The 72,089-nt window shown below is 42.3% G+C and overlaps 1 non-coding gene across 1 annotated transcript; it reads left to right on the top strand.

The window, feature by feature from the left end:
* Window positions 1–39,655: 39,655 nt before the first annotated feature.
* On the top strand, window positions 39,656–39,762 carry LOC118760501 (U6 spliceosomal RNA). Its single transcript, XR_004996809.2, has one exon. It is a non-coding gene; the product is annotated as a U6 spliceosomal RNA (small nuclear RNA).
* The last annotated feature ends 32,327 nt before the right edge of the window (window positions 39,763–72,089 follow it).

Genomic DNA, 72,089 nt, shown 5'->3' with positions numbered 1-72,089 from the left:
TCAACCATGCTGACATACTTATATAGTTAATACAAATTTGACATTAACTAGGCCCAAAATGCACCCCTCCCCAGCCACTGGTTGCTTTTCTCCCAGCAGTGTATCACTTGAATAGATACATGGCAATCCAGACAGGTGCTTATAGCTGGAGTATGTTTACTTTCTTTCATGATGTTGATTGACTTTCTCTTTGCATGTCGCTGAGTGGTGATGAATTATTTTAATTTTTGCTTGTCCTGGAAGATCTTTCTTTCACCTTCATTTGTGAATGAGAACTTTGCATGTGAAGTATTCTGGATTGCCATGCTTCTTTTTCCTTTTATGACTTATATCTAACCATTGTCTCCTGAGTTGTAGGGCTTTTGTTGAGAAGTCTGCCATAAGTTTGGTGGGAGTTTCTTTAAAAAATGAACAGGAGCCTCTCTCAAATTTCATGATTCTGTTTTAACTTAGGAAGTTTGAATATAATGTGTTGCTGAGGACTTCTTTTCTGGTTGTGTCAACTATTTTGTGAAAGATACAAGTGTCAGGGACTGTGCTAACCACCTTAAGTGTTTTATTTATTTTGCATCTCATAACAACTCAATGAGGAACATATCGCTATCCCCATTTTAAAGAGGTAAATGGTTGATGGTGATTTAATGACTTGTTCAAGGTCACACACAGGAAATTGTAGTCAGGATTTGTACTCTGATGATTCTTATGTGTAAAGAGTGATTTAGCAAGTGTACTTTGTTACATAATAGTACTCACTTGGAGGTAACAATTGAGCTGAGTTATGAAGAATAGACTCATCAAGAAAGGCAAGCAGAAATTTCAAGAAACTGGAAGATATGTAAGGGCATGGGGTTGATGGTAAGAGTGCTTGGTATGTTTGGAACTGATGAGTCTTTTGGTGTGGTTAGAGTGGTGGATGTATTTTATAGGAACACAAGGTCTGGAGAATGCCAGGGTTTGTAGCTGTTTCAGAAAGTTTTAATTTTACCTTTGAGCAATAAAGAGCTTTTCTTTTTTTTTTTTTTTTTTTTTTTTTTTGTTTGTTTTTTTTTTTTTTATAATCCATTTTATTGTATTGTTGTTGACAATCTTTACATAGTTAACTATAGTTGAAGGAAAATCAAGAAAGAGAAGAAAAAAAGAAAAAAAAAAGGTTCAGGGGGATAGGGAGGTGGGCAATGCTATTATGTCCATATTGTTTCCATCATGTATCTGAGGTAAAAGGGGATATTGAGGGAGAAGCCCCACCCGGTTTCCCGCCCACCCCAAGTCCCGAATGTGGGGCATGCTCTGAGATATGTGCTCAAGTGGAGTTAATAGTTCTCCAGTTATGAGTCACTGCCAGTTTCGCTCGATGAGGTGGTCCACTGATTGATATGGTCCATCATGAAGTCTCCATTTGTCCCATATTTCGCTGCCAACATGTAGCTGAGATGAATGATTGTCCTATTCTGTCTTCTGTCTTTTCTTGGTTAGAATTCTGAGTCCAGCAGTTCAAGTGGGGAGATCTCCAAAGATACTTTGAGGTATTCCCAGACCAGATTCTTGTATGTTCTAGCAAGCACAGGGCCCGGCACAGTCCATCACCCTGATCAGCTGGTGGTTGCAATTGCTGTGTTGGTTCTGTTTTCAGTCCCGAGTTGCACTGGAACCAATGGGTGTTGCAGTCCAGTCTGGTTCGGCCCTTACATCAACCAGTGGTAGCTGCAGCCTAGTCGGGGCGACCCACAATAACCCCCACCAAGCCTGCCCCCTACCCTGGTTTGCCAATTTGTGTAGCAGAAGACCAGTCTGTCCCCCATCCCATTTGGCTCTGGTACTTGTCAATGGGTATTAAAGCTTAGTTCTATCTAATCGACTCAACCATCCAGCCCTCACAGATGTTGTTGAGTGCCTCTGTCTAGCCATCCCAGCCCCCGTCCTAGTTTTCATGCCCTCCCACGGGAATAGTGACCCAAGAAGGGGGAACCCACTTTTTCCCTCCCAGGTCTCTCTGTCCCGGTTTATGCACTCTTTAGGTGGTCCTGTGATTTGACTCGACAGAATTAGTCCCCAGTGCCAGCTTCTGCCAGCTGATGCTGTGGCCCTGATCTTGTCCACATGCAGCGCACAGGTGTTGTAGCCTTGCTTAGTCGTGTCTGTCTCTATCCCAGCCAACACTCTCCAGTGGGAGTGGTTGTCCAGCGAGGGGACCAGCCCCTTAACCCCCCCGACAGCTCTGCCCCTCCCTTCCTGGATCTCACGTGTGCTGGATGGGTGCTGCATTCATATCCAGTACAGGCAACCACGCCCTGGCGTTCCAGAATGTGTACTGGTTTTGTCGCAACCAAACCCGGCCCATTCCACACTCTGTTCTGGTGATCGGATTTGCCAGAGGATGACATGAACTGATTCAGCCTGGCCTGCTCCTGACCCATGCCGAATGCATGCCAGTGGGAAACTTTCCATGGCCTATTCTGGGCTGTTTCCAATCATGCTTCTCGCGCTTACCTGCAGGGACTGTGTCCTGCCAGAGGAGTTGCCCAGGCTCCTCCATCAGAACCCTCCCCAATGCCAGATTTTGCGCTTGCCAGGGGGTTCTTGAGCCAACCCTACTCAGTTCACCTCCTGTCCTAGCAGGAACAGTGGCTTTTCCTGGCTGGCTTTCACCCCATTCTGACTCTTGTTGTTGGATGTTTCAGCCCAGCCATGGCTCGTCCATACCCACATACAGCTCACACATGGCTCAGAAGGGGATTGAGACCCAGCCTAGTCAGTCCCACATCTACCCTGTTTCTCCATAACACCAGATGGTGCTGGGATCTGAACTGGCCTGGTGCATCCAATCCCAGCCCACACTAGTGCCTCGGGTGACTGCAACTGTTTCCTAGATAGAACGCAGCCCCCATTCCAGCACATACACCCCTTGGTGGGAACCTCATCCCAGCTGTGGCATCCCAGATTGGGACTGTTCCTAGCTGTAAATCACGCACCTGCACGTGGTTGCTCCGAGGACCATTAGGTGCCAGCCTGCTACACAAGCCGGAGCTTATCTTTTACTTGATAGGTGTTCAAAGCTCAGCATTATTAAGGGATTGGAAGTTCTTCAAAGGAAGAGTTACTGGCATTGGGAATCTTTAGGATTGACTCAGATCCCAGAAACAGTGGGGTCACTCTAGAGCTATCTCAGCAGCGATTCAGATGTCCAATACCCCAGAGCTCCCCGGCCGGGGGGCCAGCAGACACAGCCTGGCGCCAAATGGCGCACTGGCCACCCTGGCCCAGCCCGCCATGAGCCATGGGCACATGGCGGACTGGGTTCGGGATCCAAGCTAGACGTCCTCTCCCGCAGCCCTCGGCTCGCCTCTGGCAGCCGGAGGTTAAATCCTGCAGGCCCGAGGTTGCGCCCCTCCCCAATCCCGTTCACCCACCACCCAATGAGGGTGTTGGGTGGGTCCCGGACATGCCCAGTCACGGAGGCCTCCCCCCTCGGCGTACTCACCCCAGAAGGAAGCAGGCCGCACCCAGGCATGTCCGGGCCCAGCCCGCCATGAGCCATGGGCACATGGCGGACTGGGTTCGGGATCCAAGCTAGACGTCCTCTCCCCCAGCCCTCGGCTCGCCTCTGGCAGCCGGAGGTTAAATCCTGCAGGCCCGAGGTTGCGCCCCTCCCCAATCCCGTTCACCCACCACCCAATGAGGGTGTTGGGTGGGTCCCGGACATGCCCAGTCACGGAGGCCTCCCCCCTCGGCGTACTCACCCCAGAAGGAAGCAGGCCGCACCCAGGCATGTCCGGGCCCAGCCCGCCATGAGCCATGGGCACATGGCGGACTGGGTTCGGGATCCAAGCTAGACGTCCTCTCCCGCAGCCCTCGGCTCGCCTCTAAGAGCTTTTCTTAAATAAACAAAAATAACCCCAAAATTTTGGTTTATTATTTGGAAGGCAAATCTTCCTTCCACTGGCTCACTCTGTAAATGGCCACAGCAACTGGAACTGGACTGAGCTAGATTGATTTGAAGCCAGGAGCTTCTCCCTGGTCTTCCACATGGGTACAGGGGTTTAAGCACTTGGGTTGTCCTCAGTTGCTTTCCTAGGAACATTACCAGGGAATGGGGCAGGAAGAGGACTCAAACCAGTGCCCACAAGCAATGTTGGTGATGCAGGCAGTGGTTTTACACACTATACCTCAAGCATTGGTCCCAGTAGAGAGCTTTTAGAGGACTTTGAGCATGCATATGGTGAGCAAGACTTACTTATATGTTGCAAATTTCTCTGGCTGTTCTATGGAGAATAGTTTGAAGACAGGCAAGAGTGAATGCAGTGAGATCTGTTAGGAGGCTGTGTCAGTGATTCAGGGATCCTTCACACTGTTTTCCTTCATACTGTACCAATTTACATTTCCATCAATAGTCAACAAGGGTTCCTTTTTCTTTACATCCTTATTAACACTTTCTATATCTTGTCTTCTTGGTAATATCCACTCTAACAGGTAAAAGGTAATATCTCATTGTAGCTTTTAATTTTTTTTCTCCAATGATTAGTGATGTTGAACATCTTTTCCTATACATTTTGGCCATCTTTATGTCTTCTGCAGAAAAATGTTGATTCAGGTACATTTCCTATTCTTAGTTTTTCTTTCTTTCTTTCTTTCTTTCTTTCTTTCTTTCTTTCTTTCTTTCTTTCTTTCTTCCTTTCCTTTCCTTTCCTTTCCTTTCCTTTCCTTTCCTTTCCTTTCCTTTCTTTCTTTCTTTTCCTCTCTCTCTCTTCCTTTTTTCTTTCTACGGAGTTGTGTGAACTTCTTATATATTTTGGAGTGACATAACAGGCTAAACCTCTTCCTGTGGTACTGGCATCCCATATGTATGCCAGCTTGTGTCCTGACTGATCCACTTCTGATCCAGCTCCCTGATAATGGCCTGGGAAAACAGTGAGGCTGGCTCAAGTCCTGGATTCTGGCTTCTGGCTTCTGATGGGCTAGCTCCAGCTGTTGTGGCCATTTGGGGAGTGAACCAGCGAATGCAAGACCTCTTTCTCTGTCTCTAATCTTCTCTCTCTGTAACTCTGTCTTTAAAATAAAAAAATCAGGATAAATATTTTTAAAATTATCTATATATATATATAGCTTAAAGGTTTTTTCTTTTGTTTTATTAGCTAGCTTATTATTTTGTTGTTTCTTTCAGTGTGTGGAAAGTTTTTAGTTTTGTGAAGCATCACTTGTTTCTTTTGTTTGATATGATAACCAAAAAAGATTCCCCAGATTGACATCCATCAGTTTTTCCTCTGTGCCACTCTATTTTTTATTACATTTCATTTTATCACACAGCTTAATAAGCTCTGGGTTTCCCCCAACCCCTCCTCTTACCCTCCCCTCATATTGGATTCCTTCACATTGTTGCAGTAGTATAGTTCAAATCCAGTCATGATTCCTTCATTGCGAGCATGTACCATGCATAGAGTCCAGTTTCTTATTGTCCAGATAAATTCAACAGTTTCTTGGGGCAGACCATCTCTGGTATGAAAGTAGAGCCAGCAGAATATCATCCTTTCCAATGAAAAGCCACAACATAACATCAACAACCGTTTACAACATTATGGAGTTAATTGACATGGTATTGAGTGACCAATATATTAAAAAAATGCAAGTTCTAACTATGTCCCACGACTACCTCATTGACTTGAATTTTAGTTTGTACACAACTGGCTGCTATACACCTTAAAATGGTTATAGGGTACTATTCAGCTGTCTTGTGTCTATTTTCATTTTTATATTTAGCAGTTTATAGTATTGAAGCATAATTTTTGCTGAACTTGGTGGATTTTAGGATAGTCAAACCAGCTTAAAACTTAAAGACGCATGTTAACAACTGAGGTGCAGAATAGTTTTATTTAGAAGGGCTGTGCAGAAAAATCTGCAATACCTTAGTGAGGAGTAATTAATCTTTGTGTCCTACCTCGTAAGGTACATGTGAGTCCGAACTGACTGTTTCCTCTCTGTTCTAAGCTTTCCTTATTGGTCTCTGTCTATCTGATCTAATTTTTTCGTGCTCTGGAGCGACCCTGATGGTCATTGCAAGAGAGAGTGGGGAGCCAAAGTTGGAACTAAGGGCCAGAGAAACCTCCCCTCCTGAGTCCTGAAGGAAATTTGTTGTGCTTCTGTTTCTGAGGACCACTCAGGGCTCCAGGCTATTGTTCCAATGACATTAGATCCAGTGAGGAAGGATCTGGGCTTCTTCCATCCCGTGTGGGAGATGTTAAGTATGACCTATCAAGAATATGACAGGTAACTTATAGGCAACAGACTCGAATCGGTATTAGACATTAGCAAAGCTATAATGACATACAATGGGAATCAAGAGTGATCCTGACAACTTCTTAACAGGAGGTCATATGCACAGAGCAGGGGGGACCCCAAAGTGCAGCAGGAGGACAAGAGGAGGCTTGTATCCCAACCCTGGAGACTCCTGGAACCTCTCCAAGGAATATCAGTATGGGCACCAAGGACTATATCCCAACTGCCAAGGAGACCACGGGGAATTGGAACGGCTTCGGAGGCCAAGAACTCTGAGGTCATCCACTCCCTATCGGTCAAGTTTATTTAAAGGTGAGGAAAGCACAGGAGCACGGGTAGTAGTGATAATGTGGTAGGGGAGTGTAGAGTGGGGCAGGTTCTTCATTTCTCTGTTCACCTTAATCTTAAGGTAGCAGATCTGGATATGGAACTAGAGCTTTCAAAAACACTCTGGGCCCTTAATTTACATGAGGTCTTTGGATCCAGAAACAAAGTTGGTTTCAAATGCTGTGCAGATAAATGAGTAGTGAGAGAGCCTATGTGGATTTCTTTTTCTCTGAAAGTCAGCTGCATTTCCCAGTCTTTGAAGCTGGGTGGGAGGAGCTTGGTGAAAGTTGCAAGACAAGAGGCCTCCTTATTCTTTTGTAGCTGCTTTTCCTGCACAGTAAGGATGACTCAAAAAAAAATTTAAAAAATAAAGGTAAAAACCTGGGCAGATGTTGGGGATGGAGGAGGGGAGAGAGGTCTTCTGAAAAAACCCCTTTCCCTGTTATCAAGTGCTTTCCCTCACCACTTTATGGGATTGAGCTGTCTTCCTCCACAGCTACTTTCATCTTCTCATCCTCCCTCCCATTTCTTCCTAATCCCTTTTCACATGTCAAGCCAGGACCTGGGGTCTCTAATTAGCTCAGGCGACAGGTAAGAACTCACTGGCTTTGTTTGGCTGGTTCTCTTTTCCACTGAGCCTTCAGCAGGACCAGACCAGTTGAACTGTATAGAGAAGGCTCCGAAGGAGGTCTCTAAGGCACTTTTTCAAAGCTTCCTCTGGTCTGTTGGAAGTCAGGACTGCAGTCCCAAAGGAGTCTGCCACATAGTGCACCTACTCCAGTGCCCAGATTCACTAATTGGTGGAGATTGATACTAGCAGCTGGGAAGATGGATACTTTTTGTTATGATCGGGACAGAATAGAAATGTCTGAAGTTTGTGTTTCTTCATTTGGGAGAGAAGTGGAATTGATCTTTGTAGTTGTTAGAAGCAAAGTGGTCAGAGAAGCAACACGATACCTTGAGAAATCCTGAGTTTGCTTTCTCTGGAAGTCCCAGGTGCCTCTTGGTGCTTTGATTCTCCTCATTTTAATGCCCACATTTAGAGAACTGAGTACCTGTGGGGATTTGTTTTTGCTTGTGATGCCTTGTGAAGTTAAAACTTCCTTTTCTTTCCCTTGACATGGCTTCCCTTTTTAGAGCTTAATTTTTTCATTAGAGTCCCTGTTTTCTTCATGAATGAGATAGTGACTGACAACAGATACAAGCTAGAGAAAAGACTCAGTTATCCCAGGTAAAAGGTGATAGATAAGTGACCAAATTGATAGGTGATTCTAAGGTCTGACATGCCCCAGGAGTCCATATTTTTTTTCCTTTTTATTTTTTTATTCGTTAATTACATTATATTATGTGACACAGTTTCATAGGTACTTGGATTCTCCCCACCCCTCCCAAACCCTCCCACCATGGTGGATTCCTCCACCTTGTTGCATAACCACAGTTCAAGTTCAGTTGAGATTCCCCCGTTGCAAGAATATACCAAACATAGAGTCCAGCATCTTATTGTCCAGTCAAGTTCAACCGCTTCTTAGGTATACCCTCTCTGGTCTGAAGCATATTTTATGTTGAAATCTTGGCTGGATATCTGCATTTTAGAATGTTTGTTCAGCAGTAGTGATAGATCTGACAGTGATATAACGTGATTACTAATCCTAGGAAAATGAATTAAGTGATGTGCATCGTGGTCTTTGGCAATTTATTATTTGGAGTCTCCAAAAAGAGAGTCACAATAACATTCATTGCTGCATAGAGCAGGTTTTGCTGAATGGGCAGAGAATAACTAAAAGAGGAAGACTACTAAAGTGAACCTCTCATTGGTAGCACATTAGGAGGGTACAAGTATGGTTTCCTCATCATCTGACCTTTTTCAAAGGTAAAGAAGGGCAGTGCAAGAAGCAAAGAGAAAAACAAATGGTAAACCATTAATAAAATTGACTCATTTATTAAAAATTGCCAAATTATTGCCATAGCATAAATGTACTCATTTTATATAAATCTTAAACAATGAAATAAAATAAAATAAATAGAGGAATAACAACATAGCCAATGCTTTTAAATTAAAAAATTTGCCTCTGAAGCCAAAGATAGCACCTCTGGTGTATTTCTCCACATATATGAGGAAGGAATAGCATCAGTCACTTAGAAACTCAGACAGTATAAAAAGAGGAACCGCTTTCCAGTTCATCTTGCGAGGCTAACATAATCTTAGTAACAAAACCCAACCAAGATATCATAAAAAAAAAAGATCTTCTTGATCAATTTCTTTTGAATTTTCAAAATTGAAAAATATTGGCACATTGACTAGATTAGTAGATACCTGTATCTGCACAACACATTACCCTAATGCTTGATGGCCGTAAAAAATACACATTGCCTTACACAGTTTCAAGAATTTCAGGAGTAATTTAGTTGAATGATTCTATCTCAGAGTTTCTGATGAGACTGTAGTCAAAATTTTAGCTCAGGTGATGGCTTATTGATTAACCACACCCTGCTTTATTGAGAGAACATTGACAAGCAAAATTGCACATACATTTAGAGCATATGGTGTGATACTTTGATATATGTATATACATGAAATTATTATCAAGATCAGGTTAGTTAGTATATCTATTGCCACCTATAGTTATCTTTTTGGCATGTGTGTGTTAAGAACCTTAGATATCTGACTTCAAACTTCAAGTATATAATACACAAATATTAACTGTGCTCATTAGATGCTCAGAGCTGACACTGAATATTCTTTGCCCAACTTCTTATTTTTTATAATCTCTCAAACTATGGCAACTAGCATTTTACTCTGTTTTTATGAGTTAAACTTTTATAGCTTGCACATAGCATGAATGAGATTATACAATATAGGCTTTCTCTATCTGACTTATTTCACTTAATATAATCCCCTCCAAGTTCATTCCTGTTGTTACAAATGACAGGATTTCCTTCTTTGTCATGTCTTGCCTATTGTAGATAATACTACAATGGAGTGCATGTATCTATTTGAGATACTTAAATTGACTCCTTTGAATATATGCATGGAAGTGGGATTGTGGGTTATATAGTAGTTTTGTTTTTTCTTTTTTAAAGTATTTTTAATTATTTTATGACATAGTTTAATAAGCACTGGGGCCTCCCTTCCCCCACCCTAAATTCCCTCCCTTCCCCACAGTTCTCCCCTCCAGTGTTGGTGAATGGGTGTCTTTCATGAATTTTAATAAATCCACCGTGCTGCCTCTGAGGTGTCTTCCAACAACGTAGGAGATTATCAGCCATTTTGCTCTGAGTACATCCTTGTAGTGCATGCATGGGGGCATACTTCTCTCTGCTTCCACCTATGAACATATTAATTTTCGCTACATTTCCATTATGCATCCCTTTAGATACAGTCCACCACAGGGAAAATAAATGGTGAACCTTCATCCCCATGAAGTTGACGAACATGTAACAAAGGTGTCAATGTGATGCTAGGGTGGTGAAAACGAGTGTCTAACATCTTCCTGTAGGAGTAAGTGCCAGTGTATCCCATGTGGCACTAATGAAAGCACAATAAGGACTAGATCATCGTTACTTATGAGCAATAGCAATAACAGTAATAAAAGGACATTGACAATCTTGGGTGATTACAATCAGTGTCTTATGCATGATTGATTAGTAAAAATGGCCCACATATAGAAAACTACCAACAACACCTGCTGGTGAGGTTGCGGGGTAAAAGGAACCCTACTCAACTGCTGGTGGAATTGCAGGCTGGTACAACCACTATGAAAGTCCGTATGGAGAATACTTAAGCAACTGAAAATCCACCTACCATACGACCCAGCAATTCCACTTCTAGGAATATATCCAAAAGACATGATGATACAGGAGAAAGTGACCTGCACCCCTATGTTCATTGCAGCACAATTAATAATCACAAAAACATGGAAGCAACCTAAATGCCCATGAACAGAGGACTGGATAAAGTAACTGTGGTTCATCTACTCTATGGAACACTACTCAGCTATTTAAAAAAAATGAAATGCAATTGTTCGTGGCCAAATGCACTAAGCTGGATACCATTATGCTAAGGGAAATCAGCCATTCCCAAAAGGTCAAATATCATATGTTTGCCCTAATATAAGGTAATATGATGTTAAATCTAAGGACTTTACGTGTCATTTTTACCTTATTGTATTTCCTAGTTATTCGTGCCTTTTGTAATAAGATCTTGTGAAGTAGTTCTGTTTTTAATGCTTTGGAGGGATGGAGGGAAAAAGCAAGAGAAAAAGAGAGAGAGAGGGAGAAACAAATTTCATGATTCTCTTTGCTAGTTCATTCCCCATGTGCCTACATTATCTAGCAGTTGGGAACTTAAACTTGATCTCCTAGGTCAGTGGGACCCAGCTACTTAAACTATCACCTGCTGCCTCCTAGGGTACACATTAGCAGAAACCTAGAATGGAAACAAAGCCAAAACTTCAAATGATAGGATGTGGGCATCCCAAATAGTATTGTAACCAACACACCAAATGCTACTCCCGCAACTCTGTAATGTGAGTTGAGATCAGGAAGTGTGATGTTCTTGCTAAAGATTTTTTAGATATTTAGGGTAGTGTGTGTTTGTGTGTGTGTGTGTTGCTATATGAATTTTAGAGTTGCTTCTTCTATTTCTGTGGAAAATAGAAGAATTTGGGAATTTTATTGCATATATAGTGACTTTGAATTGTATGGCATGTTAACAACCTTAATTATGATTTTCTTTTTCTTTTTAAAATATTTACTTATTTATTAAAAGGCAGAACACAAAAAGAGGGAGAAACAGAAAGAAATCTTCATCCATTTGTTCACTTCCCAAATGGCTGTAGTGGCAAGAGCTGGGTCATCCAAGGCCAGGAGCCAGGAGCTTCTATGTCTCCAATGGTGACGCAGGGGCCCAACAACTTAGGCAATCTTCTCCTGTATTTCCAGGTAAATTCACAGGGAGCTGGATCAAAAGTGCAGCAAACGGGACTGGAACTGGCATCCATATGAGAGACCAGTGTTGCAGGTGGTGGCTTTACTGCTATGTCACACAACTAGCCCTATTTCTTCCAATTCTTTTTTTTTTTAAGATTTATTTTATTACAAAGTCAGATATATATAGAGGAGGAGAGACAGAGAGGAAGATCTTCCACCCGATGATTCACTCCCCAAGTGAGCCGCAACAGCTGGTGCGGCGCCGATCCAAAGCTGGGAACAAGGAACCTCCTCCAGGTCTCCCACGCGGGTGCAGGGTCCCAATGCATTGGGCCATCCTCTCCTGCTTTCCCAGGCCACAAGCAGGGAGCTGGATGGGAAGTGGAGCTGCCGGGATTAGAACCGGTGCCCATATGGGATCCTGGGGCCTTCAAGGCGAGGACTTTAGCCGCTAGCCCACACCGCTGGGCCCTTCTTCCAATTCTTGATAACAGATGTTTTCTTAATTCATTTATGCCTTCAATTTCTTTCACTAATGTCTCCAAATTTTTGGTGTACAAGTCATTTGTTTCCTTGCTTAAATGTGTTCCTCAGTATTTTATTGGATTTGCGAACTATTGAAAATGAGACTGTTATTTTATCTCTTTTTCTGGTAGTTAATTTTCATCAGTAGAAATGCCATTGATTTTTATATGTTCATTTGAAAAATTTATCCTTTAACTTTACTAATCCCATTTGTTCTTTTTTTTTAGTTGATGGAATTTTTAGGTAGGATCATGACATCTACAGAGATTATTTCACATCTTCCTTTGCTATTTGGGTGATTATATTTCTTTTTCTTTCCAAATTAAGAATTGGAAGTACTAAGTTGAATGAAAATGGTCAATCTTTTTCTTCTCATCTTAGAGATAAAATTCTTAGCTTTGTATCATTATATATAATGCTAGCTGTGAGCTTGGCACATATGGTCTTCATTATATGAAGTACATACCTTATATAGTGATTCTGTTCAGAGCTTTTTTAAAAATCATGAAATGGAGAGAATCAAGATGGTGGAACAGGGTAAGGACACGTTTAAACAGACAGAGAAACATTTAATCAGGATGAAGCAGAGAGGACATATTTCAGGAAATAGAAGAGGACAGAACAACAGTAGAGGGGTACCTGGAGACTGTCAGACACAGGAAAGCAGTGGACACAACGGTGTGGTGTTGCAGTGACTGATACTCCAGCAGCATTCAGCTAACAGCAATCTGAACTCCACCAGTAGCCAGAACTCCACCAGCAACCAGGTGCAAAGGGACTTTCACTGGGAGCTTGGGAGGTGAGCCCAGACAAAGAACTGTCCAACCTGCTGGTCCGTTTCATTTGACCAGGAGCAGAGACAGAGCAGAAGATCCCAGATGGACAGTGCGAGAACAGGGTGGATTTCATACTCAGTCACTCCCCTAGAGCCGAATTGGGAGCCATTTTGCATAAGGTGGCAAAGACAAGGGAAAGGACTGAGCATACACTGAGCTGGAAGTGAACTCATTTCTGACTCAGTGAATTGCAGCACCATGGCATTCTACAGGTTCCACCCAAGACAGGTCTGGGTAGCCCTCAGACCTGACGGCCAGCAGATCAAGAACTGAAGTAGTGGTACGTCAGGCGCCATTTTGTACATTGTGGCAATAGCTTTAGGACTTCAGGGGACAACAGTGAATTGCGCATGTGCTGAGCCCATGAGAACTCACTGAGGTCCATGGATCGCACTGGTCCCATAGGAAAATAATACCGACTGTGGCATCGTACCATCGAAAATAGGTCCGTGTGACACCCAGACCCAACGTCCAACAGGTTCTGACAAGATCAGCACCACGAACAACCTAATTATATAGGATGCCTGGTGTCTCTCTAATCCTAGGACCTGCTCCAACCGGAAGTGGGAGAAAAGTTGTAGAGACAACAGTGCAGCCTCACCACGGTATCACAGGTGGTGGAGAGTGGTGAGCCAGGAGCTGGGGCTGTGGAGACCACGGTGGAAATCTAACATAAGAACCCAGACCTGGAACTCGCTGGAGGTTGTGGCACAAGTGGCTGCAAGCCAAGAGTTGTGTACCAACTGCAATAAGTAAAATGGCATTGTAGACCTGTGGGTGACACAGCTTAGAAACCTGCCCCAAGGAGAAGACTCTGCTAACCAGAAATGCAATGACCAAGAGCAAAAGAAGAGACAAAGGCACAATGAATGTTACCCAAAACTCCCCTGCAAAGGAGCAAAACCCTTGCCAACCTCATAATTCACTGAGGAAGACATCGAGAAAATGGGGGACACAGAATCCATAAGACTCATTTTAAAGATTCTGTTCAAAAATGAGAAGCACATACAAGAGTTCAAAGAAGTGAAGGAAGCAATAAAGCAAATCAAGGCTGGTATATCAGAAATGAAGAACACAGTAGAGCAAATTAAAAGTACAGTGGAGAGTCTCCAAGGTAGAATGAAGCAAGCAGAAGAAAGAATCTCAGAATTGGAAGATATTTCCTGTCACCAGGCAGAAGCAAACAAAAAGCTGGAAGCAGAGCTGGATCAAGCCAAAAAAAAGTATTCAAGACTTGAAAGACACTATTAAGAGGCCAAATAGAAGAGTTATGGGAGTCCCAGAAGGTGCAGAAAGAGAAGCTGAGTTTGCAAATGTATTTAATGAAATAATAAAGGAAAATTTCCCTAATCTGGAGAAAGAATTGGGAAACAAGATCCAGGAGGGGCACAGAACTCCCAACAGGCTTGATCAAAAGCAATCTTCATCAAGACACATGATCTTCAAGTTCTCTTCAATTGAACATAAGGAAAAGATCCTTAAAGGTGCACATGAAAAAAATCAATTGACATATAAAGGAATGCCAATTCAACTCACAGGAGATCTCTCACAGGAAACTCTACAGGCAAGAAGAGAATGGAGTGACATATTCCAGATTCTAAAAGCAAAAAATTGTCAGCCTAGGATAACATATCCAGCAAAGCTTTCTTTCATCTTTGAAAATGAAATAAAATTCTTCCACAGTCAAGAAAAGTTAAAAGAATTTGCCTCTTCCAAGCCTGCCCTACAAATGATACTTCAAGATGTTCTCTTGACGGAGAAGAGGAATAGCACCTACCAAAACCAAAGGCAAATGGGAAGAGCAGCCCAGTAAAAAGACAACAGAAGACTAAACCAATGAACAACCCACTCCTAAAATGACAGGACCAAAGTACCACCCATACATGTTAAATTCGGAATGTAAATGACTTAAGCTCAATCAAATGTCACAGATTAGTAGACTGGATTAAAAAACAAAACCCATCTGTTTATTGTCTGGAGGAGACACACTTCAGCAAAGATCAGCAGAAACTACATCACATGGGTTTTATTGTTTTCTATTAGTTTCATCTCTTCAAAACACTTCCTTCTGATTAAATCATTCAGTGACTCCTAGATCGTGCAGTGGCATCATTTTCTTCAAGAAGGTTCTTGATTTTCATTTCTTCAGCTACACGTTAGTCATTTAGTAGCATGTTATTTAACTTCTTGGTGTTGTTAATTTCTTTTTTCTCCCTGATGTTGATTTTGTTTTGTGGTTTTTCATTTAAGGGGATGTATAGTAGCTGTGTAATGGAGACTGTCATATCTAGTATCATGTCATTTAACTTCTCGGCATTGTAAATTTTGATTTTCTATTTCTATTGTTGATTTTGTATTATGACTTTTCATTTGAGGGGATGTACAGTAGCTGTGAAATGGAGACTAACACCCAGATGTGAGGATTCTATAGTACGCATTTATGCTTGCAGACAAAGATGGACTTACAATGAAACTGTTTACTGTAGTTTGACAATAGGATTCTGGACTCTCTGCCATTGTCCATGCCTGCAATGATGGACATATGATTGAGTATAAAGAACTATATGTTAGTAATGATATAGAGGAACTAGGTGGGGGGAGGGAATTGGGGAGGGGATAAGGGAAATTCCAGGAGCGTATGGAATTGTATCATAAGATGATAATAATAATAATAAAATGTAAAAAAAAGGAAAAAATCATGAAATGACTAATTTTGTCCAATTATTTTTCTAACAGCCATTTAGATCGATAATATTATCTCCCATTGTTATTTTAATGTGATGTATTTACTGACTTGAATGCGTTGAACTATCCTTGCTTTCCAGGGATATGTTGTACTGGCCATGGTGTATGATGCTTTTAGTGTTCCATTGATCCTTTAATAGTGTTTTTGAGGATTTTCACATCTGTGTTTATCAGAGATATTAGCCTGCAGTTTTCTTGTAATTTTTCCATGTGGTTTTGGTATCAGAGAGATGTTGGTCTTGTAAAATCATTTTGGAAGTATCTACTCCTCTTAAGTTTTTTGAAGGAATCTGCATGTCTTGATGCTAGTTCTTTATGTATTTGACAAAATCTAGCTGTGAAACTTTAGATCCTTGATTTTTCTTTATGGATAGATTTTTGGTTGTTGATCCAGCTCCCTTGTTACTGTTCTGTTTATATTTTGTATTTTTGCATGAGTCAATCTTTCAACTTTAAAAAATTTTAAATTGTTTAAGTAGTAGGGAGGAATGCACATCAATGGGGGCCTAGGATTAGGGTGAGGAGGGTTGAGGTATGGAGGAAAGTGTGTGAGATAACTGTTTCTGTTCTTTTTCTTTTCCTTCCTCCTGTGTTCATGGGAGAGCAAGTGAAGGAAGGGGATTCCACTCCTTGCTGTCAAATTATATCAGTGCCCAAGGGTGGAGTCGATCACTTGATTCACTTTAGAAATGTTCCCAGGGAGCTGCTTGATAGTTCTGATATTGTGGGCATCATTGCACCAGGATTGAAGAAATCATTCTAGGGTCTATTGTCTGATCAGGTCTACTATGGAGTATCTACAGACCTAGACATTTGCTGCAAAGCTGGCCAGGAGAGTTGTTTAACCTGTTCGACTTTCCATCTTTTGATGAGTCATTCCACATTGTCTGTAGATCTGTCATGCCTTTCATGTGCATCTGGATATTTTCTCTATTACATGGATGTCAGCATCTGAAGCAGCCAAGTATGATAGTATATATACTTCAAGATCTGACTACATACCCTGTGAATTTTCCCTGAGGCTGGGGTTTGACTCTAGTGGTCCAGTTGTGATATCCTTCAAGCAAACTTGCCTGGGGTGTCCTCAGACTTGAATCTTATGTGTGCCAGCTATTGAAGGGTCAGGTTCTGTCTGTCACTTGCACTAGTGAGCAATGCACATACTAATGATGCAGCTACCTAATCAGTTCTGCCTCTAGCCCCATCTCTTATGCAAACCTGCAGGTACCGTGGCCTAGTCTAGCTCAGGCTGCTACATGCCTAACCACCATGCTCACCAGCTGATGCTTTGGTTTAGTTGGGGTGGCACCCCAAAACCCTTACCAGGCCCATCCCCAGCCCTGATTTTTGCCCATTCTGGCATGTGCTACAACCTAGCCTATCATGTCCTGCATCCTATCTGGCTGGCATGCACACCCATGGTGCTGCAGCTTAGCTTATCCTTACAGCTGGTCCACATGCGTGCTGATGGGTGCTATAGTCCTGCCCAGACTGGCTTGCACCCAATCTCTATTCCACTCAACTGTGGAAGCAACAACTTAGCAGGAGAGTCCCCAGTGTTTTCCTACTGAAATGACTCCCAGCCCCAGATCTTGTGCATGCTGGTGGATGCTGCAACCCAGCCCGGCATGGCCTGTTCCCAGTTTTAGAATTTGCCAGCAGATGCTACAGCCTAGCCCAGCCATCTAGACCCCAGTGTGGTCCTCATGTGACCTGGAGGGTGTTGTGGCTCAGCCCAGCCTTTCTTGCATCTCATTCTGGCTCTCACACATGCCAGTGGGTGTTGAAGACTGGGCCAATTTGGTCTGCCCACAACCCCAGCCCAGATATATTTCATTGGGTGCTGCACTTGGCATGGCCTGCCTTCAACCCCAGCACTCATGCTCACCAGTGGGAGCTAGACCCTAGTAAGGGAGTTCCTGAAGTTCTCCTACCTGGCTTGCTCATGATTCAATCTTGGTATATTGTTTCTAGCAATTTAGCCATTCTAGATTATCTACTTAGTACATCTAGTCATAGTGCTTTCTCATGACCTTTTGTATTTCTAGGGTACAAATTCAAAAAGTTTGTAGAAGGGCCTAGCACTGTGCCAGTAGGCTAAGCCTCCACCCTCAGTGTTGGCATCTGGGCACTGGTTTGAGTCCCAGCTAATCTATTTCTGATATAGGTACCTGCTAATGTGCCTGGGAAAGCAGTGAAATATTGCCCAAGTGGCTTGGTTCTCTACACCCATGTGGGAGTCTCAGATGAAGCTCCTGGCTCCTGGCTTCATCCAGGGCCCGTGTCAGCCACTGTGGTCACTGGATGGAAGATCTCTCTCTCCCTGTGTTTGCTTTTCTTTCTGTAACTCTGCCTTTGAAGTGAAAAAAAAAAAATAAACCTTTAAAAACAGTTTGTGAGAAATGTGCATGATAAAAATATGTATAGATTCTAAACGTTTTTCCACCAAAATAAACTAATCCTTTAATGAAAAATTACAATAAACTTTTTTTCTTTTTTTTATAAATTATTTATTATTTTTACTTCATTAATTACATTGTATTATGTGACACAGTTACATAGGTACTTGGGTTCTCCCCACCCCTCCCCAAACCCTCCCACCATGGTGGATTCCTCCACCTTGTTGCATAACCACAGCTCAAGTTCAGTTGAGATTCCCCCATTGCAAGCGTATACCAAACATAGAAGTTCTCTCATGTTGTGTTAGTTATAATATCTCCTATTTCAATTCTGAATTCAAGTTTATTCAAATCTTTTTTCTTAGTCTAACCAGTAATTTGCCAATTTTGTTGATATTTAAGAAAATAACTTTTAGTTTTGTTAATCTTTTATACTGTATGTACAGTCTTTTATATTGTGTGTATAATTTTTTTATTCCTCCAACTTTATTATTGTCTTCCTTCTGCTACTTGTAGGCTTGATTTCTTTCTGTTTTTCTAGTTCTTTGAGGTATATATAAGGTAGGATGTTTGAGACTTCTACATGTAGAGTTTACTATTATGAACTTCCACCTTTTAATTGATTTTGTTGCATCCGATATGTTTTGATATGCTATATTTACATTTTCATTTGTATGAAGACTTTCAAAAACTTTCATTTTTGTTTCTCTTTTACCAATTGGGGTTTTGGAATTTTTTTTAATCCTATGCATTTGTGAACTTTCCAGCTTTCCTCCTGTTATTGATTTTTAGCTTCATACCATTGTAGTAAAAAAAAAAACTTGGTATGGTTTAAGTTGTTTTGAATTTGTTAAGCCTTGTTTTGTTGTCTAACATATGTTCTATTCTGAGTGTATCTCAGAAGAGTGTGTATTCTGCTGTTGTTGGATGGAGTGTTCTGTGTATGTCTGCACAGTCATAGTGTTGTTAAATACATTGTTTTTCTTATTGATGTTCTATTCAGATGTTATATCTATTGTTGAGAGGGAAATATTACCACTGTACTGATGTTTATTTCTCTTTTTAGTTCTGTTAGTTTCTATTGTATATATTTACATGTTCCCATGTTGATTGTATAAATGTTTACAATTGTTTTACCTTCTTGATGAATTGACTCCTTTATTAGTATATGATGACTGCCTTTGTTACTTGGTACAGTCTTCTGACTTAAACTAATACTGCCTGATGTAAGTAGAGCCACCTCTGCTGTATTTTGCTTATTATTTTAATGGAAAACCTTTTTCTATACCTTCAGTCTGTGTGTTATTAAAGCAGAAGTGAGTCTCTTGTAGGTGTGTATAGAATGATCTGTGATATTTCATTTTTTTGATTTATTTATTTTTTATTGGAAAAGTGAAGTTACAGAGACAAGTAAATACAGAGAAAGATCTTCAATCTCCTGGTTCACTCCCCAAGTGTCCGCAACAGCTGGAGATGAGCCAATCCGAAGCCTGGAGCTTCTTCTGGGTCTCCCACGTGGGTGCAGAGTCCCATGACTTTGGGCCATCCTCGACTGCTTTCCTAGGACACAAGCAGGGAACTGGGTAGGAAGTGGAGCAGACAGGACAGAAACTTGTGCTCATATGATATCCTAGGCAAGAAAGATGAGGCACTAAGATGTACTGTGCTCATTATTTAGTTTTTTTTTTTTTTTAAACCATTCACTTCATGTCAACCCAGCTTGGCTTTCCCTGATCCAGCTCACATGCAGGCCACCAGGTGTTGTAGCCCTGCCTGGTCTGGTCTGACCCCTATTCCAGTTCTCACGCTCACCAGTGGGAGTAGTGATCTAGCAGAGGGGTGTCATGCAGCCCCCTACTGGCTTTGCTCCCCTCCCCGCTCCACCCCAGGTCTCATGTGTGCTGGGTGGGTGCTGCAGCCTTGTCTGGTATGGCCTGTCTCACCTTGACATTTGCCAGTGGGTGATATAGCTGGGCCTGGCCCGGCCCACCCCCAGTTCCAGCTCATGCTGGTGGGGGATATAACCTAGCCAGCTAACCCAGGCCCCAGTTCTGGCCCTAACGTGTACTTGTGTGTTATTGTGGCCCAACCCGCCTAACTCACTCTCCATTCTGGTTCTCAGATTTGCCAGTGGGTGATACAAAGAGGCCTAGCACGGCATGCCACAGACCTGGGTCAAATGTATGCCATTGGGTACCATTACCTGGCCTGGTCTGACATGCTCCCTGTCTTGGTTCTTGCACTCACCTTTAGGGACTATGTCCCAATAGATGAGGTCCCCAAGCTCCTCCATCAGGAAATTTCCCAATGCCAGATCTTGTGCGCACGAGTGGGTCCATGGGCCAGCCCTACTTAGTCCACCTCCTGTCTAAGCAAGAATAGTTGCCTTTCCTGCCTAGTCCTTACCCATTCTCTTTGTTATTGCATGTGCTACAGCCAAGCGTGGTCCACACCCAGACACAGCTCATGCGTGGACTCGCAGGAGGTGAGACCAAACCCAGCCCGTCCTACACTATGGTTCTCATGAGCATCAGTGGGTGCTGGTGTCTATCCCAGTCTGGCGCATAACAGACTCAGTCCACACTTGTGCCAAGGGACACTGCAGCCATGCCCATACCAGAATAAAGCCCCCCCCCCACTCCGACCTTCACACTAACTAGTGGGAATCACAACCCAGGCAGGTTGTCCCCTTTGCTCCCCCATCATGCCTGTTTCCAGCCACAGATCTCACACATGCCAGTGGTTGCTCTGGTCTGGCTTGGCATAGCCCTTTATCTGTCTTGGACTTTGCCTTTGGATATTGTAGCCTGGCCATATTTGGCTGGCTCCCAGTCCCAGCTCTTTTTGGTGGGTGCTATAACTTGACCTTTCTCAGTCTGCTCCCATTCCTGGCTCATGTAAACTGGAAGGTGTGATAGCCTTGCCCAGCATGACCTGCGCTCCAGCCTGCTTTCTGCACTTGGTAATGGGCTAAGGTTGTCTCAGCCTTGAGAGGTCTGCCCCCTTCCAAAACCAACTCCCACACTTGCCAGCACATGGAGGTACCTTGCCCAGCCTGCTCAATACCCAGGCCTGGACCACGTGCTCACTAATGTGAGCTATGACCCAGCAGGGGAGTTTTCCAAGTTCATCCATTAGGCCCACTCTCAGGCCCAGATCTCATGCATACCAGCAGGTGTTGGATCCTTACCTGGCATAGCCTGGCTCCTCCATCCCGGCCTTTGTATGGGCTTGTGGATGTTGCAGCCTGGCCTGCCCCACACCCTGTCTGAGGTGTGCATATGGGTGCTGCAGCATGGATCTGCCCAGCCTGTTCACAATCCCTGTACCTGTGAGTGTTGGCAGGTTCCATGGTCATGCCTAGTCCAGTCCATCACCACCCCAAACTCTTAAGCTAACCAGCAGGAGTTGTAATTCCACAAGGGTGAGTCCACATATCCCTCACAGAATCTATCCCCAGACCTGCTTCTCATGTGGGCTGGTTAGTGTCATGGTCCAGCCTTCCTGTCCCTGTTCTGACATTCACTGTCAGGTGCTGGGATCTGGCCTTACCAGACAGATTCCCAGCCCTAGCTTTTGTGTGGACTGATGTGTGGTGGTCACAATGATCCATGCTAACAAGCCCAGCTAAGGTCTCACATGTGGGTTGGTCCATTGGTCTGACCTGTAAAGGTTTTCCGATCTCTTCCCTCCAAAACACCAGGTCTGATTCCTCTTGCTTACCTGCAAGTACAGTGACCTTGTCATTGGGAGTCCCTCAGGATTCTTTCCACTTACAAGATACTCCCATGGTGATCCTCCCTACCCCTTATCCCCTTGCTGCTTTCCTCATTCAATCCACAATCCTTGTGTCCAGGAGTGCATGGGCTCTTCAGCCCAACCTTCAGAAGCCCAGTGGGTGATGGTGCTGATCCAAAGCTTTCTCAATCCACCAGAGTCCCAAGTTCCTGGCACATGTGCTGGCGTGGTGCCTTACCCCTCCATATCTATACACTTTGTTCCATATCCACACACTTTTACCATGGTGTTGACATGACTCAGCACTGTGCTCTTGAAATTCATCCATGTTGTCGCCTTTGTCAATAGTTTGATCTTTTTATTACTGTGTAGCATTCCATTTTGATTTTCCTTGTTTTGGTGTCTTATGATGAATAATTATGTTTAAGTATTCATATAAATATAAGTTTCCATTTCTCTGGGATAAATGTCAAAGAGTTATTCTCCCTTGTTTATAATTGTTTTAAATGTTCCTGTATATACACTGAAAACACATTAGACAGCGATGTGATTATGTTTCAACAAGCAAACATAAGTTAGGAACATTTTAAGAGAGTGTTTTTACTTTCTTGATTGTTCTTTTCTTTCCTGGAGCGCCAAAATTCATTTTTTCAGGAATTCTTTTCTGTTTAGAGAACTCTCACAGCTATTCTTCTTGTTTAGATCTGCTGTTGACAAGTTGTTGGTTTTCCTTTGTTTGAGGATGTCTTCATTTCCACTCATTTCCTGGATATAGGATTCAACACTCCCTTAAAATAGAAAGTAACTTTCATAACATTCTTCCTCTTTCAAAACACTCATTATGCCCATAATTACCTGTTTCAAGCCTGTTTTCACCATAAGAATAGGAATTCTCAGCATAGGTTGAAAATTTAAAAAATTCTGATGCTTGATGCTTGGCTGCATGAAGCATCAGAAATTGCAATTTCCAGAGTGAGTAACGAGACATCAGTTTCTTTTCCAGTGCTTATCCAGGTGATTTCAATGTTTAGCCAAGATTGGGAACTAGCATCATGCCACATTCTATCTGATTTACAAATAGATACAGTGCCTAGTTGGTTGCCTTATGTACAGTTTATTCAAAGTCAATCTTTGTTGGAATAAATTGGTTTAAGGGTTATCAACATTATACTGATAAATCTTTATAACTCCATGTAGGTTTAAATATTGTCATAACATTTTGAAGAGATCCACTTCTACAATTCTATAAATTCTTCTACACACTAAATGTTGGACATATTAAATTCAGTCAGACACAATCTGCTATTCTGTACCCCAGCCTCCATTGGGAGAAATCAGGTTCATGAATAGATTATTGAAATACAATGTAGTTAGTAGAAACCATACCATTCTGTGTAAGATAGAAATGATAGCGATTACCTTTGGGCAGTGAAGCAGAAGAGGTGTGAATAGATTCTCTCAGAATATCTTTGGTAAATAGAGGTGCCAAGATGATGAAATCATTGACCCAAAATGAATTTTTTTTCTACAGTAGGAGAAATTTAGGACAGATGGCTTTCTATTTTTAAAGAACTGATAATTTTCAAGAATAAGGAAGCTTCAGCCATGATAGAGTCTTGGTGTTCAGAACCCACTGGGACCTTTAAGTGAGTTTGTATCTGCTGTGTTCATCATAAAGAGCCTGTGATATAATCAAGGTGGTGATTATTAACCTCATCTGACAGGGAGAAAACAGGTCTCAGAGAGGTTAAATGATTTTTCTCTCAATGTTATGTAGCTGGTTTATGGAAAGGTGTGGGCGGGGAATTTGCAGGGGGAACTTGGAGCCTGATCTCTTTGATCTTTAGGTCAATTTGATTTTGAAGGGGGGATGTCTGTGCATCCCTCTGATTTCATGGATCTAGGACCCAGCTGGGGAGAAGGCTGGAAGCAAGATTTGTGCCTGCTCCCAGAGGACCTCACATTCAACTTAAAGGAATTTGGACTTCTTCTGGTAGGCAGTGAGAAACTGTGGAAAGATTCTGAACTGTGGGAGTGCCTGTGCCTGTTGACTGGTCTTCCTTGCCACTTCAGCACTCACTGTTTGGCACTTAAAAGCAAGCTGACAAGTTAGTTTTATACCCCTATCAGCAAGTCAGAACCTGGTAGTTTGTGGTCAAACTGTTTATGTACTTTCTTTTAACAGTTTTTTTCTCAGCTGCTTTCTGCTTTATTTAAGGGCATTCCAGTCATTTCCATCTGTCCTCTATTAGTGGCCAACCTTAAAGGAGCCCTGGTGTGCCCACCCTACCCCCTTCATGCACCATACTGCCTTAATGAGAAAGCTGGCTTCTTTAATTTTGAAATCAGATCCAGACAAACAAGCAAAGACACAATCACTTTGGACATGGAACACTGAAATGGTGATTAATCTTCTTCCTGAACATTCTTGTCAAATGCTTACTTCACCTCACACTTTCTTCATTTCTCAAAAAACATCTGGCATGCAGCTTTTTTTCCCCTTCTTCCTTTTTACATGTTGCCTAATTCCACCCCACCACCCCAGTGTTTTTTTTTTCTATTGTCTCCTATTTTTTTCTTTTGCTACTTGTGGGGAGGAAAATGCTAAAAGGAAGAGGAGGATGTCAATGAGCCAAATGCCTTTTACATCCTTACTACAGGTTAGTGAGGGGACACAGGTTACAGATCACTCCCATTTTACTAAGGGGAATGAAGTAATATGTCAAAAATACGTAGTTAACGAGAGAAACAATATAGGGTAAAGGTTTAAGTAGGTCTCTTCCCTGCCTGCCATGATTTTGAGGACATAGGCACTTGGGTTCAGAAAGCTTAAGTGAGTTGATAGGGTTGAAGAGCCTGTAAATTGGGAAGCCAGATTCTAACCTGTCTTGGCTGCTCTGTGGTATGAAAAGAGTCATAACATAAAACATTTTATATGGTAAAACTTTTGAGAGTGTGGATTTGCTTTCTTGTGTTTGGTTATAATTTTTCATTTTGAAGCATTTTAGGCTTACTAGTTGCAACACTGATACAATACGTTCTATGCACACTTTGCCCAGCTCTTCTCAATGATATCTTACACAGCCATGGAACACTTTCTTTCTTTCTTTTTTTTTTTTTTTTAAGATTTATTCATTTTATTACAGCCAGATATACACAGAGGAGGAGAGACACAGAGGAAGATCTTCCTTCCGATGATTCACTCCCCAAGTGAGCTGCAACAGCCGGTGTGCACCGATCCGAAACCGGGAACCAGGAACCTCTTCCGGGTCTCCCATGCGGGTGCAGGGTCCCAAAGCAATGGGCCATCCTCCACTGCTTTCCCAGGCCACAAGCAGGGAGCTGGATGGGAAGTGGCGCTGCCGGGATTAGAACCGGCACCCATATGGGATCCCGGGGCTTTCAAGGCGAGGACTTTAGCCGCTAGGCCACGCCGCCGGGCCCAAGCCATGGAACACTTTCAAAGCAGGAAAATGACTTTGGCATAACACTACTAACTTAGTGATATACTTTTGTTGTGGTCTGAATTGTATCCTCCCCTAAATTTACGCGTGGAGTCTCTAACCCATAATGTGACTATATTTGGAGATTAAGCCCTTTAGAGATGTAATTAAGGTTAAATGAGGTTGTAAGTATAGAGCCTTCATTTGATGGGCTGGTGTCCTCATAAGAGCAAGAGATATGTGATCTTGATCTCTCTCTGTTCTCATGAACACAGTAGAAATGGCATAAGAAGACACAGTGAGAAGGTGGCTATCTACAGGCCAGGACTCTTACCAGAAACCAACATAGGCATCTAGAATTTGCCTTCCAGCCCCTAGAACTGTGAGGGAAAAACTACCCATCTGTGGTATTTTGTGACAGCAGCTTGAGCAGACTAATGCAATCTTATGTTATTTAACCAGATTAAAAAAAAAAAGATTTATTTATTTGAAAGCAGAGTTACAAAGACACACAGCGAGAATTTCCTATCCATTGGTTCATGTTGATGACCATTTTACCACTTTTTATTATGCACAAATTTATTTTTAAATTATAAAGTCCTATATTTTTAATAAAGTTTTTTTTGGTTGTTGCTATAAGCAAAATATCATGAACTTCATTGCCTAAACAACAGAAATTTATTTTTCACAATTCTTGGAGCTAATTGTCCAAAATCCAAGTGTCAGTAGTATTATTGATTTCATTTCATTTTTATTTTTATAAGACTGTTAGTTATTTACTTTTTTGAAAGAAGGAGGGAGGGAGAGAGAAAGGAAGGAAGGAAGGAAAGAGGGACCAAAGAAAGGAAAGAAAGCAAGCAAGCAAGAAACAAGGAAAGAAAGAGAAAGAAAAGGAAGGAAGGAAGGAAGGAAGGAAGGAAGGAAGGAAGGAAGGAAGAAAGAAAGAAAGAAAGAAACAAATATTCTTCATCCATCTCCTCATTCGTTCTCCAAATGATTACAATAACTAGGTCTGGGCCAATCTGAAGCCAGGAGCCTAAAGCTTTCTTGAGGTCTTCCACATGGGTGCAGATACCCAAGGAATTAGGCCATCTTCTGCCACTTTCCCATGTTCATTAGTAGAGAGCTGGATCAGAAGCAGAGCAGCTAAGACGCAGAGCAATGCTCAGACGCGGGATGATGGCATTGTAAGTGGTGACTTAACGTGACTCCTGGTTTGATTTTATTTGAAACCCTCTCTCTTTGGGTTGCAGATGGCAGTCTTCTTGCTGCCTCTTGATGTGGTCTTCCTTGTATGTGTACTTCTGATGTCTCTTAGTGTGTTGTAATCTCCCCTTATAAGAACACCATTCAGATTTGATTAGGAACTGTTCTTGCGGTGTCATTTTAACCTCTGCATTTCTTTAATGGTTTATCTCCCCAAATAGCTGTATTCTGAGGTACTGTTGGGCTTCAACATAGGCTTCATATATGGATCTTGGGGACACAGTTCAGTCCATAAGAATCTCTGTGACATCTTATCATATGTACATATTTGCTAACCAACACTAAATTACGTTAAACTGTTTCAATAGCATGAAGAAATTCTCTTTTGCTATAACTTAATAGTCAAGCTCTTCCCATCTTTAATTCCTGACACTACCCATCTGTTTTCTGTCAGTGTAACTTTGTCATCCTAAGAATTTTATTCAGACACAAACATGTGACATTTTGAGCTTAAGTTTGTTCCTCTACTCAGTATATTTTTGATATCCAACCAAGTTATTATGTGTGCTAATAATTTGATTCTTTTTTACTGCTAAGTAGTATTCCATAGAATAAATGTACTAGAGTTTGCTTACTTATTCTTTTTTTTTAACATTTTATTGTCATTTTATGATACAGTTCCATATTCCCTTATCCCCTCCCCAACTCCCTCCCCCCACCTAGTTCCTCTATATCATTACTAACATGTAGTTCTTCATACACAGTCATATGTCCATCATTGCAGGCATGGACAATGGCAGAGAGTCCAGCATCCAGTTGTCGAGATATAATGAACAGTTTCATTGTAATTCCATCTTTGTCTGGAAATAGAAATGTATACTACATTGTATCCTCACATCTGGAGCTAACTCTCCATTTCACAGCTACTGTACATGCCCTCAAATGAAACGTCATAATACAAAATCAACAATGGAAACAGAAAATCAAAATTTACAATGCCGAGAAGTTAAATGACATGATACTAGATATGACAGTCTCCATTACACAGCTACTATACATCCCCTTAAATGAAAAACCACAAAACAAAATCAACATCAGGGAGAAAAAAGAAATTAACAACACCAAGAAGTTAAATAACATGCTACTAAATGACTAACGTGTAGCTGAAGAAATGAAAATCAAGAACCTTCTTGAAGAAAATGATGCCACTGCACGATCTAGGAGTCACTGAATGATTTAATCAGAAGGAAGTGTTTTGAAGAGATGAAACTAATAGAAAACAAATAAAACCCATGTGATATAGTTTCTGCTGATCTTTGCTGAAGTGTGTCTCCTCCAGACAATAAACAGATGGGTTTTGTTTTTTAATCCAGTCTACTAATCTGTGACATTTGATTGAGCTTAAGTCATTTACATTCCGAATTTAACATGTATGGGTGGTACTTTGGTCCTGTCATTTTAGGAGTGGGTTGTTCATTGGTTTAGTCTTCTGTTGTCTTTTTACTGGGCTGCTCTTCCCATTTGCCTTTGGTTTTGGTAGGTGCTATTCCTCTTCTCCGTCAAGAGAATATCTTGAAGTATCATTTGTAGGGCAGGCTTGGAAGAGGCAAATTCTTTTAACTTTTCTTGACTGTGGAAGAATTTTATTTCATTTTCAAAGATGAAAGAAAGCTTTGCTGGATATGCTATCCTAGGCTGACAATTTTTTGCTTTTAGAATCTGGAATATGTCACTCCATTCTCTTCTTGCCTGTAGAGTTTCCTGTGAGAGATCTCCTGTGAGTTGAATTGGCATTCCTTTATATGTCAATTGATTTTTTTCATGTGCACCTTTAAGGATCTTTTCCTTATGTTCAATTGAAGAGAACTTGAAGATCATGTGTCTTGGTGAAGATTGCTTTTGATCAAGCCTGTTGGGAGTTCTGTGCCCCTCCTGGATCTTGTTTCCCAATTCTTTCTCCAGATTAGGGAAATTTTCCTTTATTATTTCATTAAATACATTTGCAAACTCAGCTTCTCTTTCTGCACCTTCTGGGACTCCCATAACTCTTCTATTTGGCCTCTTAATAGTGTCTTTCAAGTCTTGAATACTTTTTTTTGGCCTGATCCAGCTCTGCTTCCAGCTTTTTGTTTGCTTCTGCCTGGTGACAGGAAATATCTTCCAATTCTGAGATTCTTTCTTCTGCTTGCTTCATTCTACCTTGGAGACTCTCCACTGTACTTTTAATTTGCTCTACTGTGTTCTTCATTTCTGATATACCAGCCTTGATTTGCTTTATTGCTTCCTTCACTTCTTTGAACTCTTGTATGTGCTTCTCATTTTTGAACAGAATCTTTAAAATGAGTCTTATGGATTCTGTGTCCCCCATTTTCTCGATGTCTTCCTCAGTGAATTATGAGGTTGGCAAGGGTTTTGCTCCTTTGCAGGGGAGTTTTGGGTAATATTCATTGTGCCTTTGTCTCTTCTTTTGCTCTTGGTCATAGCACTTCTGGTTAGCAGAGTCTTCTCCTTGGGGCAGGTTTCTAAGCTGTGTCATCCACAGGTCTTGCAGTTGGTACACAACTCTTGGCTTGCAGCCACTTGTGCCACAACCTCCAGCGGGTTCCAGGTCTGGGTTCTTATGTTAGATTTCCACCATGGTCTCCACAGCCCCAGCTCCTGGCTCACCACTCTCCACCTCCTGTGATACCATAGTGAGGCTGCACTGTTGTCTCTGCAACTTTTCTCCCACTTCCGGTTGGAGCAGGTCCTAGGATTAGAGAGACACCAGGCATCCTATATAATTAGGTTGTTCATGGTGCTGATCTTGTCGAAACCTGTTGGACGTTAGGTCTGGGTGTCACACGGACCTATTTTCGATGGTACGATGCCACAGTCGGTATTGTATTCCTGCAGGACCAGTGTAATCCATGGACCTCAGTGAGTTCTCATGGGCTCAGCACATGTGCAATTCACTGTTGTCCCCTGAAGTCCTAAAGCTATTGCCACAGTGTACAAAATGGTGCCTGACATACCACTACTTCAGTTCTTGATCTGATGGGGTCAGGTCTGAGGGCTACCCAGACCTGTCTTGGGTGGAACCTGTAGAATGCCATGGTGCTGCAATTCACTGAGTCAGAAATGAGTTCACTTCCAGCTCAGTGTATGCTCAGTCCTTTCCCGTCTTTGCCACCTTATGCAAAATGGCTCCCAATTCGGCTCTAGGGGAGTGACTGAGTATGAAATCCACCCTGTTCTCGCACTGCCCGTCTGTGATCTTCTGCTCTGTCTCTGCTCCTGGTCAAATGAAACGGACCAACAGGACGGACAGTTCTTTGTCTGGGCTTTACCTTCCAAGCTCCCAGTGAAAGTCCCTTCGCACCTGGTTGCTGGTGGAGTTCTGGCTACTGGTGGAGTTCAGATTGCTGTTAGCTGAATGCTGCTGGAGTATCAGTCACTGCAACACCACACCATTGTGTCCGCTGCTTTCCTGTGACTGTCAGTCTCTAGGTACCCCTCTGTTGTTGTTCTGTCCTCTCCTATTTCCTGAAATATGTCCTCTCTGCTTCATCCTGATTAAATGTTTCTCTGTCTGTTTAAACGTGTCCTTACCCTATTCCTCCATCTTGATTCCCCTATTAAATTATTTTGAAGTGTGTTGAAGTGTACTGATGTCTGCTACATACTTTAAAATGTAACAAAAATAAGATAGTTTCATCAGTGGATAGAGGGGTTGCTAGATGGATAACTATGTCTTAGAGCGATTGTTGTAGAATCTATGTGTTTGGTATACGACTGTTCATTTTTTAAAAAGATTTATTTATTTTTATTGGGAAGACAAATTTACAGAGAGAAGGAGATACAGAGAGAGATATGTTCCATCTGCTGGTTCACTCCCAAAGTGGCTGTAATGGCTGGAGCTGAGATGATCTGAAACCAGGAGCCCAGAACTTCTTCTGGGTCTCCTATGCGGGTGTTGGTTTCCAAGACTTTGGACCATCCTTTACTGCTTTCCCAGGCCATAAGCAGGGAGCTGAATTGGAAGTGTAGCAGCTGAGACAAACCAGTGCCCATATAGTGTCCTGGCATTTGAAAAGTGAGGATTTAGCCACTAAGCCATAGCACCAGACCCAAGTATTTAATTTTGAAATTCTATGTTAGTGTAAATGGGGACTTCATAAAGTTCATGGAAAATGCAATTCTGCAGAGTCCACTTCACAGGTGAGTTGGCATATTTGTGTGGGCATATATGGCCCGATGTATGAAGAGATGAGTGGTTGGTTCAATCATCTACTGTCACTCATGTGGAATTCTTAACAATTTTACATGTGAACTTGTGTTCAGTGTCCAACAGGATAATGGTTTATGCACATGAGCAGCATACTCACGTGTTTATTATTCCTCACCACTCCTTGTGTGTGTACAGTTTTTGTGATGTTGCATGAACATAGAATTCAAGTGGACACATTAAAGTGTGGAAATTCAGCAAAACTCAAATAGAGGACAAGTGAAATGAACTGTGTGTATGAGTAAATAGGGACACTGACAATTCTAAGACACTTCAGTTTCCACTTAAACTAGAACTTGCTTTGCATGCAAGAAAGAAGGCAATGACAATTTAAGGAACATGATGACCAAGACATCGTATTAATCTTTTTCTGAGTCATACTATTTCTTTGTGTTGGTCAATCAATATCATTTACCTGATGGTATAAAAATAAAGGGAAGTCCTGGCATAGTGACATAACAGCCTCATTCTCCACCTGCAGTGCTGATATCCCATGTGGGCGCTGTTTTGAATCCAACTGCTCAACTTCCAAAGCAGCTCTCTGCTTATGACCTGAGAAAGCAGTGGAGGACGACTCAAGTCCTTGGGATCCTGTACCCTTCTAGGAGGTCTGGAAGAAGCTCCTGGCTCCTGGCTTTGGATCTTCTCAGCTCTGGCCCTTGTGGTCAACTGGGGAGTGAAAGGAAGATCTCTCACTCTGTATTTCCTCTCCTCTCACTGCAAAAATCTGTCTTTCAAGTGAAAATAAATATATCCTGAAAAAAAGAAGGGATAATACGATGGCATAGTTGTTTTTCCTTTCAGTCTTTCCTTAATCATCGGAGTCAAAGGTAGAGAAGGCAGAATGCATATGTATCAAAAAATTAAATAGCAAACAATTGAGTTAATCTTGTGCAGTATTCCTTCAATTTGATTAAGAACAAACATGTGTGAGCTGTACCATTCTGATGATTCAGCATGTGAATTAAATATTCTGATTTACATTTAAAGCTGACATTGCACACTGTGAAATAGAACAGCAAAATTCCTGCTATGCATTTGAATTTCAAGTTATTTCTATTTAGAAAAGCACTAAACAGCAAATAGAAAATACCATGGTGAAATAGAGAGGAAGGAAACATGAGAGTACATGAATGCATAGAAGAATTACAGCACCTTTAAAATTAAAAAAAAAAAATTGATGATATTTACATAGTTGATCAGGGTAGAAAAGGTCAAGGATCAGGGAAAAGTGGGCAAGACCATTGTTTACTCATTTTCATTTTCTTTTTCCCTGTGTCTGGATAAGAGGAGGATACAGTGAGAGCGACCACAGCTCCCCAGCACCCGATGTCATCCCAGGGTCCCTGTTGTAAAGCATGTTCTGAGGGTTTTACTCAAGTTGTTTTGATGGTTCTGAGGTGCTATTGAAATCCTTGAAATCTTTCCAAGGTCAATTGGCTGACATAGTCCACCTCAGAGTTTCCATTTACCCAGAAGTTTGCTGTCAATTTTAACTGGGGTGGGGTAGTTGATCAATTTGTTCTGCCCTCCTTCCTCTGCAAACCAATAGGTTGTATGGCCCAGCCCATCCCTGCCCACCACACGCTTGGACCTCATGTACACTAGGGGGAGCTGCAGCCCTGAGAGTGACCCCCAATCATGCCCCCTCCCCCCCTAACTGGACCTGCCCCCAGCTCTGGTTCCTGTGCCTGCAGCATGTGTAGTGGACTGTTCTGATCTGTCCCACGTCCCGTTCAGCTCTCAGACTTTGTAGAAAGGGTTGCCCTTTGTAGAAAAGGTAACTATTTCCCCCTGCTAGCCTCTTTTTCTGGGATCCTTGAACATCTGTCTTATACTCAGGGGGAGATAGCCATGCTCTGCCTTTGCAGGCTCAATGGTATGTACCCAGCCTAGGGGAACAAAGAAATTGGGTATTGGAGAGAGTCTTATCAGAAAACTTCATCACACTAGGGGCTTTAGAAATTCCCATCCAAACCAGAGCCTTTTGTTTCCCACACCCACTGGGTGGGTAGAGAGGGATGTGGAAGAGAGAGAATGTCTTTCTGAAATACATCATCTTGATGGAGTGAGCTGTCAATACTAGCTTGAGGAAACCTATGTTGTCTACCTTTTGCTACTGTTCAGCACATATTGGTGACTTTATAAACCATGCTAGCCCCACTCTCTCCAGAGCTCCATTTTCCACTTTCACAAGTTCTATTCCTTACCTCAGTGAATCATGAATCATGTGGAATTTTTCCAGCTGGGTGGGGTATTAGTTTCCCTGGATGATCCCTAAAAAGTTCACATTTGAATTAATGGATCTGTCTGAACAGAAAGCAGGTCTCATACATCATTGAACACTCATCTTCTCAGGTCAGGGTCTTGGCATGGTTGGGTGTTGATATCTTTATGGATGGAGAATGTTGATTTTGTGTTCCATCAGCAACCCCCATAGAGGTAATATTGGAATTTAAGGATCTAATCATTTGGAAAATGCTTGATAGGAACTAGCTCTAGTCTCATTTATATTTTGGAAAGAGAAAATAATAACTTGTACTACAGAGATGGCGGCCCACCTACAATTATTTTTGGACAGGGTGTGGGATTGATCAAGTTGGCAATGCCAGCAGGATAAGGCGATAGGAAAGGCAATTTAAGGAAAAGACCCAACAAAATATTAGAAGCAGTTGTGGAAAGAGTACTGGGTTGGGCATCAGCAGACCAGGGCTTTGGTGCTGGTTCTGTTATTCTCTGACTTATTCACTGTGTGGCACTGAGCACATTCTTTACTCTCTGAGTCTCAGATGGCCTTTGACTGTCTAAAGATATTCTCTGCTCTGTTCTGTGTCATTTGAAAAGGCACCCTCTTTCAGTTGAGCTAAGAATAAGGTCTAGAGCCAGATTCTGGCTTTCTCCTGGACCCATATTTTTCTGAATGTGGTTTGCATCAATTTATCTAAATTCTGTGTTTTACTATCTTTGTGAATTAGGGATTATTATAGTACTTCTCTGATAATTTTAAAAAAGATTAATTCATTTGCAATGTTTAGAATATTGCAGTCACATAGCAAGTGTTAATAAATGTTAGCTATCATTTTTATTCCAGGGTCCCTTCTCGGGCTATCCTGAGGAAGCCAGGTAGAGTATCTAAGATTCTAAATTCCAGCATTTCCTTCTTTCCTAAGAATAAATAAGATACCCTAGAGGTTGCCTTCTAGGCTGCTGGACATGAACTTCACTTTCCTTTGGAGAAGACCACCATTTCATGCCCCACTATATGGTACTTTGGGGATGCTGAATCTGAATTTTTAATCTAGACATCCTTAGAAAATACTTCATCCATTTTCAGGTCTGTTTTATGCCAGTTTACAGCCAGTTAATTTTTGAAAAATGAACCTAAACCAATTAGGGAGAATGGATAGTCTCTCCAACAAATGGTGCTGGGAAAACTGGATCTGTGTGTGCAGAAGTATGAAACAAGACCTGTATCTTCTACAAATCAGCTCCAAATGGGTCAAAGATCTAGATCTATAACCTGATATTGTCAAATTACTATGGGAAAATGTCAATGACACTCTGCTAGACATAAGCATACACATGACTTCTTGGAAAAGACCCCAGAAGCCCAGGCAATCAAAACAAACAAAAAAACAAATGGGATTACATCACTTAGAGGCTTTGCACAGCAAAAGAAACTGTCAACAAAGAGGAAGCTAACAGAATGGGAGAAAATATTTGCAAATGGTACAATTGATTAATATCCAGTTTACAAAGAATTCAAGAAACTCAGTAACTACAAAACAAACCATCTAGTTAAGGACTAGGCAAAAGGTATGAACAGGCATTTCTCAAATGATGAAATTCAAATAGCCACCGTGAAGAAATGCTCAAGTTTACTAGCCATCAGGGAAATGCAGATATAAACCAGAATGTGATTTTACCTCACCCCAGTTAGAATGACTATCACCCAAATAATCAAAAAACACTAAATGTTGGTGAGGATGTGAGGGAAAAGGTTCACTAATACACTGCTGGTGGGAATGTAAACTAATGTAACTATTATGGAAGACAGTATGGAGATTCCTCAGCTATCTGAAGGTAGATACTATATGACCCAGGCTTTGCTCATACTCCTGAGGAATAGCAGGTTTTTTGTTTATGATTATTATTGTTATTATTTTCTATTTACTATGTGCTAATATCTTTACTAATGAAATGTTAAACCTGTAATTAAGAACTGAAAGGAAAGCATTCTGTTGTAATAACTAGAAGAAAACAAGAATTAAGGCTGGGGCCCGGTGCAGTGGCTAAAGTCCTCGCCTTGAAAGCCCCAGGATCCCATATGGGCGTCGGTTCTAATCCCCGCAGCTCCACTCCCCATCCAACTCCATGCTTGTGGCCTGGGAAAGCAGTCGAGAACCCTGTACCCATGTGGGAGACCTGGAGGAGGGCCCTGACTCCTGGCTCCGGATCGGCACAGCATTGGCCATTGTGGTCACTTGGGGAGTGAATCATCGCATGGAAGATCTTCATCTCTATACATCTGACTTTGCAATAAAAACAAATAAATCTTAAAAAAAAAAGAATTAAGGATGAAGAAGGTTGGGTGGGGAATATGGATAGGAGGGAGGGTAGGGTGGGAGTATTACTAAGATCCTAAATCTATTATATCATATAGGAGAAATATGTCTGTGTTATGCAAATAAAAAAGAGGAAAACAGTTCATCTAGGATTTACTCATACTCAACTAAATCTAGAAATGCTGGCAATCTTCCCAAATGTGCTTCCTCTACTCTGTAACTTTTACCTATTCCTAGCTGACATGTTCAGTAGTGGAATAACCAGAGGGAGTGGAGTCAATGTGAGACAATCGGAGTGAAAAGGAGGGTGAGACTGCCCTCATCTCTCATGGTCCTACCAGTCTTTCATTACCTGAAGGCTTTCTGCACCTTTAGGATGTCCATGAGTTTTGCCAATCTGTGCTGATGGCTTTCTCTTTTTCAGATACTATATCTGGTTAATTCAAACAATGAGTGAATAAACAATGAGGAGTTAAATGGTAGGCTTTGCAAAGGAAAAAATGAAAACTGAGCCATAATAATATAAAATATATTCAGGAGGGGCTTTATTATTTAAAAATATTTATTTGTTTACTTGAAAGGCAGAATTATGCAGAGAGAGAGAGGGAGAGAGGAATGGAAGGAGGAAAAGAAGAAGGGAGAGAGGGAGAGAAAGAGAGAAAGAGAGAGAGAGATTGATTCTTCATTCTACATGCTGATCTACCGAACAAATGATCACAACAGCCAGGGCTAAGTCAGGTCAAAGTCAGGAGCCAGCAGCCAGGAACTAGGAGTCAAAAACTCCATTACGTTCTTTGCAGGTGGCAGGGGCCTAAGTAATTTGACCATCTTCTGCTGCCTTCCAAGTTTCATTAGAAGATAAGTGGATTAGCAGGACACAATCCCTGCAGGTAAGAGCAAGAAGCATGATAGAAAACAGTCCAGAGTAGGCCACTGGCATACATTTGGCATGGGTTGGGGGCAGACCAGGCTGAATCAGTTCATGTCATCCACTGGCAAATCTGAACACCAGAACAGAGTGTGGGTCGAGCCGGGTTTGGTCGCGACAAAACCCAGTGCACAATATGGAATGACAGGGTGAGGTTGCCTGTACTGGATGTGACTGCAGCACCCCCCGACCAGCACGTGTGAGAACCAGGAAGGGAGGGGTCAGAGCCAGCAGGGGGATTAAGGGGCTGGTCCCCTCGCCAGACAGCTACTCCCACTGGAGAGCGTGGGCTGGGATGGGGACAGACCAGACCAAGCAGGGCTACAACACCTGTGCGCCACATGTGGACTAGATCAGGGAAAAGCCAGGCTGGGTGGATTATTCCTACTGGTGCAAGCATAAATTAGAGTGGGTGAGGGTTGTTTGGGCTTAGCCACAACATCAGCTGGCAGAAGCTGGCACTGGGGGCTAATTCTGTCAAGTCAAACCACAGAACCACCCGAAGAGTGCTTAAACTGGGATTGAGAGAGACCCGGGAGGGAAATAGTGGGTTCCCCCCTCTTGGGTTACCACTCCCGCAGGAGGGCATGAAAACTAGGATGGGGGCTGGGCTGGTTAGACAGAGAGGCACTCAACCACATCCATGAGGGCTAGATAGTTGAGCTGGTTAGATGGAACTAAGCTTTAATACCCATTGACAAGTACAAGAGCCAAATGGGATGTGAGACAGACTGGACTAGTCTGCTATACATACTGGCAAACCAGGGTGGGGGGCGGGCCTGGTGGGGGTTATTGTGAGTCGCTCCAACTAGGCTGCAGCCCACACTGGTTTGTGTGAGGGCCGAGTATATGCTGGGCAGAACCAGGCTGGGCTGCAACACCCATTGGTTCCAGTGGAAGTTGGGACTGAAACCAGAACCAACCCAGCAATTGCAACCACCAGCTGATCGTGGTGATGGACTGTGCCAGGCCCTGTGCTTGCTAGAACATACAAGACTCTGGTCTGGGAATACCACAAAGTTTCTTTGGGGATCTCCCCAATTGAAATGCTGGACTCAGAACCCTAGCCAAGAAAAGACAGAAGAAAGAACAAGTCAATCAACCACCTCAGCTATATGTTGGCAGCGAAATACTGGGCAAACAGAGACTCTGTGATGGACTATGTCAATCAGTGGATTCTTCAACAACCTCATCGTGCTTGGAGTGGCGAAAATGGCAGCGATTCATAACTGGAGAACTATTAAAACCACTTGAGCAAGGATCTCAGAGCATGCCCCACATCCGGGACTTGGGGTGGGTGGGACACTGGGTGGGGCTTCTCCCTCAATATCCCCCTTTACCTCAGATACAAGAAGGAAACAATATGGACATAATAGTCTTACCCACCTCCCTATAGCCCCTGCACCTTTAACCATAATTAACTATGTAAAGATTGTCAACAATATATTTTTTTTAAAAGATTTTTTTTATTGTTATTGGAAAGCCGGATATACAGAGAGGAGGAGAGACAGAGAGGAAGATCTTCCATCCGATGTTTCACTCCCCAAGTGAGCTGCAATGGGCCGGTATGCGTCATTCCGATGCCGGGACCAAGAACCTCTTCCGGGTCTCCCACGCGGGTGCAGGGTCCCAAAGCTTTGGGCCGTCCTCTCCTGCTTTCCCAGGCCACAAGCAGGGAGCTGGATGGGAAGTGGAGCTGCCGGGATTAGAACCGGCGCCCATATGGGATCCCGGGGCTTTCAAGGCGAGGACTTTAGTCGCTAGGCCACGCCGCCGGGCCCCAACAATATAATTTTAAAAATTAAAAAAAAAAAAAAGAAGAAAAGTGGATTGGAAGCAAAACAGCCGTAAGTTCAACTGGAGCTCTGATATGGGACACCAGCATTGCAATTGGTAGCTTAACACTGAGGCACAAGGCCTCTCATAATTCTTTGTCTGTAGAGTATATTGAGGAAACTGAGGCCTACAAAAGGGAAGAGCATTGTGCAAGATCATACAGCAGAGTTGAGGCCAGAAGCTGGGTCATTTGATACCTAGCTCTGGGCTGTGTCCCTATCAGTCTCTAGTTCAATTTTGGGGACACAGTTCCTTAAGCAAAAGAGATGACTCCAGGCATATTGGAATGCAGATGAGCGGAGAAGTTTTTAAATAAAGAGGCCCCTGGTTTGCCTCAAAACTGCCTTTGCAGTAGTTGTCTCTATTTTGCCGTCGGACAGAGCCAGCTGTAGTGATGCTCAAAGTAGACTAGTAGAGCCAGAGTTTCAGAGCTCTGTGTCCCCAACTGTATTGCCATTGCTGGGTTGGGCCAAGAGAGGTCATGCACCTGTATTTCCTATGTGTGTCTGGGGCCTGGGAGGAGGTTGTCGCTCTGGCATTGTGCACAGTCTCATAGCATCTGCTTTGAGGTGCTTGCTCATATCATACATATCATCCAAGGACAACACAGCGATATGAATAGAACTGATGGAAAAGTCAATCAGGGGTCACTGTCTGGTTTGCTCGGCAACCAGTCCATGGGAGTGGCAGAGTCGTGAGAACAAAGCATAGTGTGAACCATTGGCCAAAAATATAACCTAATAAAAAGGAGGTTGTACACCCCAGAGAGCACAGTGGAGTTTCTGGCAGGAGGGGGCAGTAGTCATTCTGAACAAACAAGATCTTAATTTATGTCTAAGCAGGGCAACATTAGAAACCTGCTTCACATTCCTCCTAGAGAGGGTTTCAGAAAATCAGCCAAGTGGATTTCCTCCATTTGGAGGCAGAGCAGAGAAACTGCATGCATGACCTTGAAAACATAGTTCTCAAGCCACTGCACTGGCAATCCCAGATATGAGCCTCTAGTAGCAGCATCTGGTGCCAACTTGCCAAGCCAGTGGTAGGGATAGTCTTGCCTGGAGTAACACCAAGATCTAGATGGCCTGGTTGGAGCTTTGCACATTTGTGCCAATAGCTTATTGACCCTACTCAAAGATCTCAAGCTTGGTGTGCTGGTGTGTGTGTGCCTTTATCACCTCTTTTCTTTTATTTTCCTTTTTTTGTATTTTATTTCATATTCTCCCCACCATAATGATTCGCTTAATTCAATGTAAAAAGCCATAGAGGGTTCCTAAAAGAAAGGCAGCAATGAAATGAAGGTTTCAAAGACTGACAGGTAGGGTGCGGAATCAGTACATTGTCTTGACTGGGCCCTTAGATTTGCTAGTAGCTTGGAGCTACAGCTGGGAGGTTATCAGGTAGATGTTGAAACCCTAGACCCTGGGCGCAAAGTGGATGGTAGGCCATTTCACTGGTCATCAGGATGCACCACTGAGAACAAGTAAGGCAAAACAGTGCCAAAGTAGGCCCTGTTCATAATGTTTGTGCCTTGATGACTTGGGTGTGTGCATGTCTGTGTGTTTGGGGGCTTTAGAAGTTTGCCTTGACCTCAAATCATGTCCGAGGAAGCATTGTCTGGTTCCTACTGTATAAATGAAGGCAGTGGTGCTCGCTTCGGCATCACATATACTAAAATTGGAACGATACAGAGAAGATTAGCATGGCCCCTGCGCAAGGATGACACGCAAATTCGTGAAGCGTTCCATATTTTTTGATGTTACATTGGGACTCTTAATTGACTGGGATGATATTCTACCAGCTCTAACTTCGGACCAGAAATGGTCTCCCCAAGAAACTGTTTAACCCATCTGGACAATAAGTAGCTGGACTCTATGCTTGGTATACGTTTGCAAGGAAAGAATCTTGATTGAATTTGAACTGTAATACTGCATCAAGGTGGAGGAATCCACCAGGGGCGAGGGGAAGGGGAGGGGGAGGGAGAGGGGTGGGGGGATTCCCAGAGCCTATGAAACTGTCACATAATGCAAAATATTAATAAAAAAAGTAATTAGACACTACAGTGTGATGACAAGATGGAGAATTCAATTTGTTGTGGCAGAGGTGTATTTGGTCAGACATCCAAAAGGGCTCTTCTGTGGACACTAGAACTGAGTTTTATGAGTAGTGTTTGATGAGAAGCAACCATGCCACAGAACTACTACAAGCAGAAGTATCACCATGTGCAAAATCCACAGAGCCAAAAAATCAAAAATTATTTGTAGATGCAGTTAATATATATTTTGAAATTAATTAGAAACAAACACAGCATGATGTGCTTTGTTATGTTATTCTGCTAGGCATTCAGAAAAGAATTAATTTTGATATTCGGTAAGAACTATAACAATCCATCCTAATTTTATGGCTTTAAGTGTAGTATTTGTGGGTTGTTGTGTAAATACTGCCACCATGGCTATTTTGACATCACATTAATAAATATACTGTCATGAAAATATATACAAATGACAAAAAAAAAAATAAAAAAATAATAAATGAAGGCAGTGGCTACGGTATCCCTGCTGGTACTTTTTTTTTTTTTTTTTTTTTTAACATTTGAGTGCCACAGCTGAGTATGTGACAGACATGGATCAATCCATAAGGCATTTTGGTTGCCTACCCAATCAGGTTGCTTGGTTGGGGTTATCTTCCAGCTCTTCATTTGGCTCCAGGTCTAAGATCATGAGAATTTCCATCCTAATGTCCTTGCCTCCAGTCTGGGTCCCCTCCCCTTTATCCTCCACACTGCCAAAATAGCATTTAAAAAATATTTGTTTATTTGAAAGATATAGTGAGGAGGAAGGGAGGATGGGAGGGAAGGAGAAAGAGAAGAGAAAGAAAATGAATCTTTCATCTACTGGTCTACTTTGGCTGCAATAGCCAGGTCTGGGCCAGGCTGAAGCTAAGAACCAGGACCTTTGTGTCTTCTACTTTGTTGGCAGGGGACCAGGTAACTGCACCATCTTCTGCTGCCTTCCCAGGATTATTGGCAGGAAGCTGGATCAAAAGTACAGTAGCTGAAACTTGAACTGCCACTTGAACTGGATAATTGTGTCGCAGGCGGCAGCTGGTTATTTTATTTAAAATATCAAATTGGGGCCCGGCAGCGTGGCCTAGCGACTAAAGTTCTCACCTTGAATGCACCGGGATCCCATATGGGCGCCGGTTCTAATCCTGGCAGCTCCACTTCCCATCCAGCTCCCTGCTTGTGGCCTGGGAAAGCAGTCGAGGACGGCCCAATGCATTGGGACCCTGCACCCGCGTGGGAGACCCGGAAGAGGTTCCTGGTTCCCGGCTTTGGATCTGCACAGCACCGGCCCATTGCAGCTCACTTGGGGAGTGAAACATCGGGTGGAAGATCTACCTCTCTGTCTCTCCTCCTCTCTGTATATCTGACTTTGTAATAAAATAAATAAATCTTTAAAAAAAATAAAATATCAAATTGACTGTGGCACTCCAAGTACTTAAAACCAGCTACCCATTTCCTTTAAGATAAAAATCTAACCAGCTTTCAGGGCCCTTCAGGCTCTTCATGATCCTGCCCTTATTTATTTTACAAAACTTGATTTTCTGCCACTTCCTGTCTTATTCTTTACTCTCCAGTAACACTGAACTTCCTGAAGTTCCATACAGTTGCTGTTTTAAATCATTTAACTCTATGCTGTCTCATTTTTAATAGGTGTTCCTTACTCATCATTTTGCCTCAGTAACTTTTTATTACTTCATTCTAGAAATCATTCAAGGCTGATGTAGTACACCTGTGTAATCCCATCGCATTAGATTGCACTCCATATCATATCTCTTGATCAAACTTGTTCTCTTCACCTCATCCATTAGATTATTTGGATCTTGATGAGATCATTATTTCTGTGTCCTTAGTACCTAGGAAATTTTGACACATAATAAGAGCTCAATAATTGCTTCTGAGTGAATTAAAGAGGCTGGCATAGATTTGGTTATTATTAACTCAGCTACTCCATTTGCATTAAGTGCTTTTTCACTCATCTACTCATTTCCTCTCCCACTGAGTATACGAGGTTGTTTATAAGCTTCTCTTATATCTCTCTTCTTGTTATTCTGCTGAAATTTGTTAATGTAAAGGCAGCAGATTTGAGATTTGCTGTTTTGTGAATGCAAAAACTGATATCTAGAGATACTACACAGCTTGCCTCAGCTAGTGCTAGTGATTAATAGTGGAGCATAAATCATGATTTGTAGGTTTTCGTTCCAAGAATCTTCTGCTTTCCACTGTTTCCAAATAATTATCTTGAAATATTTGGCTATGCCATAGAGAGAGGGTCCTCAGGTTAACTGGGTTTATGCTGTTTTTGGCCTGTTTGATGTGAAACTTACACAACACAAAATGAACCACTTAAAATGTATACTTCAATGACATTTAGTGCATTTTTGCACTTGATCTTATCTAAAAGGCTGAGAAGTGAACATTAAGTATGTTTTCGATGTTCTGCAGCCATTACTTCCCTCTAGTCCTGAAACATTTTCATCACCTCCAAATGAATTTCTATACAAATTAATAGTTCACTCCCCATTCCTCCTCTCTTTGTAGTCCTTTATAAGCATTAATTTGTTTTCTGCCTCTGTGAGTGTACTTAGTTTTGGGGAATTATGATAAATAGGATGACAGTATTTTATCTTTTATGTATGACTTCTGTTATTTAGCAAGATATTTTTATGGTATATCCTTATTATGTCATTTATCAGTATTTCATTCCTTATGATAGCAGAATAATATTTAATGTAGGGATGTAACACATTTTGTTCATCATTTGTTCATCATAGATCAGAACATTTCAGATATTCCTAACTTTGGACTACTGTGAATAGTGCTGGGATGAACATCCTTATTACAAGCACTTGCTCAAATATCTGTTTTCAGTTACGTATTTAATAAGAATTGTTGGGTCACATGGCAATTTTATGTTTAACTTTTTGAGAAAATGCAAAACCATTTTCCATGGCAGCAGCATCATTTTAGATTCCAATACACGGAGTCGATATAATATGATGGTTCTAATTTTTTCAAATTCTTGTTATCCCGATGTAGTTTTACTTTTTAAAGATCTATTTATTTTCTTTTTATTTAAAAGGGAGAGAAAGAGACATGGAAAGGATCAGGGAGAGAAAGAGACATGGAAAGGATAAGAGAGAGAAAGACAGAGAAAGAAAGAGAGAAGTTCTTCTACCTACTAGTCCAGTCTCTAGATATCTACAATACCCAGGACTGTACCAGGCCAAATGTAAAAGCCCAGAACTCCAGCTTGGTCTCCTTCACGTGTAGTAAGAACCTAGGTGCTTGAGCCATCATCTGCTCTCTTCCACCATGCATATTATAGCAGAACACTGATTTGGAAGCAGAGAAGGCAGGACTCAAACTGGGCACTCTGATATGGGATGTGGACATCCCAAGTGGAGACTTAAGCTGTTGTACCTAATGCATTCACTTTTCCATGTAGTTTTGGTTTTATTTCCCTGAGGATAATAAATCTGAACATGTACTTATTCACTATTTGTATATCCCCCTTAAATAAATGTCTATATAATTATGTTGTTCATTCTTCCCAATAACTTGTTTTATTGTTACTGAGCTATAAACATTCTTTAAACAATCTGGAAATTAGGCTTTTATTAAATACAATGTGTGCAAACATTTTATTCCATTCAGTGTATTAACTTCCTTTTATGAACAATTAAAAAATTTGAAGATATTCAATTTATTTCTACTTTTCCTTTCTTGCTGGGACTTTTGTTGGCATAACTAAGAATTCATTACCTAATCCAAGATTGAGAAGATTTACCCTTTTTAATTTTTTAAATTTGTTTTTATTTTTTATAATTATATTTATTTTTTGATGATTTTTTTACATAGTTGGTTAGAGTGGTAAGGGTCAAGGGCTACTGGAAGGTGGGTAAGACCATTGTTTCCACATTCTTTATTTTCCTTCCTGTATCTGAGGGAAGAGAGAAGAAAAGGAGAGAAGCCACACCCAGCCTCCTATACACCTCTGTACCATGGGATGGAAGACTGCCACTTGACCCCATGCCAGGGTCCCTGATGCGAGGCATGCTGCAAGGGTCTTGCTCAAGTGGTTTTGATAGTTCAGCAGTTCTGAATTACTTCTGATCTCATCACTCCAAGCACAATGAAATCCCTCCAGAATCCACTGGTTCACACAGTCCAACTTACAGTCTCTAATGCCTAGATATTCACTGAAGGCAGTGGATGGGATAGTTGATCCATTTGTTCTGTCCTCCTTCCTCCGTTATGGTACCAGGTGTCCTTTGCAGGTTCCAATATGCTGTCATACTCTCTATGTGTGTCTGGATATGCTGGGTACTGCTTGGTCTAAGCCACTGAGGAGGCCCAGCTCTGATAAATGCCTTCCACGGTTAGACCATGGAACCTGCAATTCTCTCCATGATTGGGGTTCTGAGTCCGGCCATTCAATTGGGGGGATCCCCAAAGAAACTTCATCTGAGGCGATCCCAAACCTGATTCTTGTGTGTGCTTGCCAATACAGGGTCCAGCACAATCTGTCACCTCAATCAGCTTATCCGCATGCTGGTGGTTGCAATTGCTGGATCAATTCTGCCTCCAGCTCTGTCTTCTATATGCAAACCAGCGGGTGTTGCAGCTCAGCCTCATCCTGCCTACCACACACTAGGCCCTCATGCAAACCAGTGGGAGCTGCAGCCTAGTTGGAGCAACTTGCAATATCCCCCACCAGGCCTGTCCCCTGCCCTGGCTGCTGTGCTTGCCAGTATGTACAGCAGACTGGGCCTGTCTGTCCCTAGTTCAACCCAACCAGCCCCACTATCCAGCCACACACGTTCCAGCAGGTGCCACTCTTTGTCTAACCAAACTGCCCCAGTCTTGGTTCTCATGCTTACCAGTGGGAGTGGCAACCCAAGAAGGGGGAGCCCACTGTTTCCCTAATGGGCTCACTCCCACTCCTGGATCTTGCACTCTCCAGGTTGTTCTGCAGTATAACTTGACAGAATTTGCCCCCTGTGACAGCATCTGCAAGCTGATGCGGCGAAGCCCAATCCACCCACACCTACTCTGACTTGTGAATGCACCAGTAGGAATAGTAAACCCAGCTTGGCTTTCCCTGATCCAGCTCACATGCAGGCCACCAGGTGTTGTAGCCCTGCCTGGCCTGGTCTGACCCCTATTCCCAGCTCTCACACTCACCAGTGGGAGTAGTGATCTAGCAGAGGGGTGTCCTGCAGCCCCCTACTGGCTTTGTTCCCCTCCCCTCTCCACCCTAGGTCTCATGTGTGCTGGGTGGGTGCTGCAGCCTTGTCTGGTATGGCTTGTCTCACCTTGACATTTGCCAGTGGGTGATATAGCTGGGCCTGGCCTGGCACACCCTCAATTCCAAATCATGCTGGTGGAGGCTATAACCTAGCCAGCCGACCAAGCCCCCAGTCCTGGCCCTAATGTGAACTGGTCTGTGTTGCAACCCACCCCGGCCTGACCTACACTCCATTCTGTCCATTCTGATGCTTGGATTTGCCACTGGGTGATATGAACTGGCTCAGCCTGGTTCGCTCCAGCGTGGCCTGCCTTTGACCTGCACCAAATGTATGTCGTTGGGTGCCATTACCTGGCCTGGTCTGGGCTGCTCTCTATCATGGTTCTTGCTCTCACCTGTAGGGACTGTGTCCTGACGGAGGAGTTTCCAAAGCTCCTCCATCATGATGTCTCCCAATGCCAGATCTCATGTACACGAGTGGGTCCATGGGCCCGACCTACTTAGTCCACCTCCTCTCCTGGTCTCTCCTGACTGGCTTTCACCCATTCTGGTATTTACTTTGGTGTTACAGCCCAGCCAAGCCTGGTCCACACCCAGACACAGCTCAGACATGGCTCAACAGAGGCAGAGATCGAGCCCAGCCTGTCCTACACCTACTCTGGTTCTCATGAGCACCAGTGGGTGCTGGAGTCTAGTCCAGTCTAATGCATGCAGGAATTGTGCCCTGGGACACTGAAACAATTTCCAATTCAGACAGTTGTTCTCACTCTGGCCCTCGCACTCACCAATGGGAACCACAACACAGTCAGGGCATCCCCTTTGCTCCCCAGCCAAGCCTGTTCCTAGCCATAGATCTTAAGTGTGCCAGTATTGGCCCTGACCCAGCTTGACATAGCCCCTCATCTGTCTTGGCCTTTGCTTTTGGATGTTGTAGCCTCTCCTGACCTGGCTGACCCCTGTCCCAACTCTAACTGGCAAATGCTGTATCTTGGCCCTGCTCAGTCTGCTCCCATCCAGGCTCATGTAAACTGGTAGGTGTGATAACCTTGCCTGGCATGACCGGCACTCCAACCTGGTTTCTGCACTTGCCACTGAAATGTTTGCTCAGCCCTGCCAGATATGCTCCCTTCCAAAACCACCCCACACATTTTCCAAGTGTTGAAGCTACCTTGCCCAGTCTGCCCAGCCTCCAGGCCTGGACCATAGGCTCACCAACGGGAGCTATGACCCAGCAGGGGAGTTCTCAAGTTCCTTCACTTGACCCACTCCCAGACCCAGATCTCATGAATGCCAGCAGGTGCTAGGGCCTTACCCATCATAGTCTGCCCCTCCATCTTAGCCTTGTATGAGCTGGTGAATGTTGCAGCCAGGCCTGCTCCACAGCCTTTTTTTAGGGTACACATGTGGGTGCTGCAGCCTGGAACTGCCCAGACTATTTTTGGTTCCTGTACTCATGAGTGATGGCAGGTTCCATAGTCACTCCTAGCTCAGCCCATCACCACCCCAACTCTTGAGCTGACCAGTATGGCTTGTATTTCTGCAGAGTTTGATCTACATATCCCTCACAGAACCTACCTCCGGACTTGGTTCTCTTGTGTGCTGGCTAGTGTCATGGCCTTGCCTTATGTGACCCATCCCCTTTTCTGACATTCAGTCAGGTACTAGGATCCAACCCTGCTAGACAGGCCCCTAGCTCTGCTTTTGTGTGGACTGGCGTGTGGTGGTCAGAAATGTTCCATGCTAACAAGCCCAACTCAGGGCTCTCATGTGGACTGGTGCATTAATCCGACCTGTACAGATCTTCCAGTCTCTTCTCTCCATACCACAAGGTCTCAGTCCTCTCACTTACCTGCAAGTACAGTGATCCTGTCCTTAGGTGCTTCTCAGGATTCATTCCTTATCCTTATGTACAGTGGCCTTATCTGTCGATGTCCCTAGGCAGTAATGCCCCACCCCCAAGACCCCAGAGTTCGACGTTGGGAGGCCAGTGGGCAAAGCCCAGCTCTGTTATTGCTCTGTCCATCCACAAGCTCAGGATTTGTCCACCGTGTGCCAGCGGTGGACATAGAGCTAGGATCCCCTGCAAGAAGCCTGTGCTGGCTCAGATTATACCTCTGCTAGTAGGTCATAGCTTCTGCTGGTGAACACATGGTCCAGGCCTGGAGGCAGGCTGTGGCAAGATCTCCCAGCCACATAGCCACGTGGCTGAAAGCTCCAGACACTCATGTCTCTGCCCTGACTTACCTGTACTCCTCCCACCAACATTGCATCGGTGGGTGGAGCCATGGTCCCTGAGCATGCTCAGAGCTGTCCAAGATCTGCCCAAGATCTGCCCACAGTATGATATCTGTAGATGGAGGAAATTCTCAGACCTCAAGCGTGGGCAAGCTCAGGATTTGCTCACCGCATGCCAGCGGTGGACGGGGAGTAGAACTGTCAATAGGAAGCCTGGACCAGCTTGGATACTCTCAGCCACAGCCACGTGGCTGGGAGATCCAGACACCCATGCCTCTACCCAGACTTACCTGGACTCCCTACCCTTATTTTTAAATTGAGGTATTATTTATAAACCTTATATAAATATTTAAGGGCTAAAGTGTTATGTTTTGTACATTGAACAATGATTCTTCCAATCAAACTAATTAACCTATTCATCACCTCACATACTTACTCTTTCTGGTTTTACATTCCAATAAAATTTTCTTCTCATTTTCACCAATATATGCTATCTTTAAGTTTTTGTAATAGTCATTGTAGTCATTGTAAAGTGATACTCATTGTGGTTTTAATTTTAATTTTTATGTTTATATTAGTGATGTTGAGAATCTTCATATACCATTGACGATTTTTATGTCATTTTTTGAGGAATGTCTACTTATGTATTTTTCCTGTTTTAATCAGATTGTTTGTTTTTTTATCACTAAGTTTTTATTACCTTACCTATTTAGGTATTAACCTATTAACCCTTTTTTGGATATATGGTTTACAAATGTTTTCTCTCAGTCTCTAGGCTGCTCTTTCATTCTGCTGTTTCTTTGTTCTGTATAGAATTCTTAGCTTGATGAATTCCCACTTGTGTATTTTGCTTTAGTTGCTTTTAGTGTCAAATTCAAAATATTGTAGAGGTAAATGTCAAAGACCTTTCCCCCTATGTTTTCTTCGAGGAGTTTTATAATTTTAGATGTTATCTTTAAGCCTTTAATCTATTTTGAAATGATTTTAGTGTGTGGCATAAGGTAAGAGTCCAATTTCATTATTTTGCATGTGAATATCAAGTTTTATTGGCACCATTTGGAGGCTCCTTTCCCCCCCATTATATATTCTTGGTGATGGAGTGAGAACAAAAGCAGATTTAAATCCATCACTGTTCAGTTCCTTGCCTTATGACTGAGAGCAGAGCCTCTTCCACCCACGCAATCTTGCTCAGCTTGCATCAATCTTCCTTAGCTGTTAACGTTTCTCAATACAATCAACTTCACTGCAGCTGTTAGCCTATGCAGTGTGCAAGTCAGCTCAGCCTTGCCTAATGCCTGCCCATAGCCCTCATTCACCTTTATATAAACCTCCAGTTTGTATGAGAACAGAGCTCTCTACTCTAACCAGTAGTAGGTCCCTCTCAGTTTTGTCTTTTTCTTTCTTTCTTTCTTACGATATATCCAATTTTTATTCCTAAGTCAGAGTTACACACAGAGAAAGTGAGACTGGTTCACTGGTTCACTGTCCAAATGGCTGCAATGACCAGAGCTGGACTGGTCTGAAGTTGGGAGCCAGGAGCTTCCTCTGGGTCTCCTACATGGTTTTAAGGGCCCAAGGCCTTGGAACATCTTCTACTGCTTTCTGAGGCATATTAACAGGTAGTTGGATCAGAAGTGGAGCAGCCTGGACTCAACCCAGGGATCATTTGCAATGCTAGTGCTTAAGCAGGGGCTTAAACTACTATAACACAGCTGCCCATTCAGGTTTGTCTCTTAAACCTGTTCTGGCTGTTGAGTTTGAGATGTGTCTCCTCTTGAGCTCCTTCCTATTCCTACCACTTGACACCTTTCTCAAGGATTAGTTGACTGTATATGTATGGATTTGTTTCTGAGCTCCCCGTTCCATTCCATTGGCCTACATGTCTGCTTTTAGCCACTAACATACTGTTGTGATTACCATACTTCTATGATATGTCATGAAATCAGAAAGTGATGCCTCCAGACTTTTTCTGCTTGGGATTGCTTTAGATATTTCAGTTATAATGTGTTTTCATATGAATTTCAGGTTGTTATTTCTAGCTCTATGAAAAATGCCACTGGAATTTTGATAGAGATTTTATTGAATTTGTAGATCACTTCTAGCAGTACTTAATTTAAACAATCATGATTTTTAGTCCTTGAACACAAGATGTCCTTCCATTAATGGGTGTCTTACAATTTCTCACTGAAGTTTCACAGTTTTCAGTGCACTGATATTTTGCTTCCTTCATTAAAATTATTCTACTCTTCCATCCTTCATTAAATTTATTTTACTCTTTCTGGTGTAGATGAGATTGTTTTTCTTTTTTTTTTTTTCGGTATGTTGTTGTTAGTGTATGGAATTACCACTGAATTGTGCACATTCTCTTTATATTCTATAATTATAATGAAGTTATCAGTTAACATTAATAGGTTTTGGTGGTTTTTAAGGGTTTTCTGTATTTAATATCAACCTTTCTGCAAAGAGTATTTTACTTCTTAATCTGACTTGAATGTCTTCTGTTTCATTTTTTTTTAAAACTAATTCCTCGGGCTAGAACTTGCATTGAGTAGAAACAACAGTAATGAGCATTCTTGTCTTGTGCTTAATTGTCGGAGCAAAAGCTTTCAACCTTTCATCGTTGAGTGCAATGTTGTGAGCTTTTGTTGAATGAAGATATATTGTTTTCATTTCTAATTTGAGAGGTGTTTTTTTTTTTTGGTAATCATGAAGCACTGTCAACATTAAACATGTTTTTTTTTCTGCATCTATTGAGAAAATAAAATGATTTTCTTATATTATTCTGTTAATGTGGTATATCATGTCTATTGATTTGCAAGTCTTGAATCATTCTTGCATCATGGATAAATCCTTCTTGATCATGGTGCATGATCCTTTTACAGTTCTATTGAAGTTGATCTGCTAGTATTTTTGTTCAGGATTTTAAAAAGGATTTATTTATTTATTTGTTTATTCGAAAGGCTTCTCCATTTCACACAGGAGAGATTGAAATACACACACACACACACACAGATATGAGAGGAGAGAGAGAGAGAGTGAGAGAGAGAGACAGTTCTTCCACACATTAATTTGCTCCCCAAATGGCCACAACAACCAGTGCTGGAGCAGGTCAAAACAGGATCCAAAAACTGAAAAACAAGAATCACATGATAGTATCAATAGATGCAGAATAAGCTTTCGACAAAATCCAACACCACTTCCTACTAAAAACCCTAACCAAGGTAGGCATAGATGGAAAAATCCACAACATAATTAAAGCCATATATGAAAAACCCAACGCCAGCATCATACTGAATGGAGAAAAGCTGGAACCCTTCCCACTGAGATCTGGAACAAGACAGGGATGTCCACTTTCTCCACTACTATTCAACATAGTCCTAGAGGTACTCGCTGAGGCCATAAGACAAGAAAAAGAAATCAAAGGAATCCAAATGGGAAACGAAGAAGTCAAACTCTCACTATATGCAGATGATATGATTATGTAGAAGAGCCAAGAGACTCAATACAGAGACTGCTAGAACTTGTACGAGAGTTTGGTAGAGTGGCAGGGTACAAAATTAATGAACAAAAATCAACAGCCATAGTGTATGCGAACAGCCCCAAGATGGAAAAAGACTTAACCAGCAAGATACCATTCAAAATAACAGAGAAAAGTATGAAATATCTGGGAATAAATCTAACCAAAAATGTAGGAGACTTATTTGAAGAAAACTACAAACTACTTAAAAAAGAAATTGAACAAGACCTCAAAAGATGGAGTAACATCCCATGCTCCTGGATAGGTAAAATCAATATCATTAAAATGTCTATACTGCCAAAAGCAATATATACATTCAACGCAATCCCAATCAAATTGCCCAAAACATTCTTCATGGAACTGGAAACAATGATCCAAAGGTTCATCTGGAAGCACAAAAAACCACGGATAGCTAGAACCATCCTGAAGAACAGGAAGTTAGCAGGGGGAATCACAGTTCCGGACCTCTGGACATACTATAGGGCAGTGGTTATCAAAACAGCGTGGTACTGGCACAAAGATAGAGAGGAAGATCAATGGAGCAGAATAGAAACACCAGAAGGAAACCCACACAGATACAGCCAAATAATCTTTGACAAAAAGACAAACTACAATCCAGGCAAATGGGAAGGTCTGTTCAATAAATGCTGTTGGGACAACTGGTTAATAGCCTGCAGAAACAAAAAGATAGATCCACATCTCTCACCATACACTAAGATCAGATCTAAATGGATAACAGAGCTAAACCTACATCCAGAAACCTTCAAACTTTTGGAAGAAAATGTTGGAAACACACTGGAACACTTAGGGGTAGGCCCTCACTTCCTAAAAAAGACTCCAAATGCAGTAGAAATCAAGACCAAAATAAACAATTGGGACCTCATCAAACTAAGAAGCCTCTGTACAGCTAGAGAAACAATCAACAAAGTAAAAAGGCAACCCACAGAATGGGAGAAGATCTTTGCACATGACATAGGTGATAGAGGGCTGATCTCCAGAATATACAAAGAGCTACAAAACAACCAAAATGTCAAAACAAACAAGCCACTCAAGAAATGGGCAAACACTTCACAAAGGAACAAACCCAAATGGCAAATAAACATATGAAAAAATGCTCAAGTTCCCTGGCAATAAGGGAAATCCAAATTAAAACATCAATGAGGTACCACCTAACGCCAGTAAGACTGGCCCACATGAATAAAAGCACCACCAACACTTGTTGGCGAGGTTGCGGGGAAAAGGGATCCCTACTCCACTGCTGGTGGGGCTGCAGGCTGGTACAGCCTCTATGGAAATCAGTATGGAGAATATTCAAACAACTCAAATTCAACATACCATATGATCCAGCAATAGCACTTCTAGGAATATATCCAGAACAATTGTTTTATGAGAAACCAACATGCACTCCTATGCTCATAGCAGCACAATCAGTAATTGCAAAAACATGGAAGCAGCCAAAATGCCCATCAACAGAGGATTGGATAAGAAAGCTATGGTTCATCTACTCCATGGAATATTACTCAGCTATTAAAAAAAACAAAATGCAGTTCTTTGTGGCCAAATGGGCTGGCTCTGTCTTCAGACCAGAGAGGGTATACCTAAGAAGCCGTTGAACTTGACTGGACAATAAGATGCTGGACTTTATGTTTGGTATATGCTTGCAATGGGGGAATCTCAACTGAACTTGAACTGTGGTTATGCAACAAGGTGGAGGAATCCACCATGGTGGGAGGGTTTGGGGAGGGGTGGGGAGAACCCAAGTATCTATGTAACTGTGTCACATAATACAATGTAATTAATGAAGTTAAATAATAAATAATAATGCAATGTAATTAGTTTTAACAAAAAGAAAATGCAATAAAAATATATGTAAAAAAAAAGATATATGATATTACTGATTCAGTCTCTTTTTGTCTCTTCATGACAATCTTGGCAGCTTGTATGTTTTGAGCAATTTATTCATTCCTCTAGATTATGCCATTAGTAGTAAATAATTGTTCATTGCAATCCTTTATGATCCTTTCTATGAGGGAATCTTCAAAGTTCATGAAAAATATACATCATGTAAGTATTATGCATGGATTTTTATATTTTTGTGTGCAAATAAGCTTATCTTTTAACTTGCTTTCCATGGATATGTTGATGTCCCTATGTATTGCTGTGCTATCAGTTTTAATGTATTTTCATTTTTATTTTGTTTATTTGGATCTTCTTTCTTTTTTCCTATTTTTCTTAACCTAACTAAATACAAATTTTATTAAAAAATTTTGTTTTTATTTGTTTTGCTTATTTATATTAAAAATGTTTGTTTCATTTTTTCCTATTGACTTTCTGTTGCCTATTTTGTTATGTTGTGAGTTTTCTTTCTTTCTACTATGCATGGATTTAGTTTTTTTAAAAATCTAGTTTCTTGTGATACAATTGTAGGCTATTTATTTAAGTTTCTTCTTTAAAACTTTTATAAACTTTCTTTTAAGTTACTTGAAAGGTAGAGGGAGTGAGAGCGTACACATGCACCAGTTCAAGAGAATGAATATTCTATGTGCTGGTTCACTCCTCAAATGCTTGCAATAACCATGGCTGATACAGGCCAAATCCAGCATCCTGAAACTTAATCTTGGTCTTCTACATGAGTGGTATGTATCCAAGTGTTTTAGCTATCCCCTATTGTTCCCCAGGATGTTCAGTTTGCAGAAAGCTTCGATTTGAACCAGAGCCAGGATTTCTAATCCAGATATTCTAGTAAGGGTTGAAGGCATCCCAGATGATTTATTTTATTTAAAAGATTTACAGAGAGAGGGTAGAATGAGAGACAGAGAAAGAGAGAGAGCACACGAGCTCTTCCATTTTCTGATTCACTCCCCAAATGGCTGCAATGGCTACGACTTGGCCAGGCAAAAATCAGGAGTAAGTAATTTTACCTGGGTCTCCCACGTGGGTGGAAGAAGCTCAAGAATGCAGATTGTGTTCTTCTGCTTTCGGAAGCAACTCAAGAACATAAGTTCTTCTGCTTTCTCAGGCACATTATCAGGGAGCTTTTTTGGAAGTGGGGTAGCCATGACTCAAACCAGCACCTATATGGGATGTTGATGTGGCAGACAGAGTCTTTATCACTGGCCATTGCCAAGAAATACTTTAGGCATGTCACCAAATGCCCTCCTAATTCCTTTCTTCATGTAGGCATTTTCCACTACAAACTTCTCTCAAAGTTACTTTTGCTGCATCCCATAAGTTTTGGTACCTTGTATCTCAGTCTTATTTTTATCAAGATGTTCTTATCATTTCCTTTTTTATTTGCTCACTTACATTGACAGTTTAAGATGTTATTGTATAATTTCCATGTATTTGTGAATTTTTCAGTTTTCCTCCTATTCCTGATTTCTAGTCTCATAGTAGTATTGTGATTGAAAAACATAATTGGTATAATTTGAATATTTGAATGCATTATTACTAGTTTTCTCTCTAGCATGTATTCTATGCTAGAGAATAGTCTATGTATTCTTCAGAATAATTCGTATTCTGCTATACAATAAGATACTCTGAATATATTTGTTAAGTTCATTTGCTATGTCTTTATTGATTTTCTGTCTGGGTGATCTATTCATGATTGAAATGGAGTAATGATGTGCCCTATTCTCATTTTATTGCTATCTATTTCTGTCCTCAGATCTGTTAAATTTTGCTTTGTATAATTAGACATTCTGATTTTTGAAACATATGATTTTATAATTAAAAAATTTTATTTTTATTCATTTGAGAGAGAGGGGGGGAAAGAGACAGAGAGAAAGAGAGAGAGAGAGAGAGAATTTGCTGTTTCACTCCCCAGTGGTTACAGTTTGGGCCAGGCTGAAGTCTAGAGCCACCAACTCCATCCTGGACTCCCATATGAACAGCATGGGCCTGAATACTTTGGGCCATCTTCCACTACTTTCTTAGGTGCATTTACAGGAAGCTGGATTGAAAGTGGAGCAGCCAACACTGAAACTACCACTCTGCTATACTGTAATGCTGGCCCCTGTATTTACAATTTTTATATCCACTTGATGCACTGACTCTTTTGTCATTATAGGATGACATTTTTCTCTTGTGACAGCCTTTAAACTATGGCCTATTTTGTCTGACATAAATATAGTTATCTTTGTTCTTTTCTGATTATCCTTTGCATAGAATATAATTTTTATCTTTATTTTCAATCTGTGTATGCCTTTAAGGATTAAATGAGTCTCATGCCAACAGCATATAGATGGGATCTTTTAAAAACAAATTAAATCACTTTGTGTCTTTTCTAGGTCCATGTATACTCCTTACACTTAAAGTAGTTATTGATAACTGAAGCTTAACTATCGTCACTTTTTTGCTTTCCAGTTGCTTTGTAAATTGTTTCTTCTTTTCTTGTTGTATGCCTTGGTTATTTAGTGATTTTCTTTGGTGCATACTTTGATTTCTTTCTCTTTACAGTTTGTGTATCTCCTATAGACTTTTCTTTGTGATAATTATGGGCTTTCTGAAAGCATGTGTGATTATATCAATTTGATTTGAGCTGATGAAAATTTTGATTACATACAAAAGCTCTGCACTTTCACTACTCTCATTTTTCATTTTTGATAACATGTATTTACAATTATGATTACATAGCCAGGTTATTGTAGATATAGATATTTGATGCTTTTGCCTTTTAATCTTTCTGGTAGATTTATAAGTGGTTTGCACATTGTATTAATGGTATTATAGTTTTCAATTATCAGTAAATCATATAGTTTCCAATTTTTATGTTATAAACTATGGTAATGTCTCTCATATCAAAGAACTTCCTTTGGCATAGTAGCTTGTGAATATTTTATTTCTCTGAAGGACAGATTTGTCAGGTAAAGTATTCTTTGTTGTCAGTTTTTTCTTCTAGTACTTTGTAACATTTCACTTTATAGTATGGAAGATTTCTGATTATATATTTATTAACAGTCTTATAAACGTTCTCTTATGCATGATAAATCTCTTCTTGTGCTGTTTGCAAAGTGATATCTTTGATTTTTGAGAATATTACATTGTAGATTTGATGATCTCTTCTTTGTGCTGGATCCTTTTGGAGACATTTGACCTTAATGTGCTTCGATATTAATATGTTTACTCAGATTTGAGAAGTTTTAAATTCTTATTCTTTTAAATTCAGAGTGAAAAACATATGACTTATAGGCTGTATAAAGCCTATGAAATAATTTAGTGTGACACTACCAAGGCAATCACAAGTGGGACTAGACATTAAATAAATGTATAACAGCTAATTTTTAATTTAATAGTTTTGTATGGCTCACAAACGTTATTATAGATACCAAATGGCCCTTAGCAAAGAAAGGTTCCCAACCCATGATAAATAAACCTTTTGTTGCTTTCTCTCTTTGTTATCCTTCTGTGACTACTCTAAGCCTAGCGTTGTCTCTCTGATGATTCCTGTGGACTTTCCTCTTTTTTTTTTTCCTCCTGCAGATGGGGTTTGTTGCTCCATGTCTGTACAGTTCATTGTCTCATCCTGAATGGGAACTTGTGTTCATGATGTTGGCAAGTTTGTAATCTTTTGTGGCAAGAACTGTTAAGATCCATGTTGGCTATGAAGGGCTATTGGTGTCCTCAGTGGTAATTCTGCATTCAGCAACAAGGAACCAGTGCAGGTAGAGGTGGGATTTGAGAGCAGTTGTGTATGTGGCGTTTCCTACTGAAGCTGGCTTCAGGTATGTGTGTTGTAGTAGAGGGTGGCTGTAGGCATAGGCAGAGTGACATGGGCTATACCCAGTGGTATGAGTCAGGGCTTATTATGGTTGCATGTGTAAGGCAGTCAGAATTAGTGATATGCATATACAATAGCTGTAATAGTCTGGGCGTGTGACATGCAAATTCATAGTTGCAATGTTCATCAGCAGGCTGGTGAAAAATCAGGTGATTGCACACTTACTGAGCCCAAGTTTGTGACATTTGAGTGCAGCTTCAGAAACCTGCTCTAGGAACAAGTACGTTAGTTTGGGAAGTTATAGAAGGTAGGGTCATTTGTGTATACACAAAAGTTCAGGGAGCCTGGGCTGGTGGCAAGCAAACGTGCAGTTGCAGGGGCCAGCTGTGGGTATATATGCAACAATGAGGACTGATGATGGGATTTGAGTGGCTGCAACTGTCAGAGCTGAGTCAATCTGAAGCCAGGAATCAGGAGCTTCCTCCAAGTTTCCCACACGGACACAGGGTCTTAAGGTCCTGGGCCACAATTCATTGCCTTCCCCAGCCCAAACAGGGAGATGGATGGGAAGTGGAGCAACCGGGACACGAACTGGCACCGATATAGGATCTCGACTGATACAAGGCAAGGATTTAGCAACAAGGCCATCACACTGGACCCTATCTTGCATTTTTTAAAATAAAATTTGTTTCAGCTTTATTTAAAATAGAGTTGCAGATGGAGAAGGAGCAACACCGAGAAAAAGATCTTCCATTTTCCGGTTCACCTGCTAAATGGCTGCAACAGCCAGAACAGGGCTGGTTTGAAGCTGGGAACGAGGAGGCTCTTCCAGATCTCCTTATACCATGTGGGTGTAGGGTTGAAGGAATTAGGCCATCTTCTGTATTCCCAGGCTATAAGCAAGGAGCTGGATGAGAAGTGGAGCAGCTGGAACTTGAAGTAGCGAGCATATGGATGCCAATGCCACAAGCAGAAGATTGACCTGATATGCCACTATGCCCATCTCAGTAAATGATATTTTTTGTGATTTTGATTTGATTTCCCTGATATCAATGACATTGACAACATTTGCATATACTTGCCATTTGCTATCTTTGGGAAAATATCTATTCGGCTTATTTCTACATTTTAAAATTAAATTATGATTTTTCTGTTATGTGTTAGTCCATTTTTTCTGTTGCATATCAGTCCATTTTCTGTTAGTATGATGAAATACTAGAAGATCGGTAGTTTAAAATGTAAAGATGTTCATTTAACTTGCAGTTCTACAGGAATAAGGAAATGGCACTGGCATCAGCTCAGTTCTGGTGAGGACTGTGTCACATAGTGGATATCATTGCAGGAGTTTGTGCAGAGCAAGAGTGCACACAGTAACTGGTGAGGACTGTGTCACATAGTGGATATCATTGCAGGAGTTTTTTTTGTTTGTTTTTCTGCCAGCATCAGTCATGCTAAAGCCAGAGCATCCACTCCAGGGGGACTCATGAGATGTTTCCTGGGGTGGCAAGTCCAGCTGCTGGCAGCTGCAGTGTCAACCACCCGGCCAGGTAGCCTCAGCCCTGCCCACACAAGCCTGGCAGAACCTGCATGGTTTGGGGCCAGAGAAGCAGTGCCCAGTGCATTATGCTATCTGTGACCCAGGAATGGCCCTGGCTGACGGAGAGGACCCAAGAGGGCCAAGTGAAGGGACAGCTGGAGGAGCAGTGAGGGGCAGACCAAACAACACACAAGGGGATTAGCAGAAGACAGCTTGGCAAAAGCCCAGGGAAAAGGAGGGCTCTGCCTCTGAGACCAGTAACCCCACCAGAGATGGCCTTGAGCCAACGTGGCGGCTCACTTCTGGGTCTGCCATACAAGTCAAATGGAGGAGCTGAACACACAAAAGCTCTGGAATGAGGGCCAGCAGCCTCTGCTCACTGGTGCATACAATAGGACTGTAAGCCAGAAAGAGGATCAGAGATTAGGCTCACCTTTTATAAGAGTCCTCACATGAGAATTAAACACCAATCCATGTGGACCATACCAATTCCTTGCAAGGATAATGTCTTCAATGACCTGATTGCTTCTCACTAAGCTTGATCTCTTAAGGACCCCACCACTCCTTAATTATAACATTAAGAACCAAGCTAGTCTTGAACGTGCCGGGATCCCATATGGGCGCCGGTTCTAATCCCGGCAGCTCCACTTCCCATCCAGCTCCCTGCTTGTGGCCTGGGAAAGCAGTTGAGGACGGCCCAATGCATTGGGACCCTGTACACGTGTGGGAGACTCGGAAGAGGTTCCTGGTTCCCGGCTTCGGATTGGCACAGCACCGGCCCGTTGCAGCTCACCTGGGGAGTGAAACATCGGATGGAAGATCTGCCTCTCTGTCTCTCCTCCTCTCTGTATGTCTGGCTTTCCAATAATAATAAAATCTTAAAAAAAAAAAAAAAAGAACCAAGCTAATACATGTAGGTTTAGAGGACATACTCAAACCATATAAAAAGCATAGCAAATTGTGTAAGCTACTTCTACATTTTGGATATTAGACCTCCATCAAATATATAATTTGTAAATATTTTCTCTTGTACTACAGGGATGTTTTCATTTTGTTGAGTTTTCCCTTTACTGTGTAGCATACACCTATGTTTTTTTCTAAGAACTTATTTTTAATTATTTTAAAATACTTATTTATTATTGGAAAATCGAAATTACAGAGAAAAGAGGAGAGAGAGAGAGAGAGAGAGAGAGAGAAAGAGAGAGAGAGAGAGAAAGAGAGAGTTCTTCTACGTGTTGGTGGCTCACTCCCCAAATGGCTGCAAAAGCCAGAGAGGGGCTGAACTGAAACTGGGAGCCAGGAACCTCTTCCAGCTTCCAGCTTTCCCATGTGGGTGCAGAGGCCCAAGTTCTTGAGCCGTTCTAATGCTTCCCCAGACCATAAGCAGGGAGCTGAATGAGAAGCTAGAACAGCTGGAACTTGAAATGGTGGCCATATGGATGCCAGTGCTGCAGGTGGAAGCTTATCCTACTACACAGAGGGTCATAGCACTCACCCATATGTTCAGTTCATATATTTCATATTGTGATTATTCTTTATTAATTTCTGTACATGATGGAAGGTAAGGATCCAAAATTATTCTTCTGTAAGTTACTGTCCAATTGCCCCTTGCCACTTGTTGAAGAGAGTGTTCTTTCTCATTTGGGATGTCTTACATTATTGTCAAAAGCCAATAAGCCAATTAAATATAAGACATGGATGTGTAGATGACTTTGGAGACTATGTCCATTAAAAAAATCTTATTTTGATGATGTTTACATAGTTGAGAAGGATGCATCCCCATATGGACAACTGATTAGGGTGGAAAGAGTTGAGGATTAGGGGAAAGTGGATGAGACGAATGTTTTAATTTTCTTTTTCTTATTCCTGTATCTGGTGAAAGTGGGGAGAGAAGGGGAGAAGCTGCCTCTAGCATCCTAACTGCATAAGTACCTGGGGATGGGAGATGGCCACAGGATGTCACCCCTGGGTCCCCCAATGTGGAGCATGCTCTAAGCGTACTACTTAAGTGGCTTCATTAATTCTGAAATGCTGCTGATTTCATTGCTCAAAGATTGAAGAAATCTTCCAAGGACCATTGGCTGACATAGTCCACCTTAAGTCTCCATTTGCCTAGATACTTGCTTTCAACCCTTGGCTGGCAGAGTTGTCCAATTTATTCTGTCATCCATGGTACTAGATGTTCTCCGCAGGTCTCAATGAGTTGGTTGTCATGTTCCTCATGTGTATCTGGGCATGCTGTCCACTGCACCATCTTCAGCAACTTAGAAGGCCCAGTTCTGACATACGCACTATGCAGTCAAACCACAACTCCTGTGATTTTCCCATGATTGGAGTTCTGAGTCCAGTAATTCAGTTGGGGGGGGGGTCACCAAAGAAACCTCATCTGGGGTGACCCTAAACCTGATTGACTCCTGTGTGTGCCAGCCAGTGTGGGGTCCAACCACCCACAGTGTTGGTTGCTGCTGCACCATAGTTATCCACTCTATTTGCAAGGCAACTAGTTTCCTGAAAAGTGGCCCTTTTCTGCTTAACTACTTTATACACTGACTGGCTCTGTATTTGCTATTTGTAAGGTATGTGGCAAAAGTTAGACATGAAAGGGGATGTGTGGGCAAAACCCTATGGAAATTCTAGCCCCACAGGTTACTTCTAGAGATGGAGTGGTGATGTACTAAACTAGGCGTGACCAAGGAGCCTGCCATCACTCACAGATTAAAGAACCGACAACAGTCTGGACTGGTAAAAGCAGCAGCACCCGAATGTGCATCCTGAATAGGGTGTGGGGTGGGCCCAGGATGCAACATTCACTCGCTCATGCAAGGCCAAAGGAAGGCCAGACTACACTGGGCACTGGCCTAAAAGCCAACGGCATTATGAGAATGGGGTCAGGGAGTGGATCAAGTGGAGGCACTTGGGAAACTCCCCTGGTGAGTCATAGCTCCCACTGGTAAACAAGTTGTCCAGACCTGGGGGTCAGACAAGCTGGGCAAAGTAGCTCCAACTGCTTGTCAATGTATGAAAAGGCGATGGAATGGACGCACCGGGCAGGACTGAGCAAACCTTAGCCTACAAGCAAAACTAGAAACCAGCATGGAGCACAGGACATGCCCAGCTAGGCTCTTGCGCCAACTGGTCTGAGTGAGCCACGGACGCTGAGCCACAGTGTCTAAGGTAGGAGTCACGACAGGTGAGGGGCTGAATCAAGCTGAGGCAGAGCAACCACTGGCAGGCACGTGATCTATGGCTGGGAACAGGCCTGGTTGGGGAGCTAAGGGGACACCCTAACTGGGTGGAGGTTCCCACCAAGGGGCACATGAGCTGGAATTGGGGCTGCGTTCTGATCAGGAAACAGTTGTAGTCTCCCTTGGCACAAGTGTGGACTCGGACTAGAGGCACCAGGCCAGGCCAGACTGCAACACCTTCTAGTGTTCTGGAGGACCAGGGTAGATGTGGGATGGACTAGGCTAGGTCTCAACCCCAACTGAGCCATATGTGAGCCGTATGTGGGTATGGACGAGCCGTGGCTGAGCTGAAACATCCAACAACAAGAACCAGAATGGGTTGAAGGCCAGTCAGGAAAAGCCACTGTTCCTGCTAGGACAGGAGGTGAACTGAGTAGGGCTGGCTCATGGACCCCCTGGCAAGCGCAAAATCTGGCATTTGGGAGGGGTTCTGATGGAGGAGCCTGGGCAACTCCTCTGGCAGGACACAGACCCTGAAGGTAAGCACAAGAAGCATGATAGGAAACAGCCCAGAATAGGCCATGGGAAAGTTTCCCACTGGCATACATTTGGCATGGGTCAGGGCAGACCAGGCTGAATCAGTTCATGTCATCCACTGGCAAATCCAAACACCGGAACAGAGTGTGGGTCGAGCCAGGTTTGGTTGCAACAAAAACCAGTGCACATTACTGAATGCCAAGGAGAGGTTGCCTGTACCAGATGTGACTGCAGCACCCATTCAGCACGTGTGAGAACCAGGAAGGGAGGGGGCAGAGCCGGCAGGGGAATAAGGGGTGGTTCCTTTGCTGGACAGCTACTTCCACTGGAGAGCGTGAGCTGGGATGGGGCAGACCAGACTAAGCAGAGCTACAACACCTGTGCGCCTCATGTGGACTAGATCAGGGAAAAGCTAGGCTGGGCTGACTGTTCCTACTGGTGCAAACAGAATTAGTGGGTGAGGGTTGTTTGGGCTTAGCCACAGCAACAGCTGGCAGAAGCTGGCACTGGGGGCAGAATTTGTCAAGTCAAACCACAGAACCACCTGGAGAGTGCATAATCCAGGTGTGAGAGTGGCCTGCGAGGGAAATAGTGGGCTCCTCCCTCTTATGTTACCACCCCCCCCCCCATGGAAGGGCATGAAAACTAGGACGGGGGCTGGGGTGGCTTAAGAGGCACTCAGCAATATCTGTGAGCTGGATAGTTGGGCTGGTTAGATGGATCAAGGTTTTTTTTTGTTTTTGTTTTTGTTTTGACAAACAATATAATATTTGCATCTCAGTGTCCACAAACAAAGTTTTTCAGTTTTCATGTGGTCTGCCACTCCTTGGCACCTGCAGGGCAGATTGAACCATCCAGCTCAGGGAGTGATGGCCCCAGATGTATGCTGTTCATCCCTTGAAAAACTTTGCTGAGTTCTCACCCAAGAGCTGGCATCTTTGGGTAGCTGCTCTGACGTCCCTCCACGGGGTCAGTTGCATCAGTGGTTGCTGTCCCCCTCATCATTCTGGGGTGTCTGGTAGCATTCAGAGCAGCAGCCATTTGCATGGGCACCCATTGACGCTGCCCTTCAGGACTTGCTACAGTACTGTCCCTGGACTCCCGGTGGGAGGGCTGTCCCCTGGTGGGGGAAGGACGACACCCACATGGTCCCTGCGGCAGTGTTGCTGATTCTGACCTGAGACACCAGCTGTGAGAGTAGGGCAGGTGCGAGGTGCTCAGAATACCTGAGTGCAGAACGCCTCAGCTTGTCCAGGTAGCAACAGGGAAAGCTTCCTGGAGGAAGTGCTGTTTCCAGGGTCGTTGGAAAGCACTGGGATTTACATGGGGAGAAAGAAACTTCTACAAGCCGCTGTTATCTGAGGGTCTGGGACCTGCATCCGAGTCTTGCACAAGAACCAATAGATTCTTTCTGTCAAAATCACTGGGAGTCAGGCCATGGTGCAGATCTGGGTGAGCTGAGCTGGAGCTGGAAGGGGCATGTGGAGGATTCTGGGTGGTGGTGGATTGCCTCCTTTGCCTTGGGACAGTGCTTTTTATTTTTGTTTTTGTTTTTTTGACCCAGAATATCTTTTTTTTTAAGATTTATTTATTTTTATTACAAAGTCAGATATACAGAGAGGAGGAGAGACAGAGAGGAAGATCTTCATTCGATGATTCACTCCCCAAGTGACAGCAACGGCCAGTGCTGCGCCGATCCAAAGCCGAGAACCAGAAACTTCTTTCCGGGTCTCCCACATGGGTGCAGGGTCCCAAGGCTTTCCTCGACTGCTTTCCCAGGCCACAAGCAGGGAGCTGGATGGGAAGTGGAGCTGCCGGGATTAGAACCAGCGCCCATATGGGATCCCAGCGCGTTCAAGGCAAGGACTTTAGCCGCTAGGCCACGCCGCCGGGCCCGACCCAGAATATCTTAAAAACCAAACCTAACAGTCCTTACGTGGTGATGCCTGCAGCTCTTGAGCCTAGGCCCTGTTGTTGAGAGTATTTCCCCAGGGAGGTGGCCTCAGTACTTGGGATAAACCTACTCTCCTCCTGCGCCATGGGTCGGGGAGAGACATCATGGATCATCCACCAGTTCCTACTCCAGATGGCTACAGCAACCGGGAGCTCCAGGAGCTAAAGCCAGGAGCTTGGCACTTCATCTGGTCTCCCACATGGGTGCAGGAGCACTTGAGGATGGAACAAGGTTTTAATACCCATTGACATGTATAAGAGCCAAATGGGATGTGGGACAGTCTGGACTAGTCTGCTACACATACTGGCAAACCAGGGCAGGGGGCAGGTCTGGTGGGGTTATTGTGGATTGCTCTGACTAGGCTGCAGCCCACACTGGTTTGTGTGAGGGCCGAGTATGTGCTGGGCAGAACCAGGCTGGACTGTGGCACCCATTGGTTCCAGTGGAAGACAAGGATGGAAACAGCACCAACCCAGCAATTGCAACCACCAGCTGATCGTGGTGATGGACTGTGCCAGGCCCTGTGCTTGCTACTACATACAAGAATCTGGTCTGGGAATACCTCACACAAAGTTTCTTTGGGGATGCCCCCAGTTGAAATGCTGGACTCAGAACCCCAGCCAAGAAAAGACAGAGGACAGAACAAGTCAATCAACCACCTCAGCTATATGTTGGCAGTGAAAACTGGGCAAATGGAGACTCCATGATGGACTATGTCCATCAGTGGATTCTTCAACGAACTAATCGTGCTTGGAGTGGTGAGAATGGCAGCGATTCATAACTGTTGAACTATCAAAACCACTTGAGCAAAAACCTCTGAGCATGCCCCACATCCGGGACCTGGGGTGGGTGGGAGATTGGGTTGGGCCTCTCCCTTAAAATCCCCTTTACCTCAGATATATGAAGGAAACAACACGGAACTAATTGTCTTGCCCATCTTCCTGTAGCACTTGAATCTTTTTTACCCTAATTATGTCAAGATTGTAAAAAAAAAAAATAAATTAAACAAAAGAAGTTAGACATGAAAACAACTAATAAATAAGCTTAACCTAAAATGTTTCTATTAATTCACTCAGCAAGAATTTATTGAGCACCTACTATCTGAATGGGAGTTGTGAAGAAATTCATTGTCTCTGCTGTCATAGAGCCTACTTCAGGTGAATAATCTAAAAATAAGAGTAATCAAAAACAAGAATAAATATTCATAAACAATAAAAAAATCAGTGAAATAAATGAGGTATTGTTGTTGACTAGTTCAGGCAGAGGGAATCTCATATGCAAACGCATTGTGGAGGAAGTAGCTTGATGTTTTAAGGAAAGGCTAGTGTAGCTGGAGCATAATGGCTCCATTATGTGGAGTGGTAAAGCTTGAAGCCAATGAGACAGGCTAAGGCCACATTATATAGAGGCTTTGGGGATTTTACTCCAAGTGAAATAGGAAGCCATTGGAAGAGAGCTAAGAAAAAAATCACATGGCCTTGTTTTCATTTTTCTAAAAGATAACTGTGAATGTTATATGAAAGATGGACAGTAGATACAATGAATATGCATTCCTACATGCATAATTAAATATACAAATGTAGAAGCAGTGATAATAATTTAGGAAGCTGTTGCTATAGTCCAGGAGAGAAATAATGCTATCCTGAGAGTATTGATAGGACAGTTAGAAAAAATTAACAAAGTCAGGATGTTTTAGAGCTAAAATTCAGACTGCATAATGAGGTATCAGACATAAGGTTTAAGGGCAGGTGAAGGAGTCAAAGATAAGTCATGTCTTTGGTTTAACAAACATCAGCACAGAATCCTCCCTGAACCTGAGATAAAGAACATGAATGAAACGTAATCCTCAGGACAAGGCCCAAACCTGGATTTTGCTGTCAGTTTGTTTTTTCACCATCTGAATTTCCTTTGAGCTGATGGGTAACTGCGTACTCCTAGGCCTCTCCATTGTCGCTTCCCCGAGGACTAGAATGTAAATTTCTCTCCCTCACCTGCCTATTGGGATCACCAGATGGCAATAAGGTCAGTTACATGAACTCTTGTCCCTACCTGCATGATGCAAGAACTCGGCTCCCGAAACTTCTCTTCAGTATTTCTAGGAGTGCTGGCATATCTCACATGTGTTTGCCGCCAGTGCTCACACAGTGTAGGTATCAAATTCCATAATTAGGGTCATTTTATCCTTGTTGGCTCTGAAATATAAAAGAAAAACTTCAACGTGGAAATGAATGTTTAATGTATGCAAACTTCATTGTTACTTCTAATATTCATAAAAAGTTGCATTACATTTGGATTTCCCTTATTGCCAGGGAACTTGAGCATTTTTTCATATATTTATTTGCCATTTGGGATTGTTCCTTTGTGAAGTGTCTGCCCATTTCCCGTGCCCATTTCTTGAGTGGCTTGTTTGTTTTGGTGTTTTGGCTGTTTCGTAGTTCTTTGTATATTCTGGAGATTAGCCCTCTATCACCTACGTAGTGCGCAAAGACCTAACGCCAGTAAGACTGGCCCACATGAATAAAAGCACCAACAACACTTGCTGGCAAGGTTGCGGGGAAAAGGGAACCCTACTCCACTGCTGGTGGGGCTGCAGGCTGGTACAGCCTCTATGGAAATCAGTATGGAGAACATTCAAAACAACTCAAATTCAACATACCGTATGATCCGGCAATAGCACTCTTAGGAATATATCCAGAACACTTGTTTTATGAGAAACCAACATGCACTCCTATATTCATAGCAGCACAATCAGTAATTGCAAAAACATGGAAGCAGCCAAAATGCCCATCAGCAGAGGATTGGATAAGAAAGCTATGGTTTATCTACTCCATGGAATACTACTCAGCTATTAAAAAAAACAAAATGCAGTTCCTTGTGGCCAAATGGGCCAAACTGGAAATCATAATGCTAAGGGAAATGAGCCAATCCCAAAAGGTTAAATACCACATGTTTGCCTTAATTTAAGAGGATATGATGTTATGTATAACATGTTATGTTATGAATGTTATATGTTGTGTATAAACTAAAATTGAAATGTCAATGAGATGGTCACAGAAGGTGGTTAAGAACTCGCGTTTACTTTTACCATATTGGTTACTCATTACTATGTCAATTAATTCCATAATGATGTAAATTTTTGCTGATGGTATGTTGGAGCGTTTAATTGATCGGGATGATACTCTGCTGGCTCTGTCTTCAGACCAGAGAGGGTATACCTAAGAAGGCGTTGAACTTGACTGGACAATAAGATGCTGGACTCTATGTTTGGTATATGCTTGCAATGGGGGAATCTCAACTGAACTTGAACTGTGGTTATGCAACAAGGTGGAGGAATCCACCATGGTGGGAGGGTTTGGGGAAGGGTGGGGAGAATCCAAGTACCTATGAAACTGTGTCACATAATACAATGTAATTAATGAATTAAAAATAATAAATAAATTCTAAAAAATGGAAAAAAAAAGTTGCATTACATTTGAAAACAATTTGTGGAATATATTTTCTCACTTCACAAGAATTCCTAAGTATACATGATGGTTACTTAGAAATCATAGCCAATTGCAAATTAAGGAGTTAGTTATAGCCAAGTAATTTCAAAAGCAATGTTTTAAAGATCCTTTCTAATTTTTTACAGAAAGAAAATGCTGTTTCATGTATATGTGGGTGCATTTCATTATGTTTGATATGATGATAGCTGGGGCCTCCTAAAACTTAGACCCTATGATAATTTGCATATGACCCTACCCATGAACAATGTCCATTGCTCTTTAAACTCTTGTCAGCAACTATTTACTGCCACTGTTGCCAGTACCTCCGTGAGTAAGTGGACAGCTTACAGATGCCCAAAAGCTTCAAACTCTATTCCTGAAGCATTCTTCAGTTCCCTGAATTGCTTAGGGCACCAAAATCACGCTTTGTTGCACATCAATATGATGGGAGCTTCTCTCCTCATTGTACTAAAACACTTCTACTTGTGTCCTAGTCTCACAGATCCCATTAGTTAACTTGCCCTGCCTACCTTTGTTATAGTCCACAAGGCTAACTGGTTCTCTCCCTATCCCAAGATGCCAACACAAACCTATTTTCTTCTTCTATTTTACTAAAGAGCAAAGAATGAAACAAATTTCCTGAAGGCCCAATTCAGCAGTAGATCAAGAAGCCTAGCCATAGATAATTATGGTTTAGCCTCAAATGGCCACAGCTAACACCAGTCTTTGTCTCTTACTTTTACAGCCATCTGATTTCTGAGTGTTAGAAGCCATAAGATGTGGCATGGGCCATTACTATTATATAAGAGCAAGGTCACTCTGTATTGTGGAGAAGCTTCATAAAGACACTAGGTCTAAAGTTGAGAACAGTAAGTAAAAAGTATATGTGTAGCCCATTGCAGTCTGCAAAGAGCTTTCATACCCATTATCTCATTTAATGATCACAATAACCCTATGTATAGGTTTTGTCATTAGCCCCTTGTAACAGATGAGGCAGCAGAAAATCATAGAGATGTAATGATGACTTCTCAGCTGATATCTGATGAAGTTTAAATTAAAAGGATAAAGTTTAAATTAAAATATTGATTCCTCTTACTCCAAAGGCCTTAAGCTAATCATGTAATATGCTTTGAGTATATTTGACATTGTATATAAACCTCTAATTAGTCCACTTTCCTCCAAATTTGGCTGTGTAATAGACTCAGGAGAAAGATTTTAATATCTTCCTGCACAGATTTCTGTGTATCACTCCCCAAATTATTGATTTTGTGGGAGGTCAATGAGGTGCCTGAAATTTACATTTCCCCTTTTAAAAGATCTATTTATTTTTATGAAAAGGCAGATTTACAAAGAAAAGGAGAGACAGAGAGAAAGGTCTTCCACCTGCTGGTTCACTCCCCAAGTGACCACCATATCCAAAGCTGAGCTGATCCAAAGCCAGGAGCCAGGAGTTTCTTCCGGGTTTCCTACATGGGTGCAGGTTCCCAAGCCTTTGGGCTGTCCTTGACTGCTCTCTGAGGCCATAAGCAAGTTGCTGACTGGGAAATGGAGAAGCCAAGTCATGAACTGGTGCCCTTATGAGACCGCAATGCTTACAATGAGAGTATTTAGCCTCAGTCATTGTGCTCGGCCTGTTATTTTACCTTTTTAACAAGCTACCAGAAGATGCTGATGTTGCTTGTCTATGAACCAAATTTTGAGAACTTTGAATCTAAGGCCAGGAGCTCTGGATGTAAAAGCTAATGCTTCCCCAGAAACAAGAATGGATACCAAACTGTGACCTTACTAACAAAATATGAAGACAGTACAACTTAGAAAATATATTCGGCTCTACCTTTTAATTGAAATAGATACTCTTTGAAGGTATTAGAGTACTAATTACTATAGAGCTGTTCAATGAACTGTTATGAAGTCACTGAAAAAAACAGTTACAAAGGTTGTAGCAATACAGTAGATGCTTTTAGATGATGTTAAGGTTTTACGAGATAGGGGATAATAAAAAGCTCATCTGACTAAAAATCATGTCTTCTCAATTATCCATGCAGATATTTAACTAAATTTTCAAGTTGACAAAAAATATTTTTAATACCTGAAAAAGAATAGAAAACAAATAGAAAAGCCATTTTTGTCTCCTTCTGACCATTTCTGTTTCAAGGGTACCATTTCCTTACAGCATTGTGATACATGAGTTCCCTTTCCCAATGAGTAAACAGGTCATGTCTCCTGCTTCTCCTACATCTGATGCTTGAGTTGTGTAACCAACATTTGGAGCTATTCAGTGGAATTCTGACCTCATCAAAACCCAGGAGATCAAACCCCAACAAATAAATCAATAAATCGTTTAGAACAACCAAGGGTACCATGTTTATACAAATACTGCTGATTGAGACTAAAACAAGGATCTTTTACTAAATCTAAGCAAGCTTTTAAAATCATACAGAAGATAGTCAGCCTAGCATAGATAGGCAGTTTACTTCCCTGCCCATGAGTCAATATCCTGGAACATTTCTTGAGAGCCTAAAACTGCAAAATTGTTATATGATCTTATTTTTCATACTAGTTTTTCTAAGAACAATACTTTTGACCAGTTGTTCATTTAGAAAACTCATAAACCAAAATCAGGTTGGTTTTTATGAACTTAGCAACCAGGGAGCACATACTCTAAGCCAAGTATTATGTGCTGGGTTTATGAAGAAAAACAATGCATGGATCCTATCATTCAGGAATCACATGAGAAAAAATAAGAGGTAGAAGGATGATGAGAACTTTATTTCCTATCTGGAGCTGCTATTCTCTCTCTCCTTACTAATAGTACTTCATTTTTGTTTGGAATGGCACCATACTCCAGCTTCAAGAAACAAAATATGATAGTTTATACCATTGAAAGTATCCATATTTGCCTTTACCAATCTTCACCTTCCCAAACTTCCTTGCAACAAAAAGTGGTCATTCTTGGATGGAGTTTCATCTCCTGACTTCAGCCTCAAATAGGCCTGGCTGTTGTGAGCATTGGTGGAGTGGATCAGCAAATCGAAGATTCTCTCTCTCTCTCCCTCACTCCCCCCCCCCCCTCCTTCCACTTCAACTGTCTCACCCTTTCAAGTAGTTGAAAATAAATAAATGCTTTTTCAAATAAAACCATTTACTGAAGGTCATTATATGCTGAAGTTCTGTCCAAATAAATGTAAACCCAAGTTTTTTTGGAAAGCTTCTGTAGAATATTTTGCTGTTGTTTCACAATCCTGATGAGAAAGAAACCTACTCTTAGTCCCTTTTTCACATACATATGAGGGTTCCATGAGGCTGTAAGAATAACAGTAAAACGGACATATAGTGAAAGTGATGTAAAAAAAAAGAATGAAAATAATTTTGATTTATTGTGACATCATTTGATTTCAATATACTGTCATACTCTCCATGTGTGTCTGGATATGCTGGGTACTGCTTGGTCTAAGCCACTGAGGAGGCCCAGCTCTGATACATGCCTTCCACGTACATGCCAGACCATGGAACCTGCAATTCTCTCCATGATTGGGGTTCTGAGTCTGGCCATTCGATTGGGGGGATCCCCAAAGAAACTCCATCTGAGGTGATCCCAAACCTGATTCTTGTGTGTGCTTGCCAATACAGAGTCTGGCACAAACCATCGCCTCAGTCAGCTTATGCATATGCTGGTGGTTGCAATTGCTGGATCAATTCTGCCTCCAGCTCTGTCTTCTATATGCAAACCAGTGGGTGTTGCAGCCCAGCCTCATCCTGCCTACCACACACTAGGCCCTCATGCAAACCAGTGGGAGCTGCAGCCTAGTTGGAGCAACTTGCAATACCCCCCACCAGGCCTGTCCCCTGCCCTGGCTCCTGTGCTTGCCAGTATGTACAGCAGACTGGGCCTGTCTGTCCCACATCCCATTCAGCTCTCGTACATGTCAATGGGCCTTGAAGCCTAGTTCAACCCAGCCAATCTCACTATTCAGTCTACACTGGTGCAACCCTCTGTCTACTCCCACCAGTGGGAGTGGCAACCCAAGAAGGAGGTGCCCAGTCCAGTAGGCACCCAGTCCCAGCCTTCATGTGGACTGGTGTATGTTGCAGTTGAACCCAGCCCAACCCACACTCCTTTCTGGTGCTTGGATTCGCCAGTGGGTGATGTGAACTTGTCCTGCATGGTTTGTACCTGACTTGCACCAAATATATGCTGCTGGGTCCCATTACCTTACCCAGACCTGGCCTGGTCTGGGCTGCTCCCTATCATGGTTTTTGCGTTCACCTTCAGGAATTGCATCCAGACAGAGGAATTTCCCAGTCTCCTCCATCAGAACCTCTCTCAATGCCAGATCTTGTGTCATTTATGATGATTGTTCAGCCTTCATGCAGTCAGGGAGAAAAACAGCTAAACATTTTAAACAGTCCTTTTTATTTCTGTGTGTTTGGTATTAATGTTCCCATTTCCATTTTTTGATTTTAGTATGTAAGTGATTTTTTCTTTTTAGTTAACCTCTCTAATGTTTGTCAATTTTGTTAGTCATTTTAAAGAACTGACTTTTGTTTTCACTTATTTTCACTATTTTTCTTATTTTCTAAGTTTAAAGCTCCTCTCAA

The sequence above is a fragment of the Ochotona princeps genome, chromosome X (assembly GCF_030435755.1).
Source record: "Ochotona princeps isolate mOchPri1 chromosome X, mOchPri1.hap1, whole genome shotgun sequence".
NCBI classification, from domain to species: domain Eukaryota; kingdom Metazoa; phylum Chordata; class Mammalia; order Lagomorpha; family Ochotonidae; genus Ochotona; species Ochotona princeps.
Note: the sequence above shows the minus strand (reverse complement) of the source record. Positions and strands in the feature narration are given on the sequence as shown.